The sequence below is a fragment of the Carettochelys insculpta genome, chromosome 22 (genome assembly GCF_033958435.1).
Source record: "Carettochelys insculpta isolate YL-2023 chromosome 22, ASM3395843v1, whole genome shotgun sequence".
In the NCBI taxonomy this organism is placed as follows: domain Eukaryota; kingdom Metazoa; phylum Chordata; order Testudines; family Carettochelyidae; genus Carettochelys; species Carettochelys insculpta.
Genome location: NC_134158.1, coordinates 5,616,560 through 5,685,640, shown reverse-complemented (window position 1 = coordinate 5,685,640; position 69,081 = coordinate 5,616,560). Strand labels below are relative to the sequence as shown.

Genomic DNA, 69,081 nt, shown 5'->3' with positions numbered 1-69,081 from the left:
TGGGCCTAGCCCTGGAGTGAGTGGAGGGGGCTAGGCCTCAGCTGCCAGGGGAGTGGCCACAGCTGTGGGGTGGGGAGCTGTGGCTGGGCCCTGGCCCTGGCCCTGGCCCTGGGGTGAGCCCAAGAGATCTTCCCTGGACCTGCCCCAACTCCATGGCACTGGCCCAGCCTCGGGGTGAGCTTTGTGGCAGGAGGGGTCAGCCTGTGCCACGTCATCACTGCCAGGGACAGAGATTCCCTCCAGCTGTGCTGGGACTGGGCAGATTGTCAGGGGAGCCGCGTTTGTCCCCCTGACATCAAGGGGTACAGATCTGTCACCCCCTCAGGTTCTGCCCTGTCCCCCAAACCCCCAACCCCCAGAACTGAAACTGCCTAGCCCCAGGGGACCCCTCCCGTTTGCTGCCCCTAGCCCAGCTCTTCTCAGAGGCGGCTCAGGAGTGGGAGGTGGACAGGTGGGAGAGTGTGAAACCTCCGACTCAGGGTCTGTCCCTGCTGGGTCCCCCAGGCGGTTCCCTCCCTTGCCCATTGGCAGCAACGAGGGGTCAGACGTAGGAGCCAACCAGAATTCGGCGCCTGAAGGGTTAATTTACGCTGTGGAGGAGGGGAAGAGAATTAGCGCGCAACAGTCAGTGGAATAAAACATCCGATGATGGGAACAGGGACGTCCCAGTGGGCAGGAATCCCAGCCCCAGCCCAGCGCCCTGCACACCCCATACGCTCAGCCCCCGGCTGGAGAGCCCTGCCCTCGGGGAGCGCCGGGTGGCGTCCGTCAGGGCGGCGGGTGCTCAAGGCCTGCGGCCGTTGGCCTGCGGGGAGCCCTCGGGGGGCACTGAGGAGTCCCTGGGTGGTGGGAGCTGCGGGAGGCAGCGGCTGGGCAGCGCTGGCAGGGGTGCGGATGGGGCGTGAGGGGACAGACGGGCGGGTGGGGGGACGATCTCCTCCTTCCCCTCCCTTGGCAGGCAGCATCCGACCGGCGCTGGGCAGCGTGACGCCTGTGCTGGCTCTGTCTTGGGACAGACAATGCTGCTGCTGTGGGGGTGCCGTGCCAGGCAGCCGCCCTGGGACGTCCGTCCGTCCGTCCGTCCGTCACCGGCTCTGACAGACGCCTTGAGGGGAACCTGCCCCGGCGCCCTGGGGGGCAAACAGCTCTGAGGGGATGGAATACTGAGAGGAAAAGGGCGGGAAAAACCGGTCAGTTCCGGTTCCAACCGCCAGCGCCTGAGGAGAACAAGTCAGTTGGTCGGAAGAAGTGGGTCTGTCCCACAAAAAGCTCATCACCGAACAAATAATTTTTGTCCGTCTTGAAAATGCTTCATTTCTGCTGGTTCGTTTTATCAGAAGAAGAGAAGGGGGTTCCATAAGGACAGAGCAGAGCCTGGGGGAGTGGTGCCACCTGACTGCTCATGGCGCAGTGGGCTGGGCCATGACTGACTGGGATTAATCTCCCACCTACTCATGAAATATTTCTGTCATCAGAAGACTGGGCCCCATTTTCTCCCAAACAATCACATAGTTTACCCAATTCAGTCCCCAGCCATCAGATGACAACTACGCGACCCCACCACTGCCACCCCTCCCTCCCTCAGCTACTCCAGAGCTTGCAGCTCTGTCGCTCCTCCCCATGCCTGTGCACACAGCGCTGTCAAGGGAGCCCTGCATCCCATGGCTATTGTATGACAGGGCAGGGATCACGTGGAGACGTTCAGCCATGCTGGTAGTTGTCTGGGGAGAGCAGGGGCCCAGTGTCATAAAGAACAGACTCCACATTTTGACTGTGGACTGGGCTACACCATGGGATGAGGTTGATTTCATTAAGGTCACTTTTTACACCTGATTTTAGAAAGTTGGAGGTGCCTGGCCTCACTGTGCACGAGAGCTCAGTATAGTGCGTCCCCAGTGGGGCAGTGGCTTTGATAGCGATGCACTGTGGGTAGCTGTCCCATAGCTCCTGATGCCCCTTTGCTTTCTGGTTTATGCTCCCAGTGCTCAATGGGACCAAACAGGGCAGTGGTGGTACTGGGTATATGTCCTTAGTGTCTCATAGTGCACCAGTCACCTCCCTCTCCCCTGCTTAAAAGCAATGGCAAGCGATCTTTTTGTGCCCTTGGTTACCTGTCCAGATGCCATAGCAAGGTAAACATGGAACTCACTCAGCAGCAAGGTCCTATGGCAGTGATAGTAAATATCTTGTGCCTTAAGCTGTGGTATGTCCAGAGCCTGACCAGGACCCGCCGGAATGAGGAAGAATCTGAGCAGTCAATGAACAGAGTCAGGAGTGAGGCATTTGAGATGAGCAGTTGGCAGGTGCTGGTGGAATTCAATCTACTTGACAGCATGGAAAGCCAGTTCTGATGCTGTGAGACAGATACAGACTGGTGCAAGTGCCTCGTTAAACAGGTAGGGGATGATCAGCAGTGACTGCAAAACTTTTGCATGCAGAAAGCTACTTTCATAGAAATCTGTGAATTGCTTCCCCCCAGCTACCCCGCTGAAGGGCAGCAATACCAGAATGAGACCTGCTCTGACAGTTGAAAGTGAGTGGCAGTAGTCCTCTGTAAGCTTGCAATGCCAGACAGCTACGGGTCAGTTGGGAATCAATTTAGAGTGGAGAAATGTATACGGGAGCTGCTGCAATCCAAGTAGCCAAGGCAATCAATACCCCCTGCTACAAAGGAGAGTGACTCTGGGAGACATGTAGGACTTATTGGAGGGCTTTGCCACAACTGGGTTCCCTAGCTAGAGTGGGGCAATAGATGGAATATACATCTGTATCTTGGCACCTGACTGCCTGGCCGAAGAGCACATAAACCACAAAGGGTGCAGGAGCTTGTGATTCACAAGGGCTGTTTCACCGACATCAATGTGAGACGATCAGGAAAAGTGCATAACACTCACGTTCTCAGGAAGTCCAGTCTCTTCAGAAAGTTGCAAGATAGTTCTTTCTTCCCACGCCAGAAAATTGACATTGGACGTGCTGAAATGCCAACAGTGATCCTTAGAGACCCATCCAAACCCTTGCTCCCATGTCTCATGCAGCTTTACACAGGTAGCGTGAGCTGCAGTAAGGAGCAGTTCAACTACAGGCTGAGCAAAATGCAGAATGACGGTAGAAAGTGCTTTTAAACATTTAAAGGGAAAGTTTAGCAGCTTATCAATTAGGTTAGAGCCCAACAAAAGCAACATTCCCATTGTTGTGGCCGCCTGCTGTGTATTCGTAATATTTGTCAAAATCAGGTGGAAATTTTATGCCAGGATGGGTAGCTGAGGCACAGTGCCTAGCCACTAATTATGAGCAGCCAGACACCAGGGTACTAAATAGAGCACATCATGGGGCTCTACTCATCAGAAGGGCTTTCAGAAAGCTTTGGGAGTAGGTTGAAGCAGAGAAAGTGGCATATTACAATCCCTTGTTCAGCAATCACACAGGTGTGAGAACAACAGCCTTTTGTTCTGGGGCACTATGACATGACAGGATTTTATATGGATTTGGAATTCATTTGATGTGTCCATTACATCTTTTGGTGCCAACTATTGTTCCGGGGGCACGGGGGAGCGTCATATGAGGTATCTAATTAACGATAATGCTGAGCTTAATTTATGTACATGGCTTATAAATTTGCATCATGCTCATATGTAAAGTTATAGATTTTTAGGTCTGCAGCTGTATGAAAAATGTTTCAGTGCTGAGATTCACAGTGGGAGGTGGGCCTCCATCCCAGCCGGGACAAGAGACTGAGTACAGGCCCAGACGGCCAACACTCACTTTGTGATGGTGGGGTTTTCCTACCGGCACTGCAACAAATGGAAACTCAGCACAATGACCCACTGGGTCAGGTGGTAAGCCAAGAGCTATGGAGTAGAATGTAATTTTCCCTCAGCATATGAAAAGCTATAAGATGGGCCCTGGCAGGTGCTTTGTTCTTCAGTCCTGACGAGTTGAGCCTGTCTGGACTGGGGGTCTATCCCTCCAAAGAATGCTCACAGAGGCTTCCAAGAATTAGCAAATAACATTGCTGGCCTGCGTCAATAGCTGTAATTGATGTATGTAAAGTTTTGCTTTAACAATTCTTCTCTCTAACCCTGTTCTTTATTTATTACTAATAAATCTTTGGATATGTAGATCTAAAGAATTGGTGAGCGTGTTGTTTGGGTAAGATCCAAGTATATATTGACCAGGGTCTGAGGCTGGGCCCTCTGGGATCTGGTAGAATCTGTGTGGTGTTTGGTGAAACAGGCGTAAGTTGAGTTGTGGGTTGTTAACCTGGGCTGGTATAGCAGCTGAGAAGTCTGTGGGTTTGCTTGTGTGGCTTCTAGCTGAGCAGAGGGGCCTGCAAAGGTGATTTTGTGGCTGGGTGGATTTGCCTTCCTAAGAAGGAAATCCCAGGCAGGGGCTGTGAGTAGCTCAGATTTTAAGCAAAGGTACCTTGGACTGATCTCTCTAGCTGTGCCCAGAAACCCTGTCCCATTACAGGCACATCACTAAGAGTTGAGTGTGAGGCTGTCCTTGACTCCCTCCCACCCCAACCCAGTGTTCTGTGGCCCCAGGAGGGTAGGCTATGTAACTTGTTGAGGTAGGAACGAGAGTTGTCAGTCCGGGCCAGAGGGGATGCCTGTGCATCTGGATTTCCTGTAAGTCTACCATGCATGTCATCAGCTCTGCCATGCTGGGCAAGGCATTCTCCTGTGTCTGAACTTCACATCCCTACTCATTTTGCAGTCCTCGTGCTCTGTTCACCTCTCCTGCAAAAGTCTTTTCTTCCACTCACTTAATTGCACCCTGTACAAGCAGGTGGATTGCATTTCCTTACTGAATGCGTCATCCCAAGTCCATTCACACCTTCAGGTTTGCACTATCTGGACAGCTGGAGGAGCCGGACATTGGGGAGTGTCCCTCTTGTGTGTTCAAGTTAGTGGGTCTGAAGGGAGCCAGGAAACGCCAGGGCTATTCACTTAACTACTATTTTATTGCAAGCCTTAGAATCAATGTTAACAATACACCTGTGAATGCATACTATACAGTTCACCAGTTACACAGAATTACAGTGTCAGACAGGAGGTGCCTGCAATGTGTTTTCTCGTGTGAACAGTTCAGCTCCTTTGAACTATTGCCATGAGCCACAAACAGAACATTTCTAGGGGAGCTCTCCCACACGGATTCCATGATGCAGAATAAGGACTGAGACATGGCTTACATTTTCCCCATTCTGGCTGGCTATGGACAGAATCTCTTTGGCATGTGGTTTCTCTGTTGTGCAATTAGGTCTGAGCAATTATTAAAGTTTTCCTGTGCTCAGACTAGAGGTTGGGGTTTTTTAACTCTCTGTATTCTATGGATCATTTTGTGTGGAAAAACACTACCACCGATCACCAATCCGTTGAAAGAACAAAAGTCTCACGTGGAGTTCTGTGTCCAAAACTGGTCATCAATTTTTAGAAAGGCCGGTGAGAAACTGGGATGTATTCAGCGGCTAGCTGCATAGGTGTTGAAAGACATGGACTGGAGCCATCTGAGCAAAGGCTGAAGCGACATTTAGTTTAGAAATGAGGCAATTGACCACAGAGATGCGATAATAAGAAAATACTTCAAAGGCTGCCACAAAAAAGATGGAGAAAAGTTGTTTTCTCCTGACACAGAGGGCGGGACTAGAGGCCCTGGGTTCAAACTGCAGTATAGCTGCTTTAGATTATGTCCTGGAAAAACTTCTGGTGTAATTAAAATAGAGCAGAGGAACTTGCAGTCAAGGCAGGTTATATGGGGATACACCTCTCCTAGACCTGGAAGAGAACTCAGGAGGTCATCAGGTCCAGTCCCCTCCCTCTTGGTAGGAACAAGCACCATCCATGACAGTTTTGTTTTGTTTTTAATTTAAATCTGCTTGCTCTAGCACCCTGGAAGGGCTTCCACAAGGACTGAGCTTATAGCAGTGGGTTTAGCAGGCCAATGCTCACACCACCAAGCTATTCCGCCTGTGACTGTCTGTAGGTATGTGACAAACCCCAGGTAACAGAAGAGGAAGGAGCTGGGAGAAACTAACCACGTGGTTACATTGGTTGTCCTTTTATGTGATCACATTTTTTCCAAGAGAATGGGCTCAGTCTGGTGGGACAGGAAAACAGCATTTTAAAAGTAAGAGGAGAATTTACCAAGACGTCCTGCTCCGCTCACCATTTCCTAGGGTGATCTCCCCTCCCCCATCATTACGATCCTGCTGAGATGATGCGCTGGGGTAACAGCAGCAGGAGGGTGCAGGTGGTGAGCACAGGGTGCAAAGGGTACGAATAAGCAGCAGTTTATTCGGCAGTAGAAGGGAGTGGTGAGCACTGGGAGCCTCCGGGGGTAGAGTCTCCTTTTTTATAGTACATGATTGGACTACGACGTGACAGACATGCCCTGAGTCAGGGTAACAGCAGTGCTGAGCCTGTGCCTCACCAAATCACTGATAGGAAACAGTAATTGTACAATCTACCTACTGCACTGACAGAGCTCAGGGGATATGAGACGCTAGGGGTGCGTCTACACTAGCACTCTATTTCGAAATCAATTTCGAAAGTGGCCCCAATTTTGAAAGCGGCTGCGGAGCGTCTACACGCTCAACAGCCTCTTTCGAAATTGTTTTCGGCGAAAGTGGGTCCAAATTTTGAAATCGCTCTTCCCATCCAGGATTGGGTTAAGAGCGGCCCCTTTTGAAATAAAATTTCAAAATAGGGCATGTGTAGACGCTCCGCGGCCCACAATTTTGAAATTGCAGGTCCACCATGGTGGCAGCTCCAGGGAGCGCGGGAGACGTGCTAGCAAGCCGCAGCGGGGCTCTATGGTCCCTGAGCCAGCCCGTTAAAGCCGCAAGGCTCTGGAAACCCCCTGCAGGAGGCTGAGAGTGTGCCTAGGGCTCGAGAAGCACGAGCTCAGCCCTATACACACTCCAGCAGCCAGACGGCCGTGCCACCCAGCCCATCAGCGGGGTGGAGAGTCCCCTGCACTTTGGGGCGCCCCAGGAGGCCCCCCTTCCCCGCCCAAGGGGTCGCCGGAGGAGAGCCAGGGCCAGAGAAGGAGGGGCCTGTCCTGGATGGAGGCCGAGGTAAAAGACCTCCTTGGCCTCTGGGCGAAGGAGGAGGTGCGGCTCCACAGCACAGGGAGGCCCCGCAATGCAGATGCCTTTGAGCAGCTGTCCCTGGGGCCGCAGAAGCGGGGACACCCCGAGGTCACGGCTGCTCAGGTCCGCTCCAAAGTTAAGGAGCTCCGGATGGCCTACAGCTGAGCCAAGGATGCCCGCAGCCGATCAGGAGCTGGAGCCAGCCCAAGGTGCCCACACTACCGGGCGCTGCAACAGCTCCTCGGCCCGAAGGAAGTCCCAGAGCCGTTGGTGCAGGTGGACACAGGCAAGCCAGACCCCGACCGGGAGATAGACCCTCTGGAGCAGCCGGGACCCTCCAGCCAAACCACACCTGCAGGGGCCAGGAGCGACTTGGAGGAGGGGGCTCATTACTCATCACAGTCAGCTCTGGGACCTCCAGGCAGGTGCCCTTGAGGCCAGTGTCCTCGGACCTGTTCTCCAGAGGCCCAGGTAGGTGACGGGTGGATCAGGTGGCCTGGGCGGGGGGGCCTATCCCACGATACCCTGCCCCATCCCAGACCCAAGCACGGCGCCATACAGCACCTGCACCCATGGACAGCACCCTAGCCTGCCCGACCGGGGAGGGATGCAGGGGCCGGGCCGCAGCCAGCAATTGCCCCACAGAGGAGGTCCTGGCGGGCACACGGGAGCCCCAAGGGGGAATCATCAGGGGAGGCACCACCTCGGGGGATGGCCTGGGGATGGCGCAGGTGGAGATCCCGGTCCCAGACAACAGCACTGATGGGTGGCCACTCTCCCCTTGTGTCTCCACAGCATTGTCCTCTGAGGGCCGGACCGGGGTGTGCATTGACTTCTTGTCTCTGGAACTGGATAGGAAGAATATCAGAAACATCTTAGTGGTAACCAATCACTATACCCGATACACTCAGGCCTACCCCACACGTGATCAGAGAGCCATCACTGTAGCATGGGTATTGTGGGAAAACTACTTCTCAGTGTTTGGACTCCCAACTCGGATACACTCTGACCAGGGGCGAGACTTTGAGAGTCACCTCCTAAAGAGGTGCTGAGAGTGGCAGGAATAAAAAAGTCCAGGACAACTCTTACCACCCACAAGGTGACCCTCAGCCAGAACGATTTAACCAAACTCTATTGGATATGCTGGGGACATTGCGCCTGGAGCAGAAAGCGTCCTGGAGTCAACACGTTGCCTTTTTGGTGCATGTCTACAATGCCACAAAGAACGACGCTACTGGAGCCACCCTGTATTTGCTGATGTTTGGATGAGAGCCCAGACTACCCATAGACCTATGCTTTGGGGTGTCAGGGGATGGGGAAGGCTATGAGACACATCTGCAGTATGTTTCCCGATTAAGGGAAAAGCTGCGGGATGCCTACCGTTTGGCTACGTCAGCTGCCCGCAAGAACACAGATCGTAACAAACACCGGTATGATTCAAGAGTGCGCCCTCAGGAGCTCCAACCTGGGGACCGAGTTCTCCTGCGGAATCTAGGGGTTGCTGGCAAACACAAGACTGCCGATAGATGGACGGCAACACCCTACCTGGTGGTGGAAAGACTTAAGGACCTACCTGTTTACAAGATTAAACCTGAGAACAGATCAGGGCCAATGAAGACCGTAAATAGGAATCTCCTACTGCCCGTGGGGGAGTTGGTTGGTGCACCTTCAGAGATGGATTATGACGTAAGGCCAGGGTGCAAAGAAAGTGCAAGGGCACATCCATTACCCAACACATGAGATGATTTACCCTTATCCAGCACCTTCAAGAGTGACTCTGAAGAGAATGAGGCTCCCATGGAGCACCCTAGAATGGGAACCAGATCCCAGAGTCGATCAAGGGAACATGGGGAAAGGGCAACACCTTTGGCACTGAATCCCAGAGCAGAAGCGTTTACGCCCAGGGCTGGAAACCCCCCTTCTACAACAAGACTCGTCTGGGATGATGAATCTGTCCCATTTACCGACAGTTCGGAGGAGAACCAAGCATGTGCAGATACACCCCAATTAGCCGACAGAGATGTTTTTGTCCAGGACATCCCAGTCTGTGAGCAAGAGACACAAGGGCCAATATGGGTAGAAAGGGAGTCCCCGAATGAACGCCCCTTATCCCTACCTTCATAAGAGGATCCCGCAACCCCTGTTATCCCCACGCTCAATAGGCGAGATACAGTCATAAAGCGCATAAATAGACTAACTTACGAGGCACCTGGAGTAGTTGGGGAGGATGTGACACATCTGGCACAAAGACTTGTGGAAGCCATAGTGAGCTTTCTCAGGCCACTAGAGGGGAATTCATGTGGATGTTATAATCGAAAGTGTGATTTGCCAGGACGTCAAATTCTCGGCTGGGGGGAGGATGTAAGGAATGTGGCAGCAGCATTGTAAAGCATTGTAGGACAGGAGGGGAGGGATTGCAACCAAGGAACAGGGGAAACAAACTGCCCTGGAGCTTAGTGATGTCTTTATTGGGCCTGTGAAATGCTAGAGGTTAAGGGCATGCTCAGCACCTGCATTTTAGCACACGGTGAAGCCATGCTGGGGCCCTGATTCCCTGCTGCAGGGGAGACCTAGGCTACGTCTACACTAGCACACTACCTTGAAGTAGCCTATTTCGAAGTAAGGACATCGAAATAGGCTACTTCAACGTGTATCTTCTACACGTCCTCCAGGGTTGGTGACGTCGACGTTCCATGTGGAAGTAGCGACGGGGAACATCGAAAGGAGCCGCCCCAGAAGGAAATGTGGAGCGTCCACACACACAAGCGCTCCCTGTTGAAATACGGGGCCAGCAAAGCCCCAAGCCGCTCCCCTAAAGGGCCCCTCTCAGACACACTTGACCTGCACAGCACGAGATCCACAGAGCTGACAACCAGTTGCAGACCCTGTGCACACAGCATGGACCTCCAGCTGCAGCAGCAGCAGCCAGAAGCCCTGGGCTAAGGGCTGCTGCACGCAGTGACCATAGAGCCCCGCAGGGGCTGGACAGAGCGTCTCTCAACCCCTGAGCTGATGGCCGCCATGGAGGATCCCGCTACTTTGAAGTAGCGGGACGCGGATCGTCTACACATGCCCTAGTTTGAAGTTGAACATCGAAGTAGAGTGCTATTCCCATCTTCGGATGGGGATAGCGATTTCGACATCTCACCGCCTAACGTTGATTTCAATGTCGAAATAGCACACGGTGCGTGTAGACGTGACGTGTGCTATTTCGATGTTGTGCTGGCTACTTCGAAGTAGCTGGCTAGTGGAGACGCACCCCTAGAGAGAAACACAACGGGAACGTGAGTGAGTGAGCTACTCTCTGAGCTACACCCTCTGCGAGTGACAACCCTGCCCCAGCACTGAGCTGGGGGATGGGGTGGGGCAAACCCCTCTGAGAGTGACAGCCCCACCCCTGGGAGCAGCGCTGGGGAAGGGGGAGCTGGGGGGGCACAGTCACTTCCCTGCCCAGTCACAGCCCTGTGCTTGGGGCTCTCTGCTGAGCTGCAGGCAGCCGCTCCGGCGCTGGGGCGGGCAGAGCTGGAGACTGTCCCAGGGCTGGCCCCAGCCCCCACAGGAAGCCCTCCCCTCCCCCCCATCGGAGTTTCATGGCCAAGTGTGAGGTTCAGTTACCCCCTGGGCGGTGCTGAACACAGAGACTCGGGAGCGGCAGACTACAGCGTCCTGGCACGGGGTGCAGGGAGCACCCTGGACAGGTGGGACCCGACCGGCTGGAGTCTTGTAAATCACGTGAGTTCCCCTCACCCAGCTCCTCCCAAAACAGGAAGCACAGGCACAGGAGGGGGAGCAAAGAGCCCACACGGGGCGCAGCATTGCTGCTTAATACAGATGCTCGGAGACACGGATACCCGCACAACTGCATCTCCCTGTCTCCCACCTCCATTCCCCAGCAGCCCTTAGTCACAGCAGCCCCCGGTACCAGAGCACAGATTCATATACAAGGGTTTGCAGGCCCAGGCCCTGGCTGGCTCGCTCATCTATGACTTACTTGACTTAAACCCTTGTACTCCGTGTGATGAAGTGGGGGATACCTGTGTGTGTGTGAGTGGCTCACAGATGGTGTGGGGCTCCTGCTGAGGGTAACCTTGACGACCAGGTAACACCTTTGTACTGCAGACAAAGGAGGAGGTGGAGCCTGAGGGGTTTGAATTGGAACTGGGAGTTGGAAGCAGTTAGTCTGGGCTGAGGGAGAGAGAGACAAAGGAGGGGGCCAGGCCCCGGCTCTGGGGGCCCCTCGGGGCCTCCTCTCCCCAACATGGATTGGACTGGCTGTCTCGGCCTGCAGTAGTGACTCCTCTGTACGATGCTGTGTCCTGTCGGCTAATAAACCTGCTGTTTTCCTGCTGAGTGAGAGACTCTCCTGCCTGCGGACAGGGTGCAGAGCTTGGGGGACCCCAGAACCCCATCACACTGGTGTCAGAAGTGGGATGTTCTGCACCCCGAGGATGGAGCATCCAGCAGTAAGTGACCGGGGCCCTGGAAGAAGAGGGGCCTGCGAGACCCAGGTGTGCTAAAGGGCAGTGAGGTGCAGTTCCCCAAGGCGGAGGGGCCTGCGGCCGAACCCAAGCAACTGCGGTCGTGGTCCTCGAGAGGGGGTGTCACACCCGAGGAGGGGTTACTCCTGGGAATCTGTTGGAGTCAGTCCCAGAAGGTGGAGGGGCCGAGAGCCCAACCCCCAGGAACAAGTGACCCCTGAGGAGGCTGACGCTGAATGAGTTCTTCCCAAGACAGTGCGCTCATGGTCCCTGAGAGCGGGTGTCACACTGAAGAAGGGGTTCCGCTGGGAGTCTGTTGGAGTCGGTCCCAGAGGGCGGAGGGGCCTACGGCCTAACCCTGGGCAGCTTGTGACCCGCAAGGAGCCTGGCACACTGAAGGGATTCTTCGAGGAATCGTGGGGTGCAGAGGGCATCAGCCTGAGAGCCTGCAACCACGCTGAGCAACTCCACTGTGAAGTGGCAGCACCTGGAGACCGAATCGAGATTAAAGAAGCTGGACAAGGCAGCGTGGATGTGCAGTGGCAGAGCTGAGGGTTAAGGAGAATCCTGCAGAGGTGAGCCCGGATCGGGGCAGGGAACCCTGGACTGCCTGGAGCTCTGAACTGAGTGGCCTGCCGCAGCTCAAGGAGGGAAGGAGCGATTCCAACCCATCATCTACTAGTGGCCAAGACAGACCTGCGAAGAGTTTTCCAGGCCTGGGCCGAGGAAGGTCCCTGTGTGTCTGTGCAGGAAAGCAGCTGATCCACTGGGAATGGCAAGTTGTCTGTGAGAGAAGCTGCTCCACCTTCTGTGTGTGTGTGGAGACCAGCCAGGGGGCTGGGACAAAGGAGAAAGTGTCTCCCATTGTCTGTCTGTGTTGAACAGCAGCAGCAGCCTGGGGAGAGAGCAGAGCCTGCGTTTGGAAAAGGTGCCAATGAGGAAACTAGCCCATTGTCTGAGGAGGATTCCTCAGCCTAGGGTGGCTGGAGAAGGATCTACCAGAAAAGAGCATTCCAGGTGTGTCTCTGAATCCAGCCATGGGGGCTGGAGCAGAGGGAATGGCTCTGGGATGGGCAGTGGTATCCCTGCTAAGGACACTGGTCCTTGGTGCAAGAAAAGTGCTTCTGCTTCTGGGGAAGTGAATCCTTTGCCTGAGCCTGTGGGGGCTCGAGATGGAGCCAAGGTCCCAGAGCTGGATCTGAGGGCAGCTGAAGCCCAGATGGGAAGTGGGCCTACCTCTGTGTCTCTCAGGGGGGATGATGCTTTAACTTGGTCTAATCCAGTTAGGATCATCAGGAAATCCCAGAGACCAGACGATTCTGGTACTTGTTCTTTGCCTGATGCTGAGGTGTTATTGGGAGGGGGTGAGAGGACTCTGTCCTACCAGAGTCATCCTCTCCCCAGGACACAAGAACAGACGGGCAATGGAGTTATGCTGAGTGATGAAGATAAAGGAGCTGGTAGCAGAAGGGAGGAAAGGGACCCTGACCTTCTGTCTGGTGGTACTGGCTGTCTGCCTGGAGGGGGATTACGTGGGAATCTGCCTAACAGGCCAGAAGTGATCCTGGGCGTAGGTGAAACCCAGGAGCTGGTTGTGGCTCAAGGGAGCAGTGCCCCCGTGGAGGCAGACAGGGGTGAGTTATTGTTTGGGGAAGCTCTTAAGGAAGAGAATTTCCCTGAAGCTTTTCCTGACCCGTCTGTGGGGACTGCAGAAAATGGGAGTGAGGTGAAGGAGAGTGAACAGGAAAGGTGCTTGTCTGTAAGAGCCAGATCAGCCCTTTGACTGGGGAGAAGTTTGTTTCAGCTCCTGATGGCCAGGACCTGCCTGAGTATGAAACACTGGCTGTGCTCTGGAAGGGTCCAAAGCAGGCAGTGTAAAAGTTTCTCAGGAATTGGAAGTTGGTGCAAGTAAAGTAAAAACTCTCAGGGAATGTGAGCAGCCCTGTGAGAACCAAATAAAACAGCTGCACAGTCAGTCTCTGTAGGATGCAGGAGAGCGCCAGCAATTCCCCATCTCCAGATGCTAGAAACACTTATATTCTCACACTGAACTCCAATTCTGATTCCACGGGGAGGCAGAAGTTGGAGATAAAAGGACAAAAATGCTGTGGGCCTGGTGGGCCAGTAAGGGATAAACAGGAATTCCTTCATGTGGATTCTGCGTCTGGGACTCACAAAACAACTCTCAGAAAGCAGTTTGGTTTGCAAATTTCCAGACTGGTGGGGGGGGCCATCTCCCTGAGATCATCAATGGCCCAGCTCTTGTTAGAAGAGAGGGCACAGCCAAAGAAATCAAATTTCCACCCCAGGGGGCAAGAAAGAAGATTAAAACTTGATGGTGCTAAAAAAGGCCTCAGCCATTTATCCCCAAAATACCAGATTCTCAAGGAGGTTACACAAAAGTTGTGGTCTACCAAAGAGCAACGTAAATGTACAGTTGCAATGGGTTTGTTCTGTTACTCACGCTGACTGCTGTAACCAAGGGGTGCTGCTCCCAAAAGCTGTAAAATTGTACCATGCACTGAATGTTTAAAAAGAGCCATGTGACATGATAACATTGATGTAGAAGCATAAATTGTATGTTGAAGGAGTCTGTAACTCTGAAATGTCACCATTGTTCCCTGTAACTAGTCTTGCAACCTCTCACATGAGGAGAAACATTCCAAACCTATTGTGTGGCATGGAAGGGGAAACTGAGGCACACAGCCATTGTGGTGGTCTGGCTAAATGCCAAGGATGGAAGCATTTGTACCTTCCGTTACTGGACTGTAACTGAATTCCAGACATTGGCTGGAGCAGCTGTATGGACTGGTGGTCAGATGGGGCAGGACCCAGACCACAAAAGACCTGTTTAATCTGTTGGTGCTGCAGCGAGACCAACCAACCCAAGGGAACTAAAGGAACTTGCCCGGCTGCATCACATAAAAAGGGCCAAGACCAAGCTCCTAACTTGGAGCCTCCCCCAGCAGGACTATAATGTGGAGGTGGTGCACATCGAGGGGAGAACAGAGGGTACAGCCAATGCCCTGTCACAAGGGGAGAGCCCCGAACTTCCCCAGGTCAACAGTTGAGTGACCCCGCTCAGTTCGGTCTGGAAGGGGGGAGAGATGTGATGAAGTGGGGGATACCTGTGTGTGTGTGAGTGGCTCACAGATGGTGTGGGGCTCCTGCTGAGGGTAACCTTGACGACCAGGTAACACCTTTGTACTGCAGACAAAGGAGGAGGTGGAGCCTGAGGGGTTTGAATTGGAACTGGGAGTTGGAAGCAGTTAGTCTGGGCTGAGGGAGAGAGAGACAAAGGAGGGGGCCAGGCCCCGGCTCTGGGGGCCCCTCGGGGCCTCCTCTCCCCAACATGGATTGGACTGGCTGTCTCGGCCTGCAGTAGTGACTCCTCTGTACGATGCTGTGTCCTGTCGGCTAATAAACCTGCTGTTTTCCTGCTGAGTGAGAGACTCTCCTGCCTGCGGACAGGGTGCAGAGCTTGGGGGACCCCAGAACCCCATCACACTCCGCGTGGAGCCTGGGTCAACTACAAGTCCCCTCCACTTCACTCTGTCTCGGGACAAAGCTTCTAGCTGACCCCGGAGTGCCCCACTCATCCTTCAGTCTCAGTAGACCTTCTCCAAGTTGTCCGATGTCTTCCTCCTTTGGTTTTCCTTGTGCGTTCCATGTGAGAGCTTGGCGGGCTGTGCTGGGTGATACAGAGATACAGATTTACCTGCTCACTTAAACCTGCTCCATGGTCCGTACAGCCAGAGGTGATTCAGGGTCTAAAGGTAAGTGAGGGCAATGGGTCTCCAGCTCTGGGGCCCTGGTGTGGAAGGGGCTGAGCCAGGCAGCTGAATTTGGCCAGGGAGCCAGGAACTGCTTCCTGTTGAAGAAGGAGAACCAGGAACTGAGGAGAGAATGGAGGAAATGGACCACTTTATTGCCAATACTCATTGTTTGCCTGGAATCAAGCTCCCCAATTCCATTGCCTGGCAGGCTTGATCCTGTTTCTACTGAAGTCCATGTCAGCACTGCAGAGAGCCCTTAGCAAGACAGAGCTGCTGTCACTGCACTAAAACCCCCGACTGATGTTCTGCTTGAAACTTCGACTCTTCACGCTGAGAATTTGGCTGTTCAGGCACCCGTCATTCTGGCCTTTCACACTATTTGCATGGGCTAGCAACAGCGCCTTTCCTAGTAGAGTTCTCTGTATGGTATTTAATAACATCAATGTCAGTAGTGTTACCATCTAAAAAAGAGGACACCCCTGAGAGGGAGTGTGTCTGTATCAGTATCTACCCACTCACCTTGTATTTACATGTTATACCTTGTACATTCATGAAAGATGAGTGGGTAGATACTGATACAGATACACTCCCTCTCAAGCATATCCTCTTTTTAGAAAGGTCACATATGGTAGCCTGACATGTAATCGTGCAAAGAAAGCCTGAGCTGCAGTGCAGGCCTCCAGGGAGCCTTCATTGCTTGCTAGTCAGAGCTCAAGGACTAAACACTCTCTGGTTTACACTCTCAAAAGGAGAGAGGGACTTGGACAAAACCTGCCATAGAGAGCAAAGAGGGTCTGTCAGGGCTGCCTCCCTACTCTGACGTGCTGAGGGCAGTAAGTGGGGGCTTGCAAAACTTTCAAAATACCTTGCTTTTATAGGCTGCTTAAAAAGCTCCCCAAGCTCACAGATTCCTTGACCCTGGGGCAGGGGGAAGGGGGATAATTGCCGCCACCACGCAGTGAAAAGTCCCCCTTAAAACCCAGGAAGGCATGCTTGGATATTACCCTGTGGAGTAACCCCAAGCTTTCCCCTTTCCTTAAGAGATACCTTGGAAACAGAAGAAATGGGCTGTAATCTGATGGCTGACCTCGCTTCGGCAGTATTCAAACAGACACTCCTCTATGGAACAGAATTGAAATCATTGCCTTAAAACCCCCTAATTTATTCACCAAACAAACGATGGAAAAAATGCCAAGGAAGTAAATAAGCATCCTTGGTTGCTGGATATAAGACAACAATTCAAAACATTCTGGTTGTTGCACAGAGAATTACTTCTCTGGGATTCAGCTTAGAAGTTGCAGTGCACAGGGGAAAACAACATCAACCAGCCTGGAAAGTCCCATAGCAAACTGAATTTAAAATAACCTGATCACACCTAACTAAACATTTCCTTTCTACTCACACGTCCATGCTCTGCTTGGGAGATGGCCAGGATATTTACTGGAGTCAGTCATCCTGCTTAAGCATCTTGTCTGAGTCTCGACTTCAGCCCAGCAGAAAGACTCTTTCTCAGCAGGCCACCGCTTCACTTCAAATATCCCCCTTTTCCCCCACTGGCTCACCTGGCTGCTCCCCACAGAGACCTCTCTAAGGGTTAACCCTTTACAGGCCTTCCTTTATGTCAGGTTCAGAACAGGAGGGGTTTGAGTCCTTAGTGCTCTATGGCATTGATCTGTACAGACATTTCCAAAGCACCTGTAGTCCTGCCTGCCTGCCTGCATGAGTGCTGTGACCCCCTCCTCTCCCGAAAGAGCCAAGAGCCCCTCAGTGCACTAGTGACCCTTGGGAGAGCGAGTTACATCCCCTTGGTGCCCGATCTGAGAGTTTGAGTCTTTGCAGCTCCGCCCTTTACAGACTGACACGTCAGTAGCTCCAGATGCAGAGATGGGGGCTGAGCTCAGTGTGGGTGGCTGGACACACACAGCTGCCGGTGGAGCAGGGGATAGGCTTAGTCTTCCTGGCTTCCACCATGAGAGACCTCAGATGTGATCCTATTCTCCCCCCTTCTCCATTTCCTCTGCTTCCCCACCCTGTCATCTCCCCACACCATTCCTGTTCTATGTCCCTCCCCCTTCCTCTGTCCTGCCCCGTGTTCAGTTCCACTTTCACATTTCCCTCCTGCCTCCTCCTCTTCCTCCACTTCTCCGTCAGCGCCAGCACAAGCCGCCACTGGCAGAGCAACAGGCCAGGAGGACAGAAACTCCCCCGACGGCCATGGCCTCTACATCTACTGCAGGGGACATAGGAAACGATGCCATTTGCTCCATCTGCCTGGGGTACCTGACCCAGCCAGTGACCATAGCCTGTGGGCACAACTACTGCCACGCCTGCCTCACCCGGTACTGTGAGGAAAGGGGCCCAGAGAGACGCCTGCCCTGTCCCCAGTGCCGAGCCCCCTTCCAGACAGGGGAGTTCAAGCCCAACACCCAGCTGCACAACATCGTCGAAAAGCTCAGGGAGCTGGAGCTAAAGGCAGGGAAGGGGCCAAAGGAGGGTCAGTGCGAGAGACATGAGGAACGCCTCAAACTCTTCTGTGAGGAGGACGGAGAAGCCATTTGCTTGGTGTGCGAGAAATCCCGGGAGCACAAGTCCCACTCGGTGGTTCCCATCGAGGAGGCTGCCCAGGAGTACAAGGTAGGAAATGCTCTACACTTTGCTTCATTACATCCCAGCAGGACCCAGGTTTATTCCCCTCCTGAGCACAATGATGGCCATTCACAGCTGGCTGCTTCCAGATAGGTAGCTGAATGAAAGGGGGCTGGTTACCTGAGGAGAGAGCACTGGGGCTGTGGGCAGTGGGGTGGTTACCAGAGGGGTGAGCACTGGGGCTGTGGGCAGAGGGGTGAGCAATGGGGCTGTGGGCAGAGGGGTGGTTACCAGAGGGGTGAGCACTGGGGCTGTGGGCAGAGGGGTGAGCCCTGGGCGCATTGGGAGAAGACCCAGACCTTTTTTGCCCCAGCATTGCCAGTGTGACCCCCTGCTGAGAGAAGAGGCATTTGCCAATCAGTGTTCTGGGGACCACTGGTGTTCCACGTGACGTGATTGGCGCTCTGTGAAAATGTCGATGCCAGCGAGAGTTTTTCCTGTGAAATATGACATTAGAAATGATGTGTGATTCAGAAATACTCAGGTGTTTGAATAGTATTGAGATATAGGTTAGCTATATTAATAACACATTCATAATAATAGAGTTATTATGCAATTCATGCTGAAAAAGAGAGGCAAGAACACTCGTCCCATGAAAAAGCCTGTCAAATGTTACTGATTTTATTGTCCAGAACTTTTTCGTAAAAATAATAATTTATAAAAACACAAAATTAAAAAATATTTCCCTTTCCTGATTTGTTTTGTGTTTCTTTTGCATAAAAATATTTTTAAGCTTGAAGGGAAGACAGGCCTTTTTTGAACACTGTTGTGCTTTCCATTTTTGTCCAAAAAAAGGACACTCACCAACTTTCTTTCAGCTGTTCTATTGATGGTTTCTTTAGGTTTGTGCATTATTTTTACACTTAATTCCAGGGTTGCTTCCTGTCCTACCAGGACATTGGCTGCTTATTGAGGGGATTTTCTCTTCTTCTTATTTGGTCTTTGGAAACTGAAAGACATCTAAAAAACCCTAACTCTTTGAAATGAACTTTTCAGCAGTTTTTTGGTTTGAAACTCCCTCCCCTTCCCACCTCCCAACCAGCATCTCTGTGTTCCTTCAATATATTCCAAACCCAAAGGTGTTCAATGGCCAAAGTAGTTTGGAAAATGCTGAGATATCGACATCTGTAGTCTCATTTCTGCTCCAAATGTGAAGAAGTGGCTCTTACCCACAAAAGCTCGTTACCTAATAAATAGGTCTGTGAGACTAACGGCTGTTTATCACACGCGATGCCCCTGCAGGAGAAGCTCCAGGGAGCCCTGGGCCCTCTCAGGAAGCAGCTGGCGCAGGCCCTGGCGCTGACGTCCGAAGAGGAGAAGAAAACCGCAGCGTGGCAGGTGGGTGTCTGGGTTCCTCTGCCCTGAGCCCTCCCCCTGCAGCGTTCCCAGGGGCAGAGGCTGTGCAGCTCCAGCACGAGGCGAGGAACCTGCTCCAGTTGCTGAGCCCGTGACCCAGGCGTGCTGGCGGCAGGACCGGGCTGTGTCTCTGGGGGATCTGGGCACAGCCCGTTCCTGGCCCGTCTGCGGTGGTGCACACTCACCCTGTGCTCTACCCCGGGGGCGAGTTCTCAGGGGCGGCTGCAGCGTTTCACTGTCACACGGATCCTGTTTTCCGCCTGCAGCCGACAGGCGTCCGACCCTCGTGAAATTGCTCCCCTGCTTCTCTGCAGCCTGGAGGAGAAGGGCTGTTCCCTCCCCCACCCAAAGTCCCTGCAGCTTGTCTGCCCCACCCCCGCGTCCGGCACTGGAGCTGGGCACTGAGCAGAGGGGTCCCCCGGGGGTGAGCTCCGACCTCTCTCAGCGGCTGAGCTGGGGGCTGAGCTCTTGTGCCTGTGGAACTGGGGCGGGTGTGTAGCTCTGTGGGGAATCCGCCCCACGGCTGCGTCTGCCCGGCCCCACCAGCCAGCTGGGGCTGGGCACCCGCCATTGCCCCGGGGCCTGGGTGGGCTTGTCCAGCCCCTGCTGCTGCAGCGACGCTGCTCTCAGCACCCGAGCCGGCCAGATCAGAGCTCGGGGGGACGTGTCTGCAGGTGCTACGGTCACGCCTCCATGGCAGGGGCACGCCCTGAGCCAGCAGAGCCAGGCCCGGTCCTGTACAGCCGGGCAGAGCGCAGCCACTTCACAGCCTCTGCTGCCCTCGGGTGGGCACCTCGTCCCGGCACCTGCTGCTGTGCCCGTGACCTGCCCTGAGCTCGTCGGTAGCCGGGGGACGACCCCCTGGGGGAAATGTCTGTGCTGGTTCAGCAGCACAGGCCGGGTGAGGCAGACACTGGCTGGGCACTGGGCACGGGACACTTGGCCAGGCTGGGTGAGGCCACGGCCAGCACGCACAATATGCTGGGAGCCCAACCCCCACGAGAGCCCCAGGCTGGCACCCAAAGGGCTGTTGGCACCTGCCCCTCAGTGTGGAACATCACAGGGCTGGGCAGGTTTGTCAGGGAAGGAGCATCACCCGCACCCTGGGCTGGTGCTTGGTCCTGGCGTGAGGATGGGGACTGGACTCCATGAGCTCTCGAGGTCCCTTCCCGTTCTGTGCGATAGGTCCATCTCCATGTGGTCCTCCTGCTGCAGGGGCTCCCCGGGCGTGTGCAGCGGTGCCAACACCCACTGTGGTCTGGGGACTAGATGGGGGGGCCTGGCACCCTGCCCCTCTGAGGGGGCGGGGCCAAGGACAGAAGGGGCGGGGCCAAGGACAAAAGGGGTGGGACAAAGGGCAGAAGGGGCGGGGCTTAGGGCGTTCAGTCCCAGTCCCAGAGCCGCGTGAGGAGCCGCACCACTGCGCTCCACAGCATTTGGAAGGGGTCTGGAGCTCAGGCCAACTCCATTGCTGCCTTGGCGGCTGTGGTGGCTGGAGCTCCAGGCCCCTGTGACATGCTGGGTCCAGGAGCAACTGCCCTGTTTAACCCCTTCCCCCCCGGCTGGCGAGCCTGAGTGTGGGAGCGCCCAGCGCTGGGCACCCAGATCCCCCCCAGACCCCTGTGCAGCCCCCCGTAAATCTCTCCTCTTCCCTCCATTTCTCCCCACTCTGCTGGGTCCCTCCCCTGCCCCCGCAATAACGTACTGCGGCTTTACAGACCCCGGACAACCCCGCTGTGGAACTGACGCCGTGAACTCTGCCCTCAGCCAGCCCCTGTCTGGTCCGTGCCCACAGCAGTAACCGTCCTAACTCCGCCGCACTGCCGGGCTTGTCCCTGCCCGGCGCAGCCTGCGTCGCTCAGCGTCTGGCTCCCGTGTTCTCTCCGCCCCTCCTGCTGTTCTCTCTGCAGGCGACAGCGCAGCAGAAGCGGGAGACGATTGCGGGTGAGTTTAGCAAACTGCACAGGCTGCTGAGAGAGGAGGAGCAGCTGCTGCTGCAGCGACTGGCGCGGGAGGAGAGGGAGGCTCTGCAGAGGCTGCAGGCAAACGTCGCCAAACTCTCCCAGCAAAGCGCCTCTCTGCAGCGGCTCATCACAGAGCTGGAGGAGAAGTGTCGGCAGCCGGCTGCTGAGCTGCTGCAGGTGAGAGAGCCTCGGAATTCTCCACCCTCCAGCGCTGCGGCTCGGCCCGTCCTGCGGGTCACTGACAAACAGGCGCTCAGGCCGAGGGCTCCATCTGTTGTGAGCATCGCAGGGGTGCGAGAGGGGATCTGATCGCGCAGGTCCGGGGCTGGGGCGATGGAGCGCTTGAGCTGAAGTGATAACAGGCTCGGCCCCTCCTTGCTCTGACTCCAGATCGGGGACAGGCAATAGCTTTGAATGGGGCCACTGCAGGAGTTTGTAAGTGGCTGAGGGCTGCGCTCTTCCATGCTGTTAATGGAGAGGAGGTGCCGGGGGTGGGGCGTAGGCTGGGCGCACAAGGGAGCTTGGGGTAAGGGAGTGGGAGCAGCAGGGGTTGTTGGATCTGGGAGGGAGTTTAGGTGAAGGAGGGGTGTGACCCAGGTCAGGGGCATGGGTGGAGAAGGGTGTGCGACCTGGGTCAGGTGTTCAGGAGTTTGGGTTATGAGTGGGGGCGGCAGATGCGGGTGTAAGGACAGAGAGAGGTTATGGGCACAGGGGTGCAGAGGGTTTGGGTTGTGACTGATGGCTGGAGATGGGGGTGTGATGGGGTTCAGGGGTCCCCAGGCACTGCACCCCATCCACAGGCAGGTGTGACTCTCACTCAGCAGGTAGAACAGGAGGTTCATTAGGCGACAGAGGCACTGGTCAGCACAGAGGTGTCAGTACAGCCGTCAGAAACAGTCATTCCAACCTGTCCTGGGGAGAGGAGCTGGAGGGGTGCCCCTCTGGGGTGGAGCTTCCCCCATCACCGGGCTGGCTGCCTTCCAACTCTCTCTTCCCCCAGCGTCTAACTGCTGCCTCTGATTCAAACCCAGCTCGGGTCCTCCCTGCTCTTTGTTCAGGGCACAGGTGTTACCTGCCAGCCTAGGTTACAGCCCCAGGGTCATCCTTAGTCGCTGGGAGCTGCTCTGCTTGTCTCACACCCATCCAGCCTGAGTCTCACATGCACCCCCCCTCCATCCCATCGGGTGTAAGAACTGTGTGGGGTTATGGGCACAGAGGTGTGTAAGGGTTGGGTTACATGGTGTAGGGGTGCGGGTGGGGAGCAGAGGGTTGTCAGCAGCTGGGGTGCCACAGGCAGGCTCTGCCAAGAGACGCATCCTTGGGTGGCTCCCAGCCAGCAGCCCAGCTGGTTCCTCAGCCAGGGCCCCTTCTTTCCATGGCCCTGTACTGGTTGCAGGGGCCCTGTGTGGCTGACTCTGAACACAGTGACTCCGGAGGGGGGAGGAGTCATTTGCCGCCTCCAGTCCTGCAGACAGGCGCCTCCCATTGGCTGAATACTTTGCTGGGGAAGTTTGATGAAGCCCCCCTCTCCGGCCTGGCAGTGTTCAGCCAGCTGCTCTGAGCACAGATGGGGGGCGGGGCTGGCAGGGAGCCTGAGGGAGGCTCTTGTGGGCCAGACCTGACGGCTTGAAGGGCCACATTCAGCCTGTGGGCTGTATTTTATTCACCCCGACCCAGAGCAGAGGGCCGGATGTGTTTTACAAATCCCGATTCCGAGACATGCGGTGATGGGACAGGGCCCCGGGGGAGATCTGTGCCCTTAAATTTCTCTTACACTGACATCAACTACTGGAAACAAAAAAGGACACGTGACAGGCTTTTAATGAGAAGAGGGTTTTTGCATTTCTGCTTGGGCATGCGTTACATAACAATGTCACTGTTACGAGTGTGTTATAAACATTACTGTGCCAACAATCTCAATGCTATTCAAACACCTCAGTATTTTAGATTCACACGTCATTAGTTAGTTGACATTTGAGAAGGAAAAGTCTCACCAGAATCGACATTTCTCCAGGGAACACCTAGTCACGTTGCGTGGAACATCAGTGTTCCATGAAACACGGTTTGGGAAACGCGGCCAGGAGAGATTTGACCCCAAACCAGTAAAGGCCAGAGGGGAGGTTCGTTTCCTAGCTGGGAGCACACTGGCTCTACTGCCTGAGTTCTAGCTGCAGTCGCTGGTTTTACACGTGGTTCTAACTCAGAACTCTGGGTCTCTTTCCCCTGCCAGGATGTGAGAAGCGCACTGAGGAGGTATGTTCCCCACGTCCCTCCTTCCTACGCGCGGGGCGGCGGCTCTGCGGTGATGTGCACAGAGCAGCGGAGTGAAGACGGGATGTTTTCTTCCCAGGAGTGAAAGTACCAAACTGCAGGAACCAGAAGCCGTGTGGACCGACCTGAAAAACACGTATCGCGTTTGTCTGGACGTGACGGAAGCGCTGAGAAGGTTTGCAGGTGAGCGGATGCTGCTGGGAGGTTCAGCTGTTCGGTGCCTGGGGGTCTGGAGGGAGCCTGGGGCCCAGGGCACATGTGGACCCAGCTGGCAGGTTGGGAGCTGTGTGAGGGCCGGAGGCTGACGCGCTGAGTGCTGGGGAGTTTGCCGGCTGTTCACACCCACCTGCTGGCACTTGCCCAGATATCTCTCCAGGCCTCGCAATGCTGACGTCCTGATCTCTCCCTGGCTGAGCAGGTGCTGCAAGGCCTAGACTGGGCCCAGTGTGCTGGGTGCTGCACAGACTGGTAATGGAGGATGTGTCTGTGCCCCTCTCCTGGCGCAGGGCGAGGGCTGCGCTGTGGGGCCTGTAATATTTAGGGGGTTTCTCAGACACAGCCGAGAGAACCAGTCCCAGACAAACTGCTTCCAGCCAGGGCAGCCTGGGGTTTCCTTCTCAGTCAGGCACACCAAGCCAGCCCCAAAGTCCCCCTGCCAGCCCCTCCAGCCAGCTGGAAGTTACACAACAAATCTCACACATCCCCCAGCTGCTCCTATGGTCAGGTGAGAGGCTGGACATGGGTGGGGTGACGGTGCCCCCAACACACCCTGGTAGGGCCTCTGGGCTGGGCTGGCTGCTCCTCCTGCTGCCGGCCAGTCAGTAGTGCTGCACGCGCTGTCTGGCACCTGGTTTCTTCTCCCCCCAGCTGAGTGGCCGTTCCCTGGGCAGTGCAGCAGCGCCCTGCTAACGGCGGAACTGCAGCTGAGTGCAGAAGTCTCTGCGCTGGGCAGGGCAGGGTAGTTCAGCAGGGGGTGGGACGCCCGTCTGAGACCTAAATGCAGGGCTGTCCCATGACCAATGGAACTGGAAGGGCCCTCGAGGGGTCATCGAGTCCAGTCCCCTGCCCTCACGGCGGGACCCAGCACCGTCTAGATCATCCCTGCTGGATAGTTATCCAGCCTGCTCTGAAATACCTCCAACCCAGGGAGATTCGGCAACTGGCCTCGGCAATTCATTCCAGTGTTTAACCACCCGGCGAAAAGCTTTTCCTAATGTCCAGCCTGAACCTCCTCCAACCTATTTTTCTCTCTCCTCCTTGTAATCTGCTTTTAAATACTTGAAAGCTGCTGTCATGTCCCCTCTCAGCCGTCTCTTTTCCAACCAAACGAACCCAGTTCTTCTCCTCTTCTCTCAGAGGCCACGTTTTCTAGAGCTTCCATCAGTTTAGTTGCTCTTCTCTGGACCATCTCGAATTTCCCCACATTCTTTCGTAAAACATGGTGCCCAGAGCCAGACACAGTGCTCCAGCTGAAGCCTAATCAGCGCAGAGCAGAGCAGAAGAGCGACTCTCGTGTCTTGCTCACAACTCTCCTGTTAATACATCCCAGGATCCTGTTGGCTTTTTTTGCAGCAGCCTCACACTGTTGACTCAGCTTGTGGTCCACTCTGACCCTGGAACCCTTTCTGCAGTGCTCCTTGCTAGGGAGTCTCTTCCCGGTTTGTAAGCGCAAAACTGATTGTTCCTCACTAAGTGGAGCACTTTGCATTTGTCCTTATTCAGCGTCATCCTATTTTCGTCAGACCGTTTCTCTGGTTTGTTGAGCTCATTTGGAACTCTGTCCCTGTCCTCCAAAGCTGTTTCCAGCCCTCCCAGCTTGGTGTGATCTACAGACTTAGCAAGCGCACTCTCTATGCCAAAACTGAAATAGTTGATGAATATATTGAACAGCCCTGGCCCTAAAACTGACCCTTGCAGGACCCCACTTGTTATGCCCTTCCCGCATGACTGTGACCTGTTAATAACTACTCTTGGGCTGTGTCTCCACTAGCTCCCTACTTCGAAGGTAGCGTGGTAAGTAGGTTGTCATGAGATTATTAATGAAGTGCAGCAGTGCATATGCAGCACTTCATTAAGCTAATTCTCCCCGTGGCAACTTCGAAGTCAACAGTGTGGAAGTCAACCTGTGGAACTCCCTGCCCGAGGAGGCTGTGAAGGCCAGGACTCTATTAGGGTTTAAAAAAGAGCTTGATAAATTTTTGCAGGTTAGGTCCATAAATGGCTATTAGCCAGGGATAAAGTATGGTGCCCTGGCCTTCAGAACAAGGGCAGGAGATGGATGGCAGGACATAAATCACTTGATCATTGTCTTCTGTTCTCCTTCTCTGGGGCACCTGGCATTGGCCACTGTCGGCAGATGGGATGCTGGGCTGGATGGACCTTTGGTCTGACCCAGTATGGCCGTTCTTATGTCCTTATGAAGTGTTAAACTAACCCACTAACCCACTGGTACTTCAAAGTGCCTGGGCAACTTCAAAGTCTCTTTACTTCTGAGTAAGTGAGGGGCAGGTCAGACAGTGCCTGTGAGCATCAGCAAAACACCCTCCCCCCATCTCTCTCTTCACTAGGCACCCACCCCTCCTGCTGCGGGGGTGCAGCTCAGTGGGGCGACCAGGGCTCCCTTTGCAGTGGTAGAGGTTCTGAGGATCCAGCAAGTCTGTTACTTTCCTCACTGCAGGGCCAGGCCCAGAGACGCCGGGGCTCAGCCTGGCCGGCCCCAGCACAGATTAGCGCTGAGAGGTCCCCTCGCTCAGGCCGGCTCAGTACAGCTCTGCTGCCCTTTACCCACACCGCAAGGAAACGACATTTCCTGACCCCAGCAGTACCGCAGTGATGTGTGACCCAGCACCAGCCAGACTGGCTCCCTGGCAGCACAGCTCCGTCTGCTGGGTCCCAGCAGGGCAGGAGGGTTCCTGGATGGACAGTCTGGGCCTGGCGCCTCCCCCAGGCCGGGCTCCTCAGGAGCGGTGAGGGGAGAGCTCCCTCCCCCCTGCTCACCCCCATCGTCTGCCAGGGGCAGGTCGGCCCATGCACCGACCCAACCGCCCGACACTGGCACAGACACCAGCCGGGTGAGAGCCCCTCTGGGTCCCACGTCTGCCCTGTCTGCGTCCCCGGCACAAGGGTTTTCTGCTGCTCTGTGACAGGCTCCGACCCAGCCAATTTCCATTCATGTTTCTAGCCCGCCACTGACCAGGCAGCGCTGCCTCGGACTGGGCGGGGGGGGGATCTTCTCGGAGGTGGGGGGGATCTATGGAAATCCCTGTGGGAACCTGCCCCTCCCTTCCCTTCTCTCCCCTCTGGCCTCTTGCCCCCATTGCCTCTCCCCTCTGCCCCCTCTTCTGTTCCGGGCACCTGCCCCTCCCCGTCCCATTGCTGCCACCCATCTGCTGCCCCCTCTGCCCCCGACTTTCACCACCACCCTTGTGCCTCTCTTGCCCCCAACGCCCAGAACTGCCCCTTCCCTTCCCCTCCCCCCAGAAAGACCACATGTCCCCTCCCCCACCCTGCCCGCGGTGCCGTCCTGTTCCCCTTCCTCCTCCTGCCCTGGCCCCTCATCTCCCCGAAGCATAAGCCCCTCCCCTCTTCCCCCCACCACTGCTGCCTCTCACTCCCCTCACCCCCGCTTCTGTCCTGTTCCCCTCCCCTCCCCTCCCACCTCCCTGACACCTGCACCCCTCCCCCTCTGGTCCCCTGGTGCCAGCCCCTCTGTTCACTGCTCCTCTGCCCCCTGGTGCCCACATCCCCTCACCTGTCTGGCTGCCTAGGGCCTGTCCTTCCCCTCAACCCACTTCCTGCCCCCCCGCTCCCCTGTTCTCTGTCCCCCTCGGCCCCCTGGTGCTGCCCCTCCCCCTCTGCCCTCCTTGCAGCTGCCCCTTTGCCCCACCCATCCCCATCCCTCCTGCTTATTGCCCCTCCCCTCCCCCTTCCTGGCACCCTCCCCTCGTGCCTCTCTCCCCTCAATAACTGCCCCTCCCCTCACTGCCCTGGTGTCTCCTGAGATCTGCCTCACTCCTCCCCCTCCCCCACCCCATGGTACCTTCCCCACTTCTCATCCCCTTTGTCTCCTTCCCCTGCCCCCTCCCCCCTGCCCCCTCCCCCTGGTGCCTCCTCCTCCTCCTGCCCCTGGTCACCCACCGTGTGCTTGGGTGTTGCCCCTCCCCCTCCTGCTCTGTGCCCCAGAGTCCAGCCCGGCTCCTGCCCTCCCCTTGGGCCCTGGGCCACCTAATCCCCTCAGCTCCCGTTATTGGCCCCAGCCCAGCCCCTCACTCCTGTCTGGGCTTGGAACTGCCCCTCCTCCTGCCCCTTAATCACCCAAGCGCTGCCCCTCCCATCGCCCCGTTCTGCCCCCAGCCCCTGCTCCTCCCCTCCCCCCTGCAGCACCTGGCTCCCGCCTCCTCCTTCCCTCCTCCCCCCCACCGGGGCTGCCCTGCCCCGGCCAGTCCCTCGGGCCCTGGGCGCCTGCCTCACTCTGTGCCCTGGGGCTGCCCATTCTCTGCCCCCCGTGGCACTGGCACCTGCCCCACCCCCCAGCCACCCACCCATCACCTGTCCCCCCCCTTGGTCCCCTGCCCCATGGGAGCTCCCCATCACCTCACACCCCTCAGCCCCACCCTTCCTGCCCCACTGTGGTGCCTGCCCCGTCCCTCACCCTCTGCAGCCCCCGGTACCTCCCGTCATCCATGTCAGGGCTTAGGGGTCTGGTCCTCAGCCCCCCATTGCCATCATGTCACCCATCCCCCTCCCCCTTCACGCATCACCTGCCCCTCCCCTGCTCCCCCTGCCCTTCCCTGTCAGTGTCTCCTCACAGGCAGAGGGGCCCTGAGCCCCCCTCAGACAACACCCCCAGAGTGATCACTGGGGCGCAGGTTCATTTCCCTCTGAGCCCAGGGACCAGCCCTGCCCCCGCACTGACTCTGTGACTCTCCCCAGTGGACGTGACTCTGGATCCAAACACGGCTCATCCCAACCTCGCCCTGTCTGAGGATCGGAAACACGTGAGATTTGGAGCCAGACGCCAGGATCTGCCCCACAACCCTGGGAGATTTGAGAACTATATCAATGTGCTGGGCGCGGAGCGGCTCGCGGGCGGGAGGAGTTACTGGGAGGTGGAGGTGGGAGACAAGACTGGGTGGGACCTGGGGGTGTGCAGGGAATCTGTGAGCAGGAACGGGGAGAGCAAACTCACCCCTGAGGATGGATACTGGGCCGTGTGGCTGAGGGACGGGGGATACAAGGCCTGCACCTCCCGCCCGACCCCCCTCCCTGTGAGCGCCAGGCCCAGCCGGGTGGGGATTTTCCTGGACTACGAGGCGGGCGAGGTCTCATTTTACAATGTGACCGACAGGTCCCATCTCTTCACTTTCACCCACACCTTCTCCGGGCCCCTCCGCCCTTTCTTCTGTCCTGGTGTCAACCCTGGGGGGACAAACGCGGCTCCCCTGACAATCTGCCCCCTCCCAGCGCAGCCGCAGGGAATCTCTGTCCCTGGCAGTGACCCCGCGGCACAGACTGACCCCTCCCAGCACTGACCAGCCCCCAGCCCTGCTCCCTTGGGTATGTCTAAGGGGCATCGCCCGCCTGCCCCCCACCCTCTCCCCCGTCAGTGCCCAGGCCTGTGAGCTGGGAGGGGGAGGGCAGCGAAGGGGCTGGGGGAGCAGCTGCAGGCTGTGGGGGCAGGGCAGTGTGGGTCGGGTGGGGGCAGGGTCGGGTTGATGCTGAGGGTGGGGGGAGGAGGGGGCTGCAGTGCGGGAAAGGAGGAGCCGAGATCCCCAGGGGAGAACTGTGGGGTGGGTGTGATGTGGGGAGGGGAGAGGCCCCAGGAGGAAGAGCCTCTGAGATAAGAGGTGGTGGGAGAGGAGCCCAGTGAGGGGAGAGGCCCAGTGGGGGGTCTGGGCACTTGGCACATTTCCTGCCCTGGGGAGTCTCTGCCCGCGGAGGGGCAGCAGTGGCCCCAGGGGCAGCGCTGGGCAGGGGAGAGCGCCGGGGCCCTGCTGTTCGTGCAGCCGCTCTGCGCTGCAGCCTCAGCTGGGGGGGCTGGGGAAGGGGCTCAGCAGCTGGGCCAGCCGGGTGTGGGGATACGAGCCCAGCCCCAGGGCGTGTGAGCGGGGCCCAGCCGGGCCGCGCAGAACCCACTGGCTCCTCCCGTGGGTTTGCCCCTCCCGTGCGCGGTGACAAAGGGCCCCAGCGCCGGGCGAGGCGGGTGGGAAATACTGACACGCACAAAGTGCCTGGTGCTGCCCAGGGCAGTTTGCTGCCCTCAGACTTGCCCAGCTCCCAGCCCAGGGGCAGCAGACGGCGCCGGGCGGGGGAGTCGCACCTGTCCCAGTTCCTGCCCTGCGACATCTCCGTGTGACGTCCGAGGAACAAAACTGAGCAATTGTTCTACTCCAGCAGCGCCAGGTGCATCCCCAGCGCTCGTCTCATTCCCATTTCACCGGGTTTTACACACACCCGCCCAGCGTGTCTGAGAAATGGGGTTATCCTCGTGGGTTCTTCACTCCAATCCCCAGGAACAATTTCCCGGCATCGCTCGTGGGAGTCGCGTCCTGTCTCAGAAAACGCCGCTGCTCTGTGTCACTGCGGGCGTGTTTGGGAAATGAGAAAGAGTTCGTAGCACTAAACACCTGAGAGTGATCCACCGAGTGTCTCTGTGCTCCTCACTCTTGTTTGCTTGCAATGTTGGCACAGGGTTTGGTCGGGGGAGGATGCGGGTGGGAGTGGCGACCTCACAGCTGGGTTTGGTGTGTGGGGCTAAGGCCAGGGGTGGAGGGTAGGGGAGGGTGAGTGGAGGGGGGGACGGCAGAAGGTTCAATGTGTGCGTTGGGGGTTGGGAGGTCTCAGGGGCTGACTGTGGGCAGCCACACCTGCAAAGGTGGATCTGATCTGGGCTGGGGGGCCGGTCCGGGCCATGCTGCTCTGCCCTGGGAGCTCCTCGTGTGTGTTGGGAGTGTGGCGGGGGGTTCATGCTGTGGTTTCTGGCACCAGCATCTCCGGGGAGGCCACTTGGGCTGGGCTGGCATCTGCAGCCCCAGTCTTAGCTCCTGCGTGGAGGTGTCTTCCATAGCCCAGGGGAAGGGAACAGGCCACAGCGCTGGGCCTGGCCCTGGACTAAGCTGAACTCAGCCCCATTTGGGGGAAAATTGGCCCCAGCATTGAGGTGTGGGGGCTGTTGTCCCCAGCTCAAGGACGTGGAACTGTGGGGGCTTTGGCCAGCACACAGCACTGAGCCAGGCCCCAGAGTGAGCTTGGGGGGTTCCAGCCCCAACCTCAGCTCTGGAGGGGGAGGTGGTGGGGGCTGGGGCTGGGCCATGGTGCTGTGCTGGGCGTAGCCCCAGGGTGAGCTGAGGAGAGGGGCAGTGGGGAGGATGTGCCACGGGGGAACCATGGCCTCAGCCCTGGGGTGGGGGGTCCCTGGGCCTAGCCCTGGAGTGAGTGGAGGGGGCTAGGCCTCAGCTGCCAGGGGAGTGGCCACAGCTGTGGGGTGGGGAGCTGTGGCTGGGCCCTGGCCCTGGCCCTGGCCCTGGGGTGAGCCCAAGAGATCTTCCCTGGACCTGCCCCAACTCCATGGCACTGGCCCAGCCTCGGGGTGAGCTTTGTGGCAGGAGGGGTCAGTCTGTGCCGCGTCATCACTGCCAGGGACAGAGATTCCCTCCAGCTGTGCTGGGACTGGGCAGATTGTCAGGGGAGCCGCGTTTGTCCCCCTGACATCAAGGGGTACAGATCTGTCACCCCCTCAGGTTCTGCCCTGTCCCCCAAACCCCCAACCCCCAGAACTGAAACTGCCTAGCCCCAGGGGACCCCTCCCGTTTGCTGCCCCTAGCCCAGCTCTTCTCAGAGGCGGCTCAGGAGTGGGAGGTGGACAGGTGGGAGAGTGTGAAACCTCCGACTCAGGGTCTGTCCCTGCTGGGTCCCCCAGGCGGTTCCCTCCCTTGCCCATTGGCAGCAACGAGGGGTCAGACGTAGGAGCCAACCAGAATTCGGCGCCTGAAGGGTTAATTTACGCTGTGGAGGAGGGGAAGAGAATTAGCGCGCAACAGTCAGTGGAATAAAACATCCGATGATGGGAACAGGGACGTCCCAGTGGGCAGGAATCCCAGCCCCAGCCCAGCGCCCTGCACACCCCATACGCTCAGCCCCCGGCTGGAGAGCCCTGCCCTCGGGGAGCGCCGGGTGGCGTCCGTCAGGGCGGCGGGTGCTCAAGGCCTGCGGCCGTTGGCCTGCGGGGAGCCCTCGGGGGGCACTGAGGAGTCCCTGGGTGGTGGGAGCTGCGGGAGGCAGCGGCTGGGCAGCGCTGGCAGGGGTGCGGATGGGGCGTGAGGGGACAGACGGGCGGGTGGGGGGACGATCTCCTCCTTCCCCTCCCTTGGCAGGCAGCATCCGACCGGCGCTGGGCAGCGTGACGCCTGTGCTGGCTCTGTCTTGGGACAGACAATGCTGCTGCTGTGGGGGTGCCGTGCCAGGCAGCCGCCCTGGGACGTCCGTCCGTCCGTCCGTCCGTCACCGGCTCTGACAGACGCCTTGAGGGGAACCTGCCCCGGCGCCCTGGGGGGCAAACAGCTCTGAGGGGATGGAATACTGAGAGGAAAAGGGCGGGAAAAACCGGTCAGTTCCGGTTCCAACCGCCAGCGCCTGAGGAGAACAAGTCAGTTGGTCGGAAGAAGTGGGTCTGTCCCACAAAAAGCTCATCACCGAACAAATAATTTTTGTCCGTCTTGAAAATGCTTCATTTCTGCTGGTTCGTTTTATCAGAAGAAGAGAAGGGGGTTCCATAAGGACAGAGCAGAGCCTGGGGGAGTGGTGCCACCTGACTGCTCATGGCGCAGTGGGCTGGGCCATGACTGACTGGGATTAATCTCCCACCTACTCATGAAATATTTCTGTCATCAGAAGACTGGGCCCCATTTTCTCCCAAACAATCACATAGTTTACCCAATTCAGTCCCCAGCCATCAGATGACAACTACGCGACCCCACCACTGCCACCCCTCCCTCCCTCAGCTACTCCAGAGCTTGCAGCTCTGTCGCTCCTCCCCATGCCTGTGCACACAGCGCTGTCAAGGGAGCCCTGCATCCCATGGCTATTGTATGACAGGGCAGGGATCACGTGGAGACGTTCAGCCATGCTGGTAGTTGTCTGGGGAGAGCAGGGGCCCAGTGTCATAAAGAACAGACTCCACATTTTGACTGTGGACTGGGCTACACCATGGGATGAGGTTGATTTCATTAAGGTCACTTTTTACACCTGATTTTAGAAAGTTGGAGGTGCCTGGCCTCACTGTGCACGAGAGCTCAGTATAGTGCGTCCCCAGTGGGGCAGTGGCTTTGATAGCGATGCACTGTGGGTAGCTGTCCCATAGCTCCTGATGCCCCTTTGCTTTCTGGTTTATGCTCCCAGTGCTCAATGGGACCAAACAGGGCAGTGGTGGTACTGGGTATATGTCCTTAGTGTCTCATAGTGCACCAGTCACCTCCCTCTCCCCTGCTTAAAAGCAATGGCAAGCGATCTTTTTGTGCCCTTGGTTACCTGTCCAGATGCCATAGCAAGGTAAACATGGAACTCACTCAGCAGCAAGGTCCTATGGCAGTGATAGTAAATATCTTGTGCCTTAAGCTGTGGTATGTCCAGAGCCTGACCAGGACCCGCTGGAATGAGGAAGAATCTGAGCAGTCAATGAACAGAGTCAGGAGTGAGGCATTTGAGACGAGCAGTTGGCAGGTGCTGGTGGAATTCAATCTACTTGACAGCATGGAAAGCCAGTTCTGATGCTGTGAGACAGATACAGACTGGTGCAAGTGCCTCGTTAAACAGGTAGGGGATGATCAGCAGTGACTGCAAAACTTTTGCATGCAGAAAGCTACTTTCATAGAAATCTGTGAATTGCTTCCCCCCAGCTACCCCGCTGAAGGGCAGCAATACCAGAATGAGACCTGCTCTGACAGTTGAAAGTGAGTGGCAGTAGTCCTCTGTAAGCTTGCAATGCCAGACAGCTACGGGTCAGTTGGGAATCAATTTAGAGTGGAGAAATGTATACGGGAGCTGCTGCAATCCAAGTAGCCAAGGCAATCAATACCCCCTGCTACAAAGGAGAGTGACTCTGGGAGACATGTAGGACTTATTGGAGGGCTTTGCCACAACTGGGTTCCCTAGCTAGAGTGGGGCAATAGATGGAATATACATCTGTATCTTGGCACCTGACTGCCTGGCCGAAGAGCACATAAACCACAAAGGGTGCAGGAGCTTGTGATTCACAAGGGCTGTTTCACCGACATCAATGTGAGACGATCAGGAAAAGTGCATAACACTCACGTTCTCAGGAAGTCCAGTCTCTTCAGAAAGTTGCAAGATAGTTCTTTCTTCCCACGCCAGAAAATTGACATTGGACGTGCTGAAATGCCAACAGTGATCCTTAGAGACCCATCCAAACCCTTGCTCCCATGTCTCATGCAGCTTTACACAGGTAGCGTGAGCTGCAGTAAGGAGCAGTTCAACTACAGGCTGAGCAAAATGCAGAATGACGGTAGAAAGTGCTTTTAAACATTTAAAGGGAAAGTTTAGCAGCTTATCAATTAGGTTAGAGCCCAACAAAAGCAACATTCCCATTGTTGTGGCCGCCTGCTGTGTATTCGTAATATTTGTCAAAATCAGGTGGAAATTTTATGCCAGGATGGGTAGCTGAGGCACAGTGCCTAGCCACTAATTATGAGCAGCCAGACACCAGGGTACTAAATAGAGCACATCATGGGGCTCTACTAATCAGAAGGGCTTTCAGAAAGCTTTGGGAGTAGGTTGAAGAAGAGAAAGTGGCATATTACAATCCCTTGTTCAGCAATCACACAGGTGTGAGAACAACAGCCTTTTGTTCTGGGGCACTATGACATGACAGGATTTTATATGGATTTGGAATTCATTTGATGTGTCCATTACATCTTTTGGTGCCAACTATTGTTCCGGGGGCACGGGGGAGCGTCATATGAGGTATCTAATTAACGATAATGATGAGCTGAATTTATGTACATGGCTTATAAATTTGCATCATGCTCATATGTAAAGTTATAGATTTTTAGGTCTGCAGCTGTATGAAAAATGTTTCAGTGCTGAGATTCACAGTGGGAGGTGGGCCTCCATCCCAGCCGGGACAAGAGACTGAGTACAGGCCCAGACGGCCAACACTCACTTTGTGATGGTGGGGTTTTCCTACCGGCACTGCAACAAATGGAAACTCAGCACAGTGACCCACTGGGTCAGGTGGTAAGCCAAGAGCTATGGAGTAGAATGTAATTTTCCCTCAGCATATGAAAAGCTATAAGATGGGCCCTGGCAGGTGCTTTGTTCTTCAGTCCTCACGAGTTGAGCCTGTCTGGACTGGGGGTCTATCCCTCCAAAGAATGCTCACAGAGGCTTCCAAGAATTAGCAAATAACATTGCTGGCCTGCGTCAATAGCTGTAATTGATATATGTAAAATTTTGCTTTAACAATTCTTCTCTCTAACCCTGTTCTTTATTTATTACTAATAAATCTTTGGATATGTAGATCTAAAGAATTGGTGAGCGTGTTGTTTGGGTAAGATCCAAGTATATATTGACCAGGGTCTGAGGCTGGGCCCTCTGGGATCTGGTAGAATCTGTGTGGTGTTTGGTGAAACAGGCGTAAGTTGAGTTGTGGGTTCTTAACCTGGGCTGGTATAGCAGCTGAGAAGTCTGTGGGTTTGCTTGTGTGGCTTCTAGCTGAGCAGAGGGGCCTGCAAAGGTGATTTTGTGGCTGGGTGGATTTGCCTTCCTAAGAAGGAAATCCCAGGCAGGGGCTGTGAGTAGCTCAGATTTTAAGCAAAGGTACCTTGGACTGATCTCTCTAGCTGTGCCCAGAAACCCTGTCCCATTACAGGCACATCACTAAGAGTTGAGTGTGAGGCTGTCCTTGACTCCCTCCCACCCCAACCCAGTGTTCTGTGGCCCCAGGAGGGTAGGCTATGTAACTTGTTGAGGTAGGAACGAGAGTTGTCAGTCCGGGCCAGAGGGGATGCCTGTGCATCTGGATTTCCTGTAAGTCTACCATGCATGTCATCAGCTCTGCCATGCTGGGCAAGGCATTCTCCTGTGTCTGAACTTCACATCCCTACTCATTTTGCAGTCCTCGTGCTCTGTTCACCTCTCCTGCAAAAGTCTTTTCTTCCACTCACTTAATTGCACCCTGTACAAGCAGGTGGATTGCATTTCCTTACTGAATGCGTCATCCCAAGTCCATTCACACCTTCAGGTTTGCACTATCTGGACAGCTGGAGGAGCCGGACATTGGGGAGTGTCCCTCTTGTGTGTTCAAGTTAGTGGGTCTGAAGGGAGCCAGGAAACGCCAGGGCTATTCACTTAACTACTATTTTATTGCAAGCCTTAGAATCAATGTTAACAATACACCTGTGAATGCATACTATACAGTTCACCAGTTACACAGAATTACAGTGTCAGACAGGAGGTGCCTGCAATGTGTTTTCTCTTGTGAACAGTTCAGCTCCTTTGAACTATTGCCATGAGCCACAAACAGAACGTTTCTAGGGGAGCTCTCCCACACGGATTCCATGACGCAGAATAAGGACTGAGACATGGATTACATTTTCCCCATTCTGGCTGGCTATGGACAAAATCTCTTTGGCATGTGGTTTCTCTGTTGTGCAATTAGGTCTGAGCAATTATTAAAGTTTTCCTGTGCTCAGACTAGAGGTTGGGGTTTTTTAACTCTCTGTATTCTATGGATCATTTTGTGTGGAAAAACACTACCACCGATCACCAATCCATTGAAAGAACAAAAGTCTCACGTGGAGTTCTGTGTCCAAAACCGGTCATCAATTTTTAGAAAGGCCGGTGAGAAACTGGGATGTATTCAGCGGCTAGCTGCATAGGTGTTGAAAGACATGGACTGGAGCCATCTGAGCAAAGGCTGAAGCGACATTTAGTTTAGAAATGAGGCAATTGACCGCAGAGATGCGATAATATGAAAATACTTCAAAGGCTGCCACAAAAAAGATGGAGAAAAGTTGTTTTCTCCTGACACAGAGGGCGGGACTAGAGGCCCTGGGTTCAAACTGCAGTATAGCTGCTTTAGATTATGTCCAGGAAAAACTTCTGGTGTAATTAAAATAGAGCAGAGGAACTTGCAGTCAAGGCAGGTTATATGGGGATACACCTCTCCTAGACCTGGAAGAGAACTCAGGAGGTCATCAGGTCCAGTCCCCTCCCTCTTGGCAGGAACAAGCACCATCCATGACAGTTTTGTTTTGTTTTTAATTTAAATCTACTTGCTCTAGCACCCTGGAAGGGCTTCCACAAGGACTGAGCTTATAGCAGTGGGGTTAGCAGGCCAATGCTCACACCACCAAGCTATTCCGCCTGTGACTGTCTGTAGGTATGTGACAAACCCCAGGTAACAGAAGAGGAAGGAGCTGGGAGAAACTAACCACGTGGTTACATTGGTTGTCCTTTTATGTGATCACATTTTTTCCAAGACAACGGGCTCAGTCTGGTGGGACAGGAAAACAGCATTTTAAAAGTAAGAGGAGAATTTACCAAGACGTCCCGCTCCGCTCACCATTTCCTAGGGTGATCTCCCCTCCCCCATCATTACGATCCTGCTGAGATGATGCGCTGGGGTAACAGCAGCAGGAGGGTGCAGGTGGTGAGCACAGGGTGCAAAGGGTACGAATAAGCAGCAGTTTATTCGGCAGTAGAAGGGAGTGGTGAGCACTGGGAGCCTCCGGGGGTAGAGTCTCCTTTTTTATAGTACGTGATTGGACTACGACGTGACAGACATGCCCTGAGTCAGGGTAACAGCAGTGCTGAGCCTGTGCCTCACCAAATCACTGATAGGAAACAGTAATTGTACAATCTACCTACTGCACTGACAGAGCTCAGGGGATATGAGACGCTAGGGGTGCGTCTACACTAGCACTCTATTTCGAAATCAATTTCGAAAGTGGCCCCAGTTTTGAAAGCGGCTGCGGAGCGTCTACACGCTCAACAGCCTCTTTCGAAATTGTTTTCGGCGAAAGTGGGTCCAAATTTTGAAATCGCTCTTCCCATCCAGGATTGGGTTAAGAGCGGCCCCTTTTGAAATAAAATTTCGAAATAGGGCATGTGTAGACGCTCCGCGGCCCACAATTTTGAAATTGCAGGTCCACCATGGCGGCGGCTCCAGGGAGCGCCGGAGACGTGCTAGCAAGCCCCAGCGGGGCTCTATGGTCCCTGAGCCAGCCCCTTAAAGCCGCAAGGCTCTGGAAACCCCCTGCAGGAGGCTGAGAGTGTGCCTAGGGCTCGAGAAGCACGAGCTCAGCCCTATACACACTCCAGCAGCCAGACGGCCGTGCCACCCAGCCCATCAGCGGGGTGGCGAGTCCCCTGCACTTTGGGGCGCCCCAGGAGGCCCCCCTTCCCAGCCCAAGGGGTCGCCGGAGGAGAGCCAGGGCCAGAGAAGGAGGGGCCTGTCCTGGATGGAGGCAGAGGTAAAAGACCTCCTCGGCCTCTGGGCAAAGGAGGAGGTGCGGCTCCACAGCACAGGGAGGCCCCGCAATGCAGATGCCTTTGAGCAGCTGTCCCTGGGGCTGCAGAAGTGGGAACACCCCGAGGTCACGGCTGCTCAGGTCCGCTCCAAAGTTAAGGAGCTCCGGATGGCCTACAGCTGGGCCAAGGATGCCCGCAGCCGATCAGGAGCTGGAGCCAGCCCGAGGTGCCCACACTACCGGGCGCTGCAACAGCTCCTCGGCCTGAAGGAAGTCCCAGAGCCGTTGGTGCAGGTGGACACAGGCAAGCCAGACCCTGACCGGGAGATAGACCCTCTGGAGCAGCCGGGACCCTCCAGGCAAACCACACCTGCAGGGGCCAGGAGCGACTTGGAGGAGGGGGCCCATTACTCATCACAGTCAGCTCTGGGACCTCCAGGCAGGTGCCCTTGAGGCCAGTGTCCTCGGACCTGTTTTCCAGAGGCCCAGGTAGGTGACGGGTGGATCAGGTGGCCTGGGTGGGAGGGCCTATCCCACGATACCCTGCCCCATCCCAGACCCAAGCACGGCGCCATACAGCACCTGCACCCATGGACAGCACCCTAGCCTGCCCGACCGGGGAGGGATGCGGGGGCTGGGCCGCAGCCAGCAATTGCCCCACAGAGGAGGTCCTGGCGGGCACACGGGAGCCCCAAGGGGGGATCGTCAGGGGAGGCACCACCTCGGGGGATGGCCTGGGGATGGCGCAGGTGGAGATCCCGGTCCCAGACAACAGCACTGATGGGTGGCCACTCTCGCCTTGTGTCTCCACAGCATTGTCCTCTGAGGGCCGGACCGGGGTGTGCATTGACTTCTGGTCTCTGGAACTGGATAGGAAGAATATCAGAAACATCTTAGTGGTAACCAATCACTATACCCGATACACTCAGGCCTACCCCACACGTGATCAGAGAGCCATCACTGTAGCATGGGTATTGTGGGAAAACTACTTCTCAGTGTTTGGACTCCCAACTCGGATACACTCTGACCAGGGGCGAGACTTTGAGAGTCACCTCCTAAAGGAGGTGCTGAGAGTGGCAGGAATAAAAAAGTCCAGGACAACTCTTACCACCCACAAGGTGACCCTCAGCCAGAACGATTTAACCAAACTCTATTGGATATGCTGGGGACATTGCGCCTGGAGCAGAAAGCGTCCTGGAGTCAACACGTTGCCTTTTTGGTGCATGTCTACAATGCCACAAAGAACGACGCTACTGGAGCCACCCTGTATTTGCTGATGTTTGGATGAGAGCCCAGACTACCCATAGACCTATGCTTTGGGGTGTCAGGGGATGGGGAAGGCTATGAGACACATCTGCAGTATGTTTCCCGATTAAGGGAAAAGCTGCGGGATGCCTACCGTTTGGCTACGTCAGCTGCCCGCAAGAACACAGATCGTAACAAACACCGGTATGATGCAAGAGTGCGCCTTCAGGAGCTCCAACCTGGGGACCGAGTTCTCCTGCGGAATCTAGGGGTTGCTGGCAAACAGAAGACTGCCGATAGATGGACGGCAACACCCTACCTGGTGGTGGAAAGACTTAAGGACCTACCTGTTTACAAGATTAAACCTGAGAGCAGATCAGGGCCAATGAAGACCGTAAATAGGAATCTCCTACTGCCCGTGGGGGAGTTGGTTGGTGCACCTTCAGAGATGGATTATGACATAATTATGACATAAGGCCGGGGTGCAAAGAAAGTGCAAGGGCACATCCATTACCCAACACATGAGATGATTTACCCTTATCCAGCACCTTCAAGAGTGACTCTGAAGAGAATGAGGAACCAGATCCCAGAGTCGATCAAGGGAACATGGGGAAAGGGCAACACCTTTGGCACTGAATCCCAGAGCAGAAGTGTTTACGCCCAGGGCTGGAAACCCCCCTTCTACAACAAGACTCGTCTGGGATGATGAATCTGTCCCATTTACCGACAGTTCGGAGGAGAACCAAGCATGTGCAGATACACCCCAATTAGCCGACAGAGATGTTTTTGTCCAGGACATCCCAGTCTGTGAGCAAGAGACATAAGGGCCAATATGGGTAGAAAGGGAGTCCCCGAATGAACGCCTCTTATCCCTACCGTCATAAGAGGATCCTGCAACCCCTGTTATCCCCACGCTCAATAGGCGAGATACAGTCATAAAGCCCATAAATAGACAAACTTATGAGGCACCTGGAGTAGTTGGGGAAGATGTGACACATCTGGCACAAAGACTTGTGAAAGCCATAGTGAGCTTTCTCAGGCCATTAGAGGGGAATTCATGTGGATGTTATAATCAAAAGTGTGATTTGCCAGGACGTCAAATTCTCGGCTGGGGGGAGGATATAAGGAATGTGGCAGCAGCATTGTAAAGCATTGTAGGACAGGAGGGGAGGGATTGCAACCAAGGAACAGGGGAAACAAACTGCCCTGGAGCTTAGTGATGTCTTTATTGGGCCTGTGAAATGCTAGAGGTTAAGGGCATGCTCAGCACCTGCATTTTAGCACATGGTGAAGGCATGCTGGGGCCCTGATTCCCTGCTGCAGGGGAGACCTAGGCTACGTCTACACTAGCACACTACCTTGAAGTAGCCTATTTCGAAGTAAGGACATCGAAATAGGCTACTTCAATGTGTATCTTCTACATGTCCTCCAGGGTTGGTGACGTCGACGTTCCATGTGGAAGTAGCGACGGGGAACATCGAAAGGAGCCGCCCCAGAAGGAAATGTGGAGCGTCCACACACACAAGCGCTCCCTGTTGAAATATGGGGCCAGCAAAGCCCCAAGCCGCTCCCCTAAAGGGCCCCTCCCAGACACACTTGACCTGCACAGCACAAGATCCACAGAGCTGGCAACCAGTTGCAGACCCTGTGCACACAGCATGGACCTCCAGCTGCAGCAGCAGCAGCCAGAAGCCCTGGGCTAAAGGCTGCTGCACGCAGTGACCATAGAGCCCCGCAGGGGCTGGACAGAGCGTCTCTCAACCCCTGAGCTGATGGCCGCCATGGAGGATCCCGCTACTTTGAAGTAGCGGGACGCGGATCGTCTACACATGCCCTAGTTTGAAGTTGAACATCGAAGTAGAGTGCTATTCCCATCTTCGGATGGGGATAGCGATTTCGACATCTCACCGCCTAACGTTGATTTCAATGTCGAAATAGCACACGGCGCGTGTAGACGTGACGTGTGCTATTTCGATGTTGTGCTGGCTGCTTCGAAGTAGCTGGCTAGTGTAGACGCACCCCTAGAGAGAAACACAACGGGAACGTGAGTGAGTGAGCTACTCTCTGAGCTACACCCTCTGCGAGTGACAACCCTGCCCCAGCACTGAGCTGGGGGATGGGGTTGGGGCAAACCCCTCTGAGAGTGACAGCCCCACCCCTGGGAGCAGCGCTGGGGAAGGGGGAGCCGGGGGGGCACAGTCACTTCCCTGCCCAGTCACAGCCCTGTGCTTGGGGCTCTCTGCTGAGCTGCAGGCAGCCGCTCCGGCGCTGGGGCGGGCAGAGCTGGAGACTGTCCCAGGGCTGGCCCCAGCCCCCACAGGAAGCCCTCCCCTCCCCCCCATCGGAGTTTCATGGCCAAGTGTGAGGTTCAGTTACCCCCTGGGCGGTGCTGAACACAGAGACTCGGGAGCGGCAGACCACAGCGTCCTGTCACGGGGTGCAGGGAGCACCCTGGAGAGGTGGGACCTGACCGGCTGGAGTCTTGTAAATCACGTGAGTTCCCCTCACCCAGCTCCTCCCAAAACAGGAAGCACAGGCACAGGAGGGGGAGCAAACAGCCCACACGGGGCGCAGCATTGCTGCTTAATACAGATGCTCGGAGACACGGATACCCGCACAACTGCATCTCCCTGTCTCCCACCTCCATTCCCCAGCAGCCCTTAGTCACAGCAGCCCCCGGTACCAGAGCACAGATTCATATACAAGGGTTTGCAGGCCCAGGCCCTGGCTGGCTCGCTCATCTATGACTTACTTGACTTAAACCCTTGTACTCCGCGTGGAGCCTGGGTCAACTACAAGTGCCCTCCACTTCACTCTGTCTCGGGACAAAGCTTCTAGCTGAGCCCAGAGTGCCCCAGTCATCCTTCAGTCTCAGTAGACCTTCTCCAAGTTGTCCGATGTCTTCCTCCTTTGGTTTTCCTTGTGCGTTCCATGTGAGAGCTTGGCGGGCTGTGCTGGGTGATACAAGCCGTGTCTACACGTGCACGCTACTTCGAAGTAGCGGCACTAACTTCGAAATAGCGCCCGTCACGGCTACACGCGTCGGGTGCTATTTCGAAGTTAACTTCGACGTTAGGCGGTGAGACGTCGAAGTCGCTATCCTCATCAGGAGATGGGGATAGCGCCCTACTTCGACGTTCAACATCGAAGTTGGGACCGTGTAGTCATTGCGCGTCCCGCAACTTCGAAATAGCGGGGTCCGCCATGGCGGCCATCAGCTGAGGGGTTGAGAGACGCTCTCTCTCCAGCCCCTGTGGGGCTCTATGGTCACCGTGGGCAGCAGCCCTTAGCCCAGGGCTTCTGGCTGCTGCTGCTGCAGCTGGGGATCCATGCTGCAGGCACAGGGTCTGCAACCAGTTGTCGGCTCTGTGGATCTTGTGTTGTTTAGTGCAACTGTGTCTGGGAAGGGCCCTTTAAGGGAGCGGCTGGCTGTTGAGTCCGCCCTGTGACCCTGTCTGCAGCTGTGCCTGGCACCCTTATTTCGATGTGAGCTACTTTGGTGTGTAGACATTCCCTCGCTGCGCCTATTTCGATGTGGTGCTGCGCAACGTCGAAGTTGAACATCGACGTTGCCAGCCCTGGAGGACGTGTAGACGTTATTCATCGAAATAGCCTATTTCGATGTTGCTACATCGAAATAAGCTACTTCGATGTAGGCTTCACGTGTAGACGTAGCCACAAAGATACAGATTTACCTGCTCACTTAAACGTGCTCCATGGTCCGTACAGCCAGAGGTGATTCAGGGTCTAAAGGTAAGTGAGGGCAATGGGTCTCCAGCTCTGGGGCCCTGGTGTGGAAGGGGCTGAGCCAGGCAGCTGAATTTGGCCAGGGAGCCAGGAACTGCTTCCTGTTGAAGAAGGAGAACCAGGAACTAAGGAGAGAATGGAGGAAATGGACCACTTTATTGCCAATACTCATTGTTTGCCTGGAATCAAGCTCCCCAATTCCATTGCCTGGCAGGCTTGATCCTGTTTCTACTGAAGTCCATGTCAGCACTGCAGAGAGCCCTTAGCAAGACAGAGCTGCTGTCACTGCACTAAAACCCCCGACTGATGTTCTGCTTGAAACTTCGACTCTTCACGCTGAGAATTTGGCTGTTCAGGCACCCGTCATTCTGGCCTTTCACACGATTTGCATGGGCTAGCAACAGCGCCTTTCCTAGTAGAGTTCTCTGTATGGTATTTAATAACATCAATGTCAGTAGTGTTACCATCTAAAAAAGAGGACACCCCTGAGAGGGAGTGTGTCTGTATCAGTATCTACCCACTCACCTTGTATTTACATGTTATACCTTGTACATTCATGAAAGATGAGTGGGTAGATACTGATACAGATACACTCCCTCTCAAGCATATCCTCTTTTTAGAAAGGTCACATATGGTAGCCTGGCATGTAATCGTGCAAAGAAAGCCTGAGCTGCAGTGCAGGCCTGCAGGGAGCCTTCATTGCTTGCTAGTCAGAGCTCAAGGACTAAACACTCTCTGGTTTACACTCTCAAAAGGAGAGAGGGACTTGGACAAAACCTGCCATAGGGAGCAAAGAGGGTCTGTCAGGGCTGCCTCCCTACTCTGACATGCTGAGGGCAGTAAGTGGGGGCTTGCAAAACTTTCAAAATACCTTGCTTTTATAGGCTGCTTAAAAAGCTCCCCAAGCTCACAGATTCCTTGACCCTGGGGCAGGGGGAAGGGGGATAATTGCCGCCACCACCCAGTGAAAAGTCCCCCTTAAAACCCAGGAAGGCATGCTTGGATATTACCCTGTGGAGTAACCCCAAGCTTTCCCCTTTCCTTAAGAGATACCTTGGGAACAGAAGAAATGGGCTGTAATCTGATAGCTGACCTCACTTCGGGCAGCATACAAACAGACGCTCCTCTATGGAACAGAATTGAAATCATTGCCTTAAAACCCCCTAATTTATTCACCAAACAAACGATGGAAAAAATGCCAAGGAAGTAAATAAGCATCCTTGGTTGCTGGATATAAGACAACAATTCAAAACATTCTGGTTGTTGCACAGAGAATTACTTCTCTGGGATTCAGATTAGAAGTTGCAGTGCACAGGGGAAAACAACATCAACCAGCCTGGAAAGTCCCATAGCAAACTGAATTTAAAATAACCTGATCACACCTAACTAAACATTTCCTCTCTACTCACACGTCCATGCTCTGCTTGGGAGATGGCCAGGATATTTACTGGAGTCATTCATCCTGCTTAAGCATCTTGTCTGAGTCTCGACTTCAGCCCAGCAGAAAGACCCTTTCTCAGCAGGCCACCGCTTCACTTCCAATATCCCCCTTTTTCCCCACTGGCTCACCTGGCTGCTCCCCACAGAGACCTCTCTAAGGGTTAACCCTTTACAGGCCTTCCTTTATGTCAGGTTCAGAACAGGAGGGGGTTTGAGTCCTTAGTGCTCTGTGGCATTGATCTGTACAGACATTTCCAAAGCACCTGTAGTCTTGCCTGCCTGTCTACATGAGCGCTGTGACCCCCTCCTCTCCCGAAAGAGCCAAGAGCCCCTCAGTGCACTAGTGACCCTGGGGAGAGCGAGTTACATCCCCTTGGTGCCCGATCTGAGAGTTTGAGTCTTTGCAGCTCCGCCTCTTACAGACTGACAGGTCAGTAGCTCCAGCTGCAGAGATGGGGGCTGAGCTCAGTGTGGGTGGCTGGACACACACAGCTGCCGGTGGAGCAGGGGATAGGCTGAGTCTTCCTGGCTTCCACCATGAGAGAGCTCAGATGTGATCCTATTCTCCCCCCTTCTCCATTTCCTCTGCTTCCCCACCCTGTCATCTCCCCACACCATTCCTGTTCTATGTCCCTCCCGCTTCCTCTGTCCTGCCCCGTGTTCAGTTCCACTTTCACATTTCCCTCCTGCCTCCTCCTCTTCCTCCACTTCTCCGTCAGCGTCAGCACAAGCCGCCACTGGCAGAGCAACAGGCCAGGAGGACAGAAACTCCCCTGACGGCCATGGCCTCTACATCTACTGCAGGGGACATAGGAAACGATACCATTTGCTCCATCTGCCTGGGGTACCTGACCCAGCCAGTGACCATAGCCTGTGGGCACAACTACTGCCAAGCCTGCCTCACCCGGTACTGTGAGGAAAGGGGCCCAGAGAGACGCCTGCCCTGTCCCCAGTGCCGAGCCCCCTTCCAGACAGGGGAGTTCAAGCCCAACACCCAGCTGCACAACATCGTCGAAAAGCTCAGGGAGCTGGAGCTAAAGGCAGGGAAGGGGCCAAAGGAGGGTCAGTGCGAGAGACATGAGGAACGCCTCAAACTCTTCTGTGAGGAGGATGGAGAAGCCATTTGCTTGGTGTGCGAGAAATCCCGGGAGCACAAGTCCCACTCGGTGGTTCCCATCGAGGAGGCTGCCCAGGAGTACAAGGTAGGAAATGCTCTACACTTTGCTTCATTACATCCCAGCAGGACCCAGGTTTATTCCCCTCCTGAGCACAAGGATGGCCATTCACAGCTGGCTGGTTCCAGATAGGTAGCTGAATGAAAGGGGGCTGGTTTCCAGAGGGGCTGGTTACCTGAGGGGAGATCACTGGGGCTGTGGGCAGTGGGGTGGTTACCAGAGGGGTGAGCACTGGGGCTGTGTGCAGAGGGGTGAGCACTGGGGCTGTGGGCAGAGGGGTGGTTGCCAGAGGGGTGAGCACTGGGCCTGTGGGCAGAGGGGTGAGCACTGGGGCTGTGGGCAGTGGGGTGGTTACCAGAGGGGTGAACACTGGGGCTGTGGGCAGAGGGGTGAGCACTGGGGCTGTGGGCAGTGGGGTGAGCACTGGGGCTGTGGGCAGTGGGGTGGTTACCAGAGGGGTGAGCACTGGGGCTGTGGGCAGTGGGGTGGTTACCAGAAGGGTGAACACTGGGGCTGTGGGCAGAGGGGTGAGCCCTGGGCGCATTGGGAGAAGACCCAGACCTTTTTTGCCCCAGCATTGCCAGTGTGACGCCCTGCTGAGAGAAGAGGCATTTGCCAATCAGTGTTCTGGGGACCACTGGGGTTCCACGTGACGTGATTGGCGCTCTGTGAAAATGTCAATGCCAGCGAGAGTTTTCCCTGTGAAATATGACATTAGAAATGATGTGTGATTCAGAAATACTCAGGTGTTTGAATAGTATTGAGATATAGGTTAGATATATTAATAACATTCATAATAATAGAGTTATTATGCAATTTGTGCTGAAAAAGAGAGGCAAGAACACTCGTCCCATGAAAAAACCTGTCAAATGTTACTGATTTTATTGTCCAGAACCTTTTCGTAAAAATAATAATTTATAAAAACACAAAATTAAAAAATATTTCCCTTTCCTGATTTGTTTTGTGTTTCTTTTGCATAAAAATATTTTTAAGCTTGAAGGGAAGACAGGCCTTTTTTGAACACTGTTGTCTTTTCCATTTTTGTCCAAAAAAAGGACACTCACCATCTTTCTTTCAGCTGTTCTATTGATGGTTTCTTTAGGTTTGTGCATTATTTTTACACTTAATTCCAGGGTTGCTTCCTGTCCTACCAGGACATTGGCTGCTTATTGAGGGGATTTTCTCTTCTTCTTATTTGGTCTTTGGAAACTGAAAGACATCTAAAAAACCCTAACTCTTTGAAATGAACTTTTCAGCATTATGTGCAGCAGTTTTTTGGTTTGAAACTCCCTCCCCTTCCCACCTCCCAACCAGCATCTCTGTGTTCCTTCAATATATTCCAAACCCAAAGGTGTTCAATGGCCAAAGTAGTTTGGAAAATGCTGAGATATCGACATCTATAGTCTCATTTCTGCTCCAAATGTGAAGAAGTGGCTCTTACCCACAAAAGCTCGTTACCTAATAAATAGGTCTGTGAGACTAACGGCTGTTTATCACACGCGATGCCCCTGCAGGAGAAGCTCCAGGGAGCCCTGGGCCCTCTCAGGAAGCAGCTGGCGCAGGCCCTGGCGCTGACGTCCGAAGAGGAGAAGAAAACCGCAGCGTGGCAGGTGGGTGTCTGGGTTCCTCTGCCCTGAGCCCTCCCCCTGCAGCGTTCCCAGGGGCAGAGGCTGTGCAGCTCCAGCACGAGGCGAGGAACCTGCTCCAGTTGCTGAGCCCGTGACCCAGGCGTGCTGGAGGCAGGACCGGGCTGTGTCTCTGGGGGATCTGGGCACAGCCCGTTCCTGGCCCGTCTGCGGTGGTGCACACTCACCCTGTGCTCTACCCCGGGGGCGCGTTCTCAGGGGCGGCTGCAGCGTTTCACTGTCACACGGATCCTGTTTTCCGCCTGCAGCCGACAGGCGTCCGACCCTCGTGAAATTGCTCCCCTGTGTCTCTGCAGCCTGGAGGAGAAGGGCTGTTCCCTCCCCCACCCAAAGTCCCTGCAGCTTGTCTGCCCCACCCCCGCGTCCGGCACTGGAGCTGGGCACTGAGCAGAGGGGTCCCCCGGGGGTGAGCTCCGACCTCTCTCAGCGGCTGAGCTGGGGGCTGAGCTCTTGTGCCTGTGGAACTGGGGCGGGTGTGGAGCTCTGTGGGGAATCCGCCCCACGGCTGCGTCTGCCCGGCCCCACCAGCCAGCTGGGGATGGGCACCCGCCATTGCCCCGGGGCCTGGGTGGGCTTGTCCAGCCCCTGCTGCTGCAGTGTCGTTGCTCCCAGCACCTGAGCCGGCCAGATCAGAGCTCGGGGGGACGTGTCTGCAGGTGCTACGGTCACGCCTCCATGGCAGGGGCACGCCCTGAGCCAGCAGAGCCAGGCCCGGTCCTGTACAGCCGGGCAGAGCGCAGCCACTTCACAGCCTCTGCTGCCCTCGGGTGGGCACCTCGTCCCGGCACCTGCTGCTGTGCCCGTGACCTGCCCTGAGCTCGTCGGTAGCCAGGGGACGGCCCCCTGGGGGAAATGTCTGTGCTGGTTCAGCAGCACAGGCCGGGTGAGGCAGACACTGGCTGGGCACTGGGCACGGGACACTTGGCCAGGCTGGGTGAGGCCACGGCCAGCACGGACAATATGCTGGGAGCCCAACCCCCACGAGAGCCCCAGGCTGGCACCCAAAGGGCTGTTGGCACCTGCCCCTCAGTGTGGAACATCACAGGGCTGGGCAGGTTTGTCAGGGAAGGAGCATCACCCGCACCCTGGGCTGGTGCTTGGTCCTGGCGTGAGGATGGGGACTGGACTCCATGAGCTCTCGAGGTCCCTTCCCGTTCTGTGCGATAGGTCCATCTCCATGTGGTCCTCCTGATGCAGGGGCTCCCCGGGCGTGTGCAGCGGTGCCAACACCCACTGTGGTCTGGGGACTAGATGGGGGGGCCTGGCACCCTGCCCCTCTGAGGGGGCGGGGCCAAGGGCAGAAGGGGCGGGGCCAAGGGCAGAAGGGGCGGGGCTTAGAGCGTTCAGTCCCAGTCCCAGAGCCGCGTGAGGAGCCGCACCACTGCGCTCCACAGCATTTGGAAGGGGTCTGGAGCTCAGGCCAACTCCATTGCTGCCTTGGCGGCTGTGGTGGCTGGAGCTCCAGGCCCCTGTGACATGCTGGGTCCAGGAGCAACTGCCCTGTTTAACCCCTTCCCCCCCGGCTGGCGAGCCTGAGTGTGGGAGCGCCCAGCGCTGGGCACCCAGATCCCCCCCAGACCCCTGTGCAGCCCCCCGTAAATCTCTCCTCTTCCCTCCATTTCTCCCCACTCTGCTGGGTCCCTCCCCTGCCCCCGCAATAACGTACTGCGGCTTTACAGACCCCGGACAACCCCGCTGTGGAACTGACCCCGTGAACTCTGCCCTCAGCCAGCCCCTGTCTGGTCCGTACCCACAGCAGTAACCGTCCTAACTCCGCCGCACTGCCGGGCTTGTCCCTGCCCGGCGCAGCCTGCGTCGCTCAGCGTCTGGCTCCCGTGTTCTCTCCGCCCCTCCTGCTGTTCTCTCTGCAGGCGACAGCGCAGCAGAAGCGGGAGACGATTGCGGGTGAGTTTAGCAAACTGCACAGGCTGCTGAGAGAGGAGGAGCAGCTGCTGCTGCAGCGACTGGCGCGGGAGGAGAGGGAGGCTCTGCAGAGGCTGCAGGCAAACGTCGCCAAACTCTCCCAGCAAAGCGCCTCTCTGCAGCGGCTCATCACAGAGCTGGAGGAGAAGTGTCGGCAGCCGGCTGCTGAGCTGCTGCAGGTGAGAGAGCCTCGGAATTCTCCACCCTCCAGCGCTGCGGCTCGGCCCGTCCTGCGGGTCACTGACAAACAGGCGCTGAGGCCGAGGGCTCCATCTGTTGTGAGCATCGCAGGGGTGCGAGAGGGGATCTGATCGCGCAGGTCCAGGGCTGGGGCGATGGAGCGGTTGAGCTGAAGTGATAACAGGCTCGGCCCCTCCTTGCTCTGACTCCAGATCGGGGACAGGCAATAGCTTTGAATGGGGCCACTGCAGGAGTTTGTAAGTGGCTGAGGGCTGCGCTCTTCCATGCTGTTAATGGAGAGGAGGTGCCGGGGGTGGGGCGTAGGCTGGGCGCACAAGGGAGCTTGGGGTAAGGGAGTGGGAGCAGCAGGGGTTGTTGGATCTGGGAGGGAGTTTAGGTGAAGGAGGGGTGTGACCCAGGTCAGGGGCATGGGTGGAGAAGGGTGTGCGACCTGGGTCAGGTGTTCAGGAGTTTGGGTTATGAGTGGGGGCGGCAGATGCGGGTGTAAGGACAGAGAGGGGTTATGGGCACAGGGGTGCAGAGGGTTTGGGTTGTGACTGATGGCTGGAGATGGGGGTGTGATGGGGTTCAGGGGTCCCCAGGCACTGCACCCCATCCACAGGCAGGTGTGACTCTCACTCAGCAGGTAGAACAGGAGGTTCATTAGGCGACAGAGGCACTGGTCAGCACAGAGGTGTCAGTACAGCCGTCAGAAACAGTCATTCCAACCTGTCCTGGGGAGAGGAGCTGGAGGGGTGCCCCTCTGGGGTGGAGCTTCCCCCATCACCGGGCTGGCTGCCTTCCAACTCTCTCTTCCCCCAGCGTCTAACTGCCGCCTCTGATTCAAACCCAGCTCGGGTCCTCCCTGCTCTTTGTTCAGGGCAGAGGTGTTACCTGCCAGCCTAGGTTACAGCCCCAGGGTCATCCTTAGTCGCTGGGAGCTGCTCTGCTTGTCTCACACCCATCCAGCCTGCGTCTCACATGCACCCCCCACTCCATCCCATCGGGTGTAAGAACTGTGTGGGGTTATGGGCACAGAGGTGTGTAAGGGTTGGGTTACATGGTGTAGGGGTGCGGGTGGGGAGCAGAGGGTTGGCAGCAGCTGGGGTGCCACAGGCAGGCTCTGCCAAGAGACGCATCCTTGCGTGGCTCCCAGCCAGCAGCCCAGCTGGTTCCTCAGCCAGGGCCCCTTCTTTCCATGGCCCTGTACTGGTTGCAGGGGCCGTGTGTGGCTGACTCTGAACACAGTGACTCCGGAGGCGGGAGGAGTCATTTGCCGCCTCCAGTCCTGCAGACAGGCACCTCCCATTGGCTGAATACTTTGCTGGGGAAGTTTGATGAAGCCCCCCTCTCCGGCCTGGCAGTGTTCAGCCAGCTGCTCTGAGCACAGATGGGGGGCGGGGCTGGCAGGGAGCCTGAGGGAGGCTCTTGTGGGCCAGACCTGACGGCTTGAAGGGCCACATTCAGCCTGTGGGCTGTATTTTATTCACCCCGACCCAGAGCAGAGGGCCGGATGTGTTTTACAAATCCCGATTCCGAGACATGCGGTGATGGGACAGGGCCCCGGGGGAGATCTGTGCCCTTAAATTTCTCTTACACTGACATCAACTACTGGAAACAAAAAAGGACACGTGACAGGCTTTTAATGAGAAGAGGGTTTTTGCATTTCTGCTTGGGCATGCGTTACATAACGACGTCACTGTTACGAGTGTGTTATAAACATTACTGTGCCAACAATCTCAATGCTATTCAAACACCTCAGTATTTTAGATACACACGTCATTAGTTAGTTGACATTTGAGAAGGAAAAGTCTCACCAGAATCGACATTTCTCCAGGGAACACCTAGTCACGTTGCGTGGAACATCAGTGTTCCATGAAACACGGTTTGGGAAACGCGGCCAGGAGAGATTTGACCCCAAACCAGTAAAGGCCAGAGGGGAGGTTCATTTCCTAGCTGGGAGCACACTGGCTCTACTGCCTGAGTTCTAGCTGCAGTCGCTGGTTTTACACGTGGTTCTAACTCAGAACTCTGGGTCTCTTTCCCCTGCCAGGATGTGAGAAGCGCACTGAGGAGGTATGTTCCCCACGTCCCTCCTTCCTACGCACGGGGCGGCGGCTCTGCGGTGATGTGCACAGAGCAGCGGAGTGAAGACGGGATGTTTTCTTCCCAGGAGTGAAAGTACCAAACTGCAGGAACCAGAAGCCGTGTGGACCGACCTGAAGAACACGTATCGCGTTTGTCTGGACGTGACGGAAGCGCTGAGAAGGTTTGCAGGTGAGCGGATGCTGCTGGGAGGTTCAGCTGTTCGGTGCCTGGGGGTCTGGAGGGAGCCTGGGGCCCAGGGCACACGTGGACCCAGCTGGCAGGTTGGGAGCTGTGTGAGGGCTGGAGGCTGACGCACTGAGTGCTGGGGAGTTTGCCGGCTGTTCACACCCACCTGCTGGCACTTGCCCAGGTATCTCTCCAGGCCTCGCGACGCTGACGTCCTGATCTCTCCCTGGCTGAGCAGGTGCTGCAAGGCCTAGACTGGGCCCAGTGTGCTGGGTGCTGCACAGACTGGTAATGGAGGATGTGTCTGTGCCCCTCTCCTGGCGCAGGGCGAGGGCTGCGCTGTGGGGCCTGTAATATTGAGGGGGTTTCTCAGACACAGCCGAGAGAACCAATCCCAGACAAACTGCTTCCAGCCAGGCCAGCCTGGGGTTTCCTTCTCAGTCAGGCACACCAAGCCAGCCCCAAAGTCCCCCTGCCAGCCCCTCCAGCCAGCCGGAAGTTACACAACAAATCTCACACATCCCCCAGCTGCTCCTATGGTCAGGTGAGAGGCTGGACATGGGTGGGGTGACGGTGCCCCCAACACACCCTGGTAGGGCCTCTGGGCTGGGCTGGCTGCTCCTCCTGCTGCCGGCCAGTCAGTAGCGCTGCACGCGCTGTCTGGCACCTGGTTTCTTCTCCCCACAGCTGAGTGGCCGTTCCCTGGGCGGTGCAGCAGCTCCCTGCTAACGGCGGAACTGCAGCTGAGTGCAGAAGTCTCTGCGCTGGGCAGGGCAGGGTAGTTCAGCAGGGGGTGGGACGCCCGTCTGAGACCTAAATGCAGGGCTGTCCCATGACCAATGGAACTGGAAGGGCCCTCGAGGGGTCATCGAGTCCAGTCCCCTGCCCTCACGGCGGGACCCAGCACCGTCTAGATCATCCCTGCTGGATAGTTATCCAGCCTGCTCTGAAATAGCTCCAACCCAGGGAGATTCGGCAACTGGCCTCGGCAATTCATTCCAGTGTTTAACCACCCGGCGAAAAGCTTTTCCTAATGTCCAGCCTGAACCTCCTCCAACCTATTTTTCTCTCTCCTCCTTGTAACCTGCTTTTAAATACTTGAAAGCTGCTGTCATGTCCCCTCTCAGCCGTCTCTTTTCCAACCAAACGAACCCAGTTCTTCTCCTCTTCTCTCAGAGGCCACGTTTTCTAGAGCTTCCATCAGTTTAGTTGCTCTTCTCTGGACCATCTCGAATTTCCCCACATCTTTCCTAAAACATGGTGCCCAGAGCCAGACACAGTGCTCCAGCTGAAGCCTAATCAGCGCAGAGCAGAGCAGAAGAGCGACTCTCGTGTCTTGCTCACAACTCTCCTGTTAATACATCCCAGGATCCTGTTGGCTTTTTTTGCAGCAGCCTCACACTGTTGACTCAGCTTGTGGTCCACTCTGACCCTGGAACCCTTTCTGCAGTGCTCCTTGCTAGGGAGTCTCTTCCCGGTTTGTAAGCGCAAAACTGATTGTTCCTCACTAAGTGGAGCACTTTGCATTTGTCCTTATTCAGCGTCATCCTATTTTCCTCAGACCGTTTCTCTGGTTTGTTGAGCTCATTTGGAACTCTGTGCCTGTCCTCCAAAGCTGTTCCCAGCCCTCCCAGCTTGGTGTGATCTACAGACTTAGCAAGCGCACTCTCTATGCCAAAACTGAAATAGTTGATGAATATATTGAACAGCCCTGGCCCTAAAACTGACCCTTGCAGGACCCCACTTGTTATGCCCTTCCCGCATGACTGTGACCTGTTAATAACTACTCTCGGGCTGTGTCTCCACTAGCTCCCTACTTCGAAGGTAGCGTGGTAAGTAGGGTGTGGTGAGATTATTAATGAAGTGCAGCAGTGCATATGCAGCACTTCATTAAGCTAATTCTCCCCATGGCAACTTCGAAGTGTTAAACTAACCCACTAACCCACTGATACTTCAAAGTGCCTGGGCAACTTCGAAGTCTCTTTACTTCTGAGTAAGTGAGGGGCAGGTCAGACAGTGCCTGTGAGCGTCAGCAAAACACCCTCCCCCCCATCTCTCTCTTCACTAGGCACCCACCCCTCCTGCTGCGGGGGTGCAGCTCAGTGGGGCGACCAGGGCTCCCTTTGCAGTGGTAGAGGTTCTGGGGATCCAGCAAGTCTGTTACTTTCCTCACTGCAGGGCCAGGCCCAGAGACGCCGGGGCTCAGCCTGGCCGGCCCCAGCACAGATTAGCGCTGAGGGGTCCCCTTGCTCAGGCCGGCTCAGTACAGCTCTGCTGCCCTTTACCCACACCGCAAGGGGAACGACATTTCCTGACCCCCAGCAGTACCGCAGCGATGTGTGACCCAGCACCAGCCAGACTGGCTCCCTGGCAGCACAGCTCCATGTGCTGGGTCCCAGCAGGGCAGGAGGGTTCCTGGATGGACAGTCTGGGCCTGGAGCCTCCCCCAGGCCGGGCTCCTCAGGAGCGGTGAGGGGAGAGCTCCCTCCCCCCTGCTCACCCCCATCGTCTGCCAGGGGCAGGTCGACCGATGCACCCACCCAACCGCCCGACACCGTCACAGACACCATCCGGGTGGGAGCCCCTCTGGGTCCTACGCCTGCCCTGTCTGCGTCCCCGGCACAAGGGTTTTCTGCTGCTCTGTGACAGGCTCTGACCCAGCCAATTTCCATTCACGTTTCCAGCCCGCCACTGACCAGGCAGCGCTGCCTCGGACTGGGCAGGGGGGGATCTTCTCGGAGGTGGGGGGGATCTATGGAAATCCCTGTGGGAACCTGCCCCTCCCTTTCCCTTCTCTCCCCTCTGGCCTCTTGCCCCCATTGCCTCTCCCCTCTGCCCCCTCTTCTGTTCCGGGCACCTGCCCCTCCCCGTCCCATTGCTGCCACCCATCTGCTGCCCCCTCTGCCCCCGACCTTCACCCCCACCCTTGTGCTTCTCTTGCCCCCAATGCCCAGAACTGCCCCTTCCCTTCCCCTTCCCCCAGAGAGACCACATCTCCCCTCCCCCACCCTGCCCCCGGTGCCGTCCTGTTCCCCTTCCTCCTCCTGCCCTGGCCCCTCATCTCCCCGAAGCATAAGCCCCTCCCCTCTTCCCCCCACCACTGCTGCCTGTCACTCCCCTCACCCCTGCTTCTGTCCTGTTCCCCTCCCCTCCCCTCCCACCTCCCTGACACCTGCACCCCTCCCCCTCTGGTCCCCTGGTGCCAGCCCCTCTGTTCACTGCTCCTCTGCCCCCTGGTGCCCACATCCCCTCACCTATCTGGCTGCCTAGGGCCTGTCCTTCCCCTCAACCCACTTCCTGCCCCCCCTGCTCCCCTGTTCTCTGTCCCCCTCGGCCCCCTGGTGCTGCCCCTCCCCCTCTGCCCTCCTTGCAGCTGCCCCTTTGCCCCACCCATCCCCATCCCTCCTGCTTATTGCCCCTCCCCTCCCCCTTCCTGGCACCCTCCCCTCGTGCCTCTCTCCCCTCAATAACTGCCCCTCCCCTCACTGCCCTGGTGTCTCCTGAGATCTGCCTCACTCCTCCCCCTCCCCCACCCCATGGTACCTTCCCCACTTCTCATCCCCTTTGTCTCCTTCCCCTGCCCCCTCCCCCCTGCCCCCTCCCCCTGGTGCCTCCTCCTCCTCCTGCCCCTGGTCACCCACCATGTGCTTGGGTGTTGCCCCTCCCCACCCTGCTCTGTGCCCCAGAGTCCAGCCCGGCTCCTGCCCTCCCCTTGGGCCCTGGGCCACCTAATCCCCTCAGCTCCCGTTATTGGCCCCAGCCCAGCCCCTCACTCCTGTCTGGGCCTGGAGCTGCCCTTCGTCCTGCCCCTTAATCACCCGAGCGCTGCCCCTCCCATCGCCCCGTTCTGCCTCCCCTCCCCCCTGCAGCACCTGGCTCCCGCCTCCTCCTTCCCTCCTCCCCCCACTGGGGCTGCCCTGCCCCGGCCAGTCCCTCGGCCCCTGGGCGCCTGCCTCACTCTGTGCCCTGGGGCTGCCCATTCTCTGCCCCCCGTGGCACTGGCACCTGCCCCACCCCCCAGCCACCCACCCATCACCTGTCCCCCCCCTTGGTCCCCTGCCCCATGGGAGCTCCCCATCACCTCACACCCCTCAGCCCCACCCTTCCTGCCCCACTGTGGTGCCTGCCCCGTCCCTCACCCTCTGCAGCCCCCGGTACCTCCCGTCATCCGTCTCAGGGCTTAGGGGTCTGGTCCTCAGCCCCCCATTGCCATCATGTCACCCATCCCCCTCCCCCTTCACGCATCACCTGCCCCTCCCCTGCTCCCCCTGCCCTTCCCCGTCAGTGTCTCCTCACAGGCAGAGGGGCCCTGACCCCTCCTCAGACAACACCCCCAGAGTGATCACTGGGGCGCAGGTTCATTTCCCTCTGAGCCCAGGGACCAGCCCTGCCCCCGCACTGACTCTGTGACTCTCCCCAGTGGACGTCACTCTGGATCCAGACACGGCTCATCCCCAACTCGTCCTGTCTGAGGATGGGAAACGTGTGAGACGCGGAGACACCCGCCAGGATCTGCCCCAGAACCCTGAGAGATTTGATCCTTGTCCCTGTGTGCTGGGCGCGGAGCGGCTCACGGGCGGGAGGAGTTACTGGGAGGTGGAGGTGGGAGACAAGACTGGGTGGTACCTGGGGGTGTGCAGGGAATCTGTGCGCAGGAAGGGGAAGGTCACACTCACCCCTGAGGATGGATACTGGGCCGTGTGGCTGAGGGACGGGGGATACAAGGCCCTCACCTCCCGCCCGACCCCCCTCCCCGTGAGCGCCAGGCCCAGCCGGGTGGGGATTTTCCTGCACTACGAGGCGGGCGAGGTCTCATTTTACAATGTGACCGACAGGTCCCATCTCTTCACTTTCACCCGCACCTTCTCCGGGCCCCTCCGCCCTTTCTTCTGTCCTGGCCTCAACCCTGGGGGGACAAACGCGGCTCCCCTGACAATCTGCCCCCTCCCAGCGCAGCCGCAGGGAATCTCTGTCCCTGGCAGTGACCCCGCGGCACAGACTGACCCCTCCCAGCACTGACCAGCCCCCAGCCCTGCTCCCTTGGGGATGTCTAAGGGGCATCGCCCGCCTGCCCCCCCCGTCAGTGCCCAGGCCTGTGAGCTGGGAGAGGCCCCAGGAGGAAGAGCTTCTGAGATAAAAGGTGGCAGGAGAGGAGCCCAGTGAGGGGAGAGGCCCAGTGGGGGTCCTGGGCACTTGGCACATTTCCTGCCCTGGGGAGTCTCTGCCCGCGGAGGGGGAGCAGCGGCCCCAGGGCTGTGAGCGGGGGCCCAGCTGGACTGTGCAGAACCCACTGGCTCTTCCCATGGGTTTGCCCCTCCCGTGCGCGGTGACAAAGGGCCCCAGCGCCGGGCGAGGCGGGTGGGAAATAGAGACACACACCAAGTGCCTGGTGCTGCCCAGGGCAGTTTGCTGCCCTTGGCCTAGCCCAGCTCCCAGCCCAGGGGCAGCAGACGGCGCCGGTCGGGGGAGTCGCTCCTGTCCCAGTTCCTGCCCTGCGACATCTCCGTGTGACGTCCGGGGGGACAAAACTGAGCAGTTGCTGTACTCCAGCAGCGCCAGGTGCATCCCCAGCGCTCGTCTCATTCCCATTTCACCGGGTTTGACACACACCCGCCCAGCGTGTCTGAGAAATGGGGTTATCCTCGTGGGTTCTTCACTCCAATCCCCAGGAACGTTTGCCTGGTTTGTGCAATAGCAGCAGCAGCAGCAGCTAAATTCCCTGTCGTCACTCCTGGGTGTTATGTCCTGGTTTGGGAAACGTCGCTGCTCTGTGTCACTGCGGGCGTGTTTGGGAATTAAGAGAGAAGAGTTTGTAGCAATAAACACCTGAGAGCGACCCACTGAGTGTCTCTATTTCCCACCCGCCTCGCCCGGCGCTGGGGCCCTTTGTCACCGCGCACGGGAGGGGCAAACCCACGGGAAGAGCCAGTGGGTTCTGCATGGCCCAGCTGGGCCCCCGTCACACGCCCTGGGGCTGGGCTCGTACTCCTCCCCCCACCAGCTGGCCCAGCTGCTGAGCCCCTTCCCAGCTCCCCACCATCTGAGGCTGCAGCGCAGAGCGGCTGCACGCACAGCAGGGCCCCGGTGCTCTCACCTGCCCAGCTCTGCCCCTGGGGCCGCTGCTCCCCCTCCGCGGGCAGAGAGTCCCCAGGGCAGGAAACGTGCTAAGTGCCCAGGCTCCCCACTGGGCCTCTCCCCCTTACTGGGCTCCTCTCCCACCACCTCTTATCTCTGAGGCTCTTCCTCCTGGGGCCTCTCCCCTCCCCACATCACACCCAACCCACAGTCCTCCCCTGGGGATCTGGAACACATCCATGCAACAAACCTCCTTGCCAGCTCTGCCCACATATCTACACCAGCAACACCATTACAGGACCTAACCAGGTCAGCCACACCACCGTGGGTTCATTCAGCTGCACATCTACCAATATAATTTATGCCATCGTGTGCCAGCAATGCCCCTCTGCTATATACATCGGACAAACTGGACAGTCTCTACGTAAAAGAATAAACGCACACAAATCAGGTATCAGAAATGGCAATATACAAAAACCCGTAGGAGAGCACTTCAATCTCCCAGGCCACACAGTAGCAGACTTAAAAGTAGCTTTCCTACAGCAAAGAAATTTCAGGACCAGACTCCAAAGAGAAATTTCTGAGCCACAATTCATCTGCAAATTCGACGCCCTCAGCTCATGCTTAAACCAAGACTGCGAATGGCTGGCTACATACAAAAGCAACTTCCCCTCCCTTGGTGTTCACCCCTCCAGATCAGCTGCTGGTAGTAAGCCTCACCCTTGCTGACTGAGCTAACCTTGTTATCCCCACCCTTGCTCTGGCTTATTTATACCTGGCCCTGCAGATTTCCAAGACCAGCATCTGATGAAGTGAGTCTGTGCTCACGAAAGCTCATGCTCAAAACTTTTCTGTTAGTCTATAAGGTGCCACAGGACCCTTCGTTGCTGTGTTCCTGATTGTCACTCACTTGCAATGTTGTCACAAGGTTTGATCAGATGAGAATGGGGGTGGAAGTGACACCCTCACAGCTAGGGCTTGGTGTGTGTGGGGGGGGGGAGGGCTCAGCCAAGGGTGGGTAATAGGGAACAGTGGGTAGAGAGAACATAACAAAAGGTTCAGTGTGTGTTGGGGGTGCGTGGAGAGTCCATGCTATTGTAAGGAATGTGGCAGCAGGAGTTCAATACCGCTGAAGGAGTTGGGGAATGGTCCTTCAAAGATGATTTGCATGAAAATGCAAAGCTGTGCATATGTAATGCCTTGTAAACCAAGCCTCATGGGAGCAGGCAAAGCAGTGAGGTTTTGTCTATTGTAAACAGCGTGGTGGTGTAAAGTCACAAGTTGTGCTATGACCCAGTGTAAAGAACTGTGGAGTCTCACCAATGCTTGAAGTTTTGTGGGGCAGTTTTGTACAGGGCAGTCATCTCTACTGCATAAGAGATATGGATTGCAGAGGGCTCCCTTCCTCCAAGCATTGTGTGAGGGAAAACGGGGAGGCACAGCGGTTGAACCAGCTGGCTGGAAGCCTTTTGGTTGTATCTGTAAGACTGGTTTGACTAGTTCTGCCCCTACTGTTCATAGGTAGATGTAAAAATGGGTCTATGGTTATTGTATGAGAATCTGTTTGTTGTATACGGAGATGCTATGGTTAGGCCAGAGCTGAATACCACTATCAGCTGAAATCACTGAAAGCTGGAATCACAAGGTTTTGCCTACAGCAAAACCCACAAGCAGCAGCAAGTAACCAGTAGACAGCCAGCAGGAGGAGTAGCAGTTGGCCAGCAGGCGTGACTGGCACTCGGCAGGTAGGAGAGGCTGTGGGTGGCCAGCAGAAATGACTGGTGGGTGGCCGGAGGGGCAGCTGGCAGGGAGCAAGCAGATTGCTGGACCAGCGTAAAGGGGGCATTTCCTCAGGTCGAGTGAGGGATGCATCAGGGTGATGTGTCAGGGCCTGCAGGGACTGGACCGAGTTGGAAGTGGGGCATTTGAAAGGGGGGTACGAAGAAAGTTTGGGTGTGTGGACTGGCTGGTTTCAGTATTGGACTGGTGACTGTGAGAGGCCAAGGACACTGCTCAATGCATTTGAACTGGGACAGTTACTTGAGGGTTGGTTATGAACTCTGGGGGTGGGATTTTCCGAAGCTTATGACGTGAATTCTCTGCCTCTTTCATTAAAAGTGTCTTTTCTACACTCAGACTGCGCTTGCGAGTGGGGAAGCATTGGCTCTCCGAGGCGCCCGGGGGGGCGGGGGTGAATTTCCCAGGCTACTGGGTGGGGGCTCGAGCTGGTTCTGTGTGAGATGGATGAACAGGAACCCCAGATATTGAACCCGGCCCTGGTTGCTGCCGACTCCTTCCAGCAGAAGGGTTACACTATGGTTTCTGGCACCAGCATCTCTGGGGAGACCAGCTGGGCCGGGCTGGCGTCTGCAGCCCCAGCCTTAGCTCCTGCGTGGAGGTGTCTTTCATAGCCCAGGGTAATGGAACAGGCCACAGCACTGATCCAGGCCCCAGGGTGAGCTTGGGGGGTCCAGCCCCAACCTCAGCTCTGGAGGGGGAGGTGGTGGGGGCTGGGGCTGGGCCATGGCGCTGTGCTGTGCCTGGCTCCAGGGTGCGCTGAGGAGAGGGGCAGAGGGGAGGATGTACCACGGGGGGACCACGGCCTCAGCCCTGGGGTGGGGGGGGTCATCCATGGGCCCAGCCATGGAGTGAGTGGTGGGCAGGGCTAGGCCTCAACTGAGCTGGTGGCCACAGCTTTGGGGTGGGGAGCTGTGGCTGGGCCCGGGCTCTGGCCCTGGGGTGAGCCTGAGGGGTCTTCCCTGAATCGGCCCCAGCTCTGTGGCACTGGCCCAGCCTCGGGGTGAGCTTTGGGGCAGGAGGGGTCAGTCTCTGCCACAGGGTCACTGCCAGGGACAGAGATTCCCTCCGGCTGTGCTGGGACTGGGCAGGGGAGCTGCATTTGTGCCCCTGGCATCAAGGGGTACAGATCTGTCACCCCCTTAGGTTCTGCCCCATCCCCAAACCCCCCAACCGAAACTGCCCAGCCCCCGAGGGCTGCTCCCACTTGCTGCCCCCAGCCCAGATCCACTCAGAGGTGGCTCAGGAGGGGGAGGTGGATGCTGGGACGCTCCTGTTCTGGCCTGGGCTTCCTGTTACAGCCCCTGCCCAGCAGGATGGGTCTGGCTGCAGGGCCCGTGTGCCCCCGGCCACCCCCTGGGCCGTGGATGAGGCAGGGGAGGGGGCAGCGCCCTGGATTTGTCCCACAGGCTCCCGGTTGTGCTCCGCGCCTGGCGCCGGCTGGAAGTCACAGCCAGGGAATGGGAACAGCTGACAGTGACAATCTCACCAGCACCTCCCACGCGGGTCGGGTCGGTGCCGCCGTCGGTGGACGTGGTGCAGCCGCGCTGGGGCAGGGGCTGACAGCAGCTCTCCCACGGCACCGGCGCTGGGAGCTCCACATGGGGATGTCGGGGCTGTTCCCAGCTCCGGCAGGAGTTTATCCCCTGGCCTGGGAGCGAGTCCTCGCAGCCCTTGGGCAGCAGCTCTGTGCGCGAACAGCCCCTGTTCCCCATCCCCAGCATTGCCTCTGTCCTGGGCTTCCAGCGAGTCCTCGCAGCCCTTGGGCAGCAGCTCTGTGCGCGAACAGCCCCTGTTCCCCATCCCCAGCATTGCCTCTGTCCTGGGCTTCCAGCGAGTCCTCGCAGCCCTCGGGCAGCAGCTCTGGGCTGCAGCCGCCTCCTGCCATCGGCCTCTCCTGGGCAGGAAAGGCCGGGCTGGGTTCCCCTCCTGTGGGCCTGAACCCCACGTGTCTGTGGGCAGTGGAGCAGGGCAGGGGCAGGGGGCTGGTCCCTGGAGCCGGGGGCTGGCCAGGGACCTGGCATGGCAGGTGCGGCCCCACTTCTCCCAGCCTAGTGTGAGGGCACTATGTACCCACCAGCAGGTGCCAAGTGCACAGTGACCTGCACAGCCCCTTCCCCTGGGGGTTGGCTGCCCCACACAGCTCCCCTGCACTACACCAGAGCGACCCCCAACTCCCTCTGGCCAGAGGCCCCCAGCCCCACTGTGCCCAGCCTCCCCCCAGCCCCTGCCACAAACATACAGCACAGAGCAAACAGCCCCCTGCCCAGCACCCCACAGCAAACCTCCCCTCCCTCGTGCCCCAACACACACAGCTCTGCCCTGCCCCAGCACAGCCCAGCACCACCGTACAGCCTCCAAACCCCCACTGCCCCACACCCTGCCGCCCACCCCACTCACCAGCCCGCTGGGAGGTGACTGTCTCCTGGCCTGGGTCAGCAGCAGGGCCAGGGCTGGTCCTGGGGTGGGGAACTGCCCCGGCCCCTCTGAACCCACTTGCTGGGATGGGCCCAGCCAAGCTACCCACAACCCCTGTCCCACCTCCCTACTGCCGGTGCCATACACGTGCCGTCAGGCTGTACGGAGGATGCTGGTTGGCAGCGTGTGCCGCCTGGTCAGGTTCTGCTGGCAGGAGCCGGGCGACAAGCTCTGCACATTGGTGTCCCCCCAGTGACACCCGAGAAACCCACGTCTGGTCCGGGACAGGGACAAGCCTCCAAACCCAGCAGTGTCCGACCTCAGCCAGGCAAACGGCCGGCCCAGAGACGAGCCGCGGATAAGTTAATTAGTCCGTGCAGTGACGCCGGGGCCAGGCCACGGGGAGATGCTGATCTCAGCGTGAGCAGGTTTAGTTCAGTTCAGCTCGAGTCCATCAGGAATCAGGTCAGTCCAAACCCCCACACGACGCACTGAAAGTGAGGGGAGAGGAGTGGCCACACAGGGGTTTGCTCGGGTTTAACTACGTTGGTTTAACAGGGTGCGTGAAGCTGGTGATGCCCTGATGCAGCCCAGGCCTGCGGCCGCGCCCAAGACCCAAGTTCACTGGTTTAGCTAAACGCGTGTGAAACCCGCTCTGGACGGATGCAGCTGGGAGCAGAGGGGCGAGTTCTGGGGAGGGCTCAGCCAGTGAGAATCCACTGCAGCCGAATTGCTGGAAGCCCCACTCAGGCCTGGGCTGTGGACAGGGGTTGTCCCAGGGTCACTAGTGGGGTCAGAGCTGTGACTTCCCATCCCACAGCTCTAGCCCCATGGCCCATAGCGTGGCTGGGCTCCTATTGGTACCACAGCGACGCCTCCTGCTACAGATGAGTCGCTGCCCCCCACAGGAACAGTTGCACTGCCAGACACCCCCAGTACAGGTATGTAGGGAATGTGACAGAAGGAACGCGGCGCTGCTGAAGGCTGGGAGGAATGAGTCTCCCAGAGGTCATCTGCATGAGACTGCAAAGGTGTGCATGGGTGATACCTTTTCAGGCAAAGCCTAATGGGTAGCAAGTCAGCCATGAGATTTGGTCTATTGTAAACATGTAGTTGTAAAATCACAATTTAAGCTGACACTTAATGCGGGAGTTGTGAGATCTCACCAATGCTCTGGGCTGTTGTGGGGGACAGGGCAGTCGCCTTAGCTGTGTAAGACATTGATTACACAGGGCTCCCTGGTTTAAAGCATTGTGAGAAAAGCAAGGGGAGGGGTACTGGTTGAGGCAGCTTGCTGAGTGCCTTGGCCCTGCTTATGCCTTAGCTATATAGTTATAAGCCTGGCTTGACTAACCCTCCCCACTTGTTAAAAGATAGAGCTGGATACTAGGGTGTTTGTGAAACCCCACACTAGAGATACCAAGCGCTGAAATTGCAGAGTGGTAGCTGAGGCCACACAGAGCTGAAATCCCTGGGTTCTGCCTCAGGGCAGTCGCAAGCAGTGGGGTTAGGACCAGCAGACGACCAGCAGGACCAGCAGGTGGCTGGTAGGGGCGGTGGTGGGTGGCAGGTAGGAGTGGCAGCAGATGATGGTGACTGGTGGGCGGCCAGTAGGAGCAGTGGTGGTGGCAGATGACGGCGGGCGGGTGGTGGTGGTGGTGGTGGCAGACGACGGCGACCGGCGGGCAGCCAGTAGGAGCGGCGGCAGACGACGGCGACTGGCAGACGGCTGGTGACAGCAAGGGGAGGCTGCAGACAAGTGGACAGCTAGTATTGCCCTGGTGATGTATCTGTGGGCTTTGGGTTCGGGACTGCACCGCAGAGGGTACATCCTGTAACTGTGTGTGTGTGGAAAAGGGCCAAGAGCCCCAGCAAGAGACTGGGTTCTACTGCATATGGGGATGGTAGCTGGGTAAAGGGGGTTTGTCTCTTCTTTGCTTAGATATACTGCATCTGTCGCTGTAACCTTGGGGTAGGTTATGGTCATTAAACAAGCCATTTCTATCTCAGACTCTGTGCTTGCGAGCGGGGGGAGAACCGCCTTCCAGGCACCCAGCATGGGGGTGAAATTGTCCCAGGCCACTGGGTGGGGGCTCGAGCCGGTTGGTTGTATCCTTGACAGGAAAACCCCACAAGAGTTGAACCCGGCCCTTCTGACAGGCATCTGGCGTTAACAGAAGGGTTACACGTTGTTATAACAATAGGTACAAATTAACAATAGATACCTACAGCTGAGTGGTTATTGCTCTGCAGACAGTACCTGCCTTGCCCTCAGCTTGCTGCCCTTCCGAGTGGGGCTGGCAGCGTGAGTGAGATTGGTGCAGGAGGCTGGGGCTGTGCGTGACGTGCTAGAAATCAGGGCTGGGTGTGTGTGCCAGAGGGGAGGAGTCAGACCAGAGGCTGGAAGTGGGGAGGAGCCCTGGGGCTGGGCTCTGGAGCCATATAAGCCACACCTGGCCCTGCAGATTTCAAAGACCAGAATCTGATGAAGTGAGTCTGTGCTCACGAAAGCTCATGCTCAGAACTTTTGTTAGTCTATAAGGTGCCACAGGACCCTTCGTTGCTGTTATACGGCATTTCGTATTTCTGCAAGAGAATGAAATCTACAAGAACTGGAGGAGCTAAGGAAGGCAGAGGTGTTTGTGGATGAGACTTTCCGGGACATAGTAGGGCTGTCCCACCTCCAATCTGACAGTCCTGAGGCTGTTACGGAGGATGAAAGGCTCAGGGAAGGAGAGCAGTCAAGGGGAGCAGAGGGAAACCATCCCGTAGTTGGGACCCTCCTTCCAGAGGGTGATGATGTATCCTCTCGTGCCGAGGATATTTCTCCGGGGGAGGGAGCGCCAGCTGTTAGGAAGAAGCAGGTTTTAGTAGTGGGGGATTCGATCATTAGAAATATAGATAGTTGGGTTTGTGATGACTGGGAGAACCGTATGGTGACTTGCCTGCCTGGTGCGAAGGTTGCGGATCTCTCAAGGCATCTAGACAGACTTATGGGCAGTGCTGGGGAGGAGCCGGTCGTCGTGGTACATGTTGGTACCAATGACATAGGGAAGGGTGGTAGAAGAGATGTTCTGGAGGCCAAATTTAGGTTACTAGGAAAGAGACTGAAATCCAGAACATCTTTGGTGGCATTCTCTGAAATGCTTCCCGTTCCACGCGCAGGGCCAGATAGACAGGCAGAACTTCAGAGTCTCAATGCGTGGATGAGACGATGGTGTAGGGAAGAGGGGTTTAGATTTATTAGGAACTGGGGACACTTTTGGGGTAGGGGGAACCTATACAGGAAGGATGGGCTCCACCTAAATCAAGGTGGATCCAGACTGCTGGCATTAAACATTAAAAAGGACATAGAGCAGTTTTTAAACTAAGAGGTGGGGGAAAGCCGATTGGTGCGGGGGAGCACCTGGATCGGACGGAGACTTCTCTTACACGAGGCTCCATAGACAGGGATTCCCTAGAAGTTAGTCAGATAGGGAACGTGGGAAATAATATATGGGCAAGATCAGATGTAAAACAATCGTGCATAAAAAAATCCACCGCGTCTGTGAAAGGCGGACATATAAATAGTGGTAGTTTTCTAACATGCTTTTACACTAATGCTAGGAGTCTGTCTAATAAGATGGGTGAACTGGAGTACCTCATATCAAAGGAGGAAGTTGACATAATAGGCATCTCAGAAACATGGTGGAATGAGGACAATCAGTGGGACACTATCATACCGGGATATAAATTATATCGGAAAGACAGAACAGGTCGTGCGGGTGGCGGAGTGGTACTATATGTGAAGGATAATATAGAATCAAATGAAGTAAAAATCCTAAAGGAATCAAAATGTTCCATAGAATCATTATGGATAACAATTCATTCCTCTAATATGAATATGGCATTAGGAATATATTACCGACCACCTAACCAGGACAGTGATAGTGATGCTGAAATGTTAAGGGAGATTAGAGAGGCTATCAAAATAAAAAACACAGTAATAATAGGAGATTTCAATTATCCCCATATTGATTGGGTGCATGTCACCTCAGGACGGGATTCAGAGATTAAATTTCTTGATGCCTTAAATGACTGCTTCTTGGAGCAGCTAGTACAGGAACCCACAAGGGGAGAGTCGATTCTCGATCTAGTCTTGACTGGAACGCAGGATCTGGTCCAAGAGGTAACTGTTACTGGACCGCTTGGAAATAGTGACCACAATATAATAACTTTTAATATTCCTGTGTTGGGAAGAACACCGCAGCGGTCAAACACTCTGGCATTTAATTTCAAAAAGGGGAATTACACTAAAATGAGGAAGCTAGTTAAACAGAAACTAAAAGGTAGAGTAATTAAACTAAAATCCCTGGAAGCTGCATGGAAACTGTTTAAAGACACCATACTAGAGGCCCAACTTAAATGTATACCCCAAATAAAAAAACACAGTAAGAGACCTAACAAAGAACCACCATGGCTAAACAGCCATGTTAAAAAGGCAGTGAGAGAGAAAAGGGCAGCTTTTAAAAAGTGGAAGTCAAATCCTAGTGAGGAAAATAGAAAGGAACATAAACACTCCCAAATTAACTGTCATAATGTAGTAAGAAAAGCCAAAAAAGAGTTTGAGGAACAGCTAGCCAAAAATTCAAAAAACAATAGTAAAATGTTTTTTAAATACATTAGAAGCAGGAAGCCTGCTAAAAAAGCAGTGGGGCCCTTGGATGATAAAGATATAAAAGGAGCGATCAAGGAAGACAGTGCCATTGCGGAGCGATTAAATGATTTCTTTGCTTCAGTCTTCACGGCTGAAGATGTTACAGAGGTTCCTAAATCTGAGCCAGCCTTTTTAGGCGACAAATCTGAGGAACTCACTCAGATTGAAGTGACATTAGAGGAGGTTTTGGAATTAATTGATAAGCTGAATAGTAACAAGTCTCCAGGACCAGATGGCATTCACCCAAGGGTTCTGAAAGAACTCAAATGTGAAATTGCGGAGTTATTAACAGTGGTTTGTAACCTATCCTTTAAATCCACTTTGGTACCAAATGACTGGAAGACGGCCAATATAACACCAATATTTAAAAAAGGCTCTAGAGGAGATCCTGGCAATTATAGACCGATAAGTTTAACATCAGTACCAGGTAAATTAGTAGAAACACTAGTAAAGAGTAAAATTGCAAGGCACATAGAAGAGCACGAATTGTTGGGCAAAAGTCAGCATGGTTTCTGCAGAGGGAAGTCGTGTCTGTCTAATCTATTAGAATTCTTTGAAGGGGTTAATAAACATGCGGACAAGGGGCACCCAGTGGACATAATATACCTAGATTTCCAGAAAGCCTTTGACACGGTCCCACACCAAAGGCTTTTATGTAAATTAGGTGGTCATGGGATAGGAGGAAAGGTCCTTTCATGGATCGGGAATTGGTTAAAAGACAGAAAACAAAGGGTGGGAATAAATGGTAAATTTTCACAATGGAGGGGGGTAACTAGTGGTGTTCCCCAGGGCTCAGTCCTGGGACCGATCCTGTTCAACTTGTTCATCAATGATCTAGAAAATGAGGTAAGCAGTGAGGTGGCAAAGTTTGCAGATGACACCAAGTTGTTCAGGACAGTCAAAAGCAAAAGGGATTGTGAAGAACTACAAAAAGATCTCAGCAAACTGAGTGATTGGGCAGCAAAATGGCAAATGAAATTTAATGTGGGTAAGTGTAAGGTAATGCATGTTGGAAAAAATAACCCAAATTACACGTACTACATGATGGGGTCAAATTTAGCTACGACAGATCAGGAAAGGGATCTTGGAGTTATAGTGGATAGTTCTCTGAAGACATCCACGCAGTGTGCAGCGGCAGTTAGTAAGGCAAATAGGATGTTAGGAATTATTAAAAAAGGGATCGATAATAAGACAAAAGATATCATACTTCCCCTATATAAAACTATGGTACGCCCACATCTCGAGTACTGCGTGCAGATGTGGTCTCCTCACCTCAAAAAAGATATATTGGCATTAGAAAAGGTTCAGAAAAGGGCGACTAAGATGATTAGGGGCTTGGAAAGGGTCCCATATGGGGAGAGGCTAGAGAGACTGGGACTTTTCAGTTTGGAAAAGAGGCGATTGAGGGGCGATATGATAGAGGTATATAAAATCATGAATGGTGTGGAGAAAGTGAATATAGAAAAATTATTTACCTTTTCCCATAATACAAGAACTAGGGGACACCAAATGAAATTGATGGGTAGTAGGTTCAAAACTAATAAAAGGAAATTTTTCTTCACACAGCGCACAGTCAACCTGTGGAACTCCTTGCCCGAGGAGGCTGTGAAGGCCAGGACTCTATTAGGGTTTAAAAAAGAGCTTGATAAATTTTTGCAGGTCAGGTCCATAAATGGCTATTAGCCAGGGATAAAGTATGGTGCCCTAGCCTTCATAACAAGGGCAGGAGATGGATGGCAGGAGATAAATCACTTGTCTTCTGTTCTCCTTCTCTGGGGCACCTGGCATTGGCCACCGTCGGCAGATGGGATGCTGGGCTTGATGGACCTTTGGTCTGACCCAGTATGGCCATTCTTATGTTCTTATGTTCTTAAGGCCAGTTCTCACCTCACCCCACCCGTTTAATTGCACTGGAGCTAGGGGGTTTACACCAGATAAACCTTTCACTTGCAAAGTGAAACAGTAGATTATCCCACACCTGATACCTTTCAATACCTCAGTGTACTGGATACAGCCCAGCCCAGCCCAGCACACCTTCCAATAGCCACACACACCGTGCTAAGCCCACTGCCAAACCTTCTAACCTGCCCCAGTCTGTGTACACCAGACCTACATTCCAACACCCCACTCCGTGCACAGGATGGTCACAGCTTGTACCTTGTAAGTCCCCATGAGAGGACTGGGAAATCCCGACCCCTTACCAGGATGCTGCCTTATTACAACTCCCACTGAAAGCTCCCATCGTGGGTTTCTCTCTCCCAGACAGTGACTTGACCTCCCATCTAACCACTAGTCTCCGCTGCCCCTCTCCTCTCCAGAGATGCACAAGCCACAGGGCGCCTGTTTGTTTCCTAGGTGCTGCCTGTGGGCCGGCCCTTGCGAGAGATGGGTCTGACCC

General features: G+C 55.9%; 2 protein-coding genes across 2 annotated transcripts; both read left to right on the top strand.

Moving 5' to 3' along the window:
* The first annotated feature begins 17,558 nt into the window (after positions 1 to 17,558).
* On the top strand, positions 17,559 to 29,241 carry LOC142024860 (E3 ubiquitin-protein ligase TRIM39-like). The gene is made up of 6 exons (XM_075017148.1): positions 17,559 to 17,978; positions 19,233 to 19,328; positions 21,257 to 21,487; positions 23,541 to 23,563; positions 23,661 to 23,764; positions 28,514 to 29,241. The coding sequence occupies exons 1-6, from the start codon at positions 17,559 to 17,561 to the stop codon at positions 29,110 to 29,112; spliced, it is 1,473 nt and encodes a 490-aa protein (XP_074873249.1). The 3' UTR covers positions 29,113 to 29,241.
* Positions 29,242 to 44,648: 15,407 nt separating this feature from the next.
* Positions 44,649 to 57,067, top strand: LOC142024856 (E3 ubiquitin-protein ligase TRIM39-like). The gene is made up of 6 exons (XM_075017144.1): positions 44,649 to 45,701; positions 47,189 to 47,284; positions 49,192 to 49,422; positions 51,477 to 51,499; positions 51,597 to 51,700; positions 56,118 to 57,067. Exons 1-6 carry the CDS (start codon positions 45,282 to 45,284, stop codon positions 56,714 to 56,716), a joined length of 1,473 nt encoding a protein of 490 aa, XP_074873245.1. The 5' UTR covers positions 44,649 to 45,281; the 3' UTR covers positions 56,717 to 57,067.
* Positions 57,068 to 69,081: the final 12,014 nt, after the last annotated feature.

Excerpts from the sequence above, each read along its gene's own strand:
- LOC142024856 (XM_075017144.1), top strand. The coding sequence starts at position 45,282 with ATGGCCTCTACATCTACTGCAGGGGACATAGGAAACGATACCATTTGC. Across the intron at positions 51,500-51,596 it reads GTGAGAAGCGCACTGAGGAG|GAGTGAAAGTACCAAACTGC; the intron begins GTATGTTCCCCA and ends TTTTCTTCCCAG. Across the intron at positions 51,701-56,117 it reads AGCGCTGAGAAGGTTTGCAG|TGGACGTCACTCTGGATCCA; the intron begins GTGAGCGGATGC and ends GACTCTCCCCAG.
- LOC142024860 (XM_075017148.1), top strand. The coding sequence starts at position 17,559 with ATGGCCTCTACATCTACTGCAGGGGACATAGGAAACGATGCCATTTGC. Across the intron at positions 17,979-19,232 it reads AGGCTGCCCAGGAGTACAAG|GAGAAGCTCCAGGGAGCCCT; the intron begins GTAGGAAATGCT and ends ATGCCCCTGCAG. Across the intron at positions 23,564-23,660 it reads GTGAGAAGCGCACTGAGGAG|GAGTGAAAGTACCAAACTGC; the intron begins GTATGTTCCCCA and ends TTTTCTTCCCAG.